The following is a 71,922-nucleotide window of genomic DNA, read 5'->3' on the forward strand; positions in this document are numbered from 1 at the left end:
GTTTGTGTGTATGTGTGTGTGAGTGTGTGTGTATATGTATGTGTATGTGTGTGTATGGTGTGTGTGTATATATGTATGTGTGTATGTGAGTATGTGTGTATGTGTGTGTGAGTTTGTGTGTATGTGTGTGTGAGTGTGTGTGTATATGTATGTGTATGTGTGTGTATGGTGTGTGTGTATATATGTATGTGTGTATGTGAGTATGTGTGTATGTCTGTGTGTGTATGGTGTGTATGTGTGAATGTGTATATGTATGTGTGTGTGAGTGTGTATGTCTGTGTATATATATGTGTATGTATGTGTGTGTATGTGACTGTGTGTGTGTGTATGTGTAAATGCATGTGTGTGCATGGTGTGTGTGTGTGTGTGTGTGTGTGTGTGTGCGTGTGTATGTGCACAACAGTACTGTGTGGAGTGGAGGTCAAAGAACAATTCACGGAGTCCTTCCTCTCTTTCCCTCATGTGGTCATGAGGATCAAACTCAGGGCATTAGGTTGGTGGCAGTCACCTTTACTGTCTTAGCCATCTTGTAGGCCCCTCTCCTTGCCTCTTACAAACAGCCAGGATGGCAACAGAGAGAGCTGACCAATCAGGTGCTCCCAGGTCAACAGTGAGGGTCCTTTTGTGCCGTCCAGGCTCTGATAACTGGTGTCCACAGGACACTATCTCTGTAAGTGCCCGTGTTGGAGCCGTGCCTAGCCTTCCCTCACAGGTGAAGGATATGCTGCTTGTCTGTAGAGAACACGAGTGAGTGCTCTCAGATTCTGATTAGCACACCCGGCTATGTGTCTGCTCAGAACGAGGGCTGGAGAGCGACCATGTCTACCCAGCACACTGGTGAGCACTGCTGAGAGGCCTCTAGTGAGCATCTTACACCAGGTGTGAGCTTGTGCCTGGAGATTCAGCCTAGCTGACCAGGGAAGCTCCAAGAAGGAAATGGTATCCTTGATGTGTTGCTTTTATAATTATACAGACCACTATTGGCTTCCCAGGAAGTTCAGGGGAGCATTTAGAAAGCATAGGGATAGTTAGATGAGCAGTTTCACACCCAGATTTACCCAGCATTAACATTGTGTTATACTTCCTCTGGAGTTTTTACTGCTGATTTTAAGGCATAATTGAAACCATGAAGTACACATAATTTTGGAAATTAAACAAATCAACACAGCAGAGAAATTCCTTCATGAATTAAACAAGTTTATAAACACAAAATGTAAACATGTTCTTCAATGGCTTCACAAAGTGAGATATCAGAACGGGGCACACTTTAAATTATCCCCCTCTTAAATTACGATTATAATAATATTAGTCCTGGTTGACACACACTGAGCTACGGCAGTTCTGGGCACCTGCTGAATAAACCATGAATATCTGGGTTTTCTTTTTTTTTTTTTTTTTTTTTTGGTTCTTTTTTTCGGAGCTGGGGACCGAACCCAGGGCCTTGCGCTTCCTAGGTAAGCGCTCTACCACTGAGCTAAATCCCCAGCCCCATATCTGGGCTTTCATTCTCAGGTGAGTCCATGGTCAAGATCAGGTGTGTGATTGACAACATCTATGAATGGAGCCCAAGACAAAAATCACGAATTTCTTTAAAACACGGCGAGACTTTGTATGCGTGGCAAGGGGCTTGTTTGGTTTGGTTTTGGACATAGATTCTGAGCTTTATTTTTTATTTTGAGACAGGGTCTTACTGTGTAGCCCGGACTGGCCTGAAATTCATTGTGTAGAGCAGGCTGGTCTTGAACCCATAGAGATCTGCCTGCCTCTGCCTCTGCCTCCTGAGTGCTGGAGTGAACAGTATGTTCCACCATGCCTGGCAATTTGTTTGGCTCTTGAGGGTAAACTTTGTAGATGATAACGTTGCTTCAAAACATCAAAAGTTGGGTAGTAGACAGTATAGTTTTTTAAATCATTATTAGAGAGAAAAGAACCAGAACCGAGTAGGAACTAATTTTGCTCGCCCCAGCTCCAGCACAAGGGACATATGTGCCATTTGCTAAGGCTTAGGAGACACAGTCATCTCTATTTCTTGTGTGCTGGGCTCTGCCTTGGGGGCAGGAAGCACAGAGTCCAGCAGGTAGGGGGCTTGGGTCTTTCCTCTGGAGTGCCCAACAGCAAGACACTCAGACGGACGGCGACCTTCTGTCTACTTTGGAGTGCCACTATGTTTTTCTTGGCACGGTGAGGTAGTGATGGTTATGGTGTGGTAACAACAAAGTAGTGTCAGTTCCACTTTTCCCCTCTGCTCGTGGTGGCCAGGGCTGTGCCCTTTGTGGCCCCCAGTTGGGAGTAGGGCCTGAGGTGAGGGAAAGGAAAGGCAGTGGTACCATTCTTTTTTTTTTTTTTCTTTTTTTCGGAGCTGGGGACCAAACCCAGGGCCTTAGCTCTATCACTGAGCTAAATTCCCAACCCTGGCAGTGGTACCATTCTTAAGGGAACTGCCTGGTCAGTACATAAGGCAGGGACAGGATCGAGAACCAAGAAGAGGCTATCTAAAGTCCCAAGAGAAGTTAAATTAAGCACTACAAAGTTTCTACTACATAAAATCTTTGGCCTCTTGCTGGTAATCAGACCATCATTCGCAACCTACAGCTAAAGACAACACACACAAGCGTGGTGATTTGATTATTCAGCTCACAGTAGATTAGATTAGAATCAGAGTTGCTGCCCAAAGACAGCAAGAACACACTAAAGGAGACAGCACCAAGTCCCCAGACTGGGAACAAATAGACAGCTCTAGACAGCGTTCCAGAGGTAAACCTGTTGTGGGGTCAAATGGAAGTAAAAATGTTCTGGAAACGTCTGGCCCACCACGGCATAAATCTTCCTCCGCTATAGAACCATTTTTTGACTGGACTGACGGTGCTGGTGTCTGCGCATGCTCCAACTGCTGGAGTCTTTGTGCATGCTCCAACACGTGGGGCTTTTCCGGGAAGATAAGCTGAGGGCCGACAAGTACTAAACAAGAATTGTGACAAGATAGAGACATCCCGCAGGGGAAGATGAGTGACGCAGAGCTTCTCACCTCATGGCAGGCAGGAAACAGTGAGCAGAGAGTGACCCTACACAGAGGAGATGTCTGTGTCTCCATCTTTTGTCTTATACCAGACCCCAGCTATTGGCTGGTACTTCCTACAGTCAAGGCTGGTCTTCCCTCCTGAGATGTTAGTCAAACCTGGAAGCGCCCAAGGATGTCATTTCGTCTCAGGCATCTTTCACTCCAGTCAAGTTGACAGTCAAAATTAAACACTACACATCTGGAAGTGCCCCTGGAGACGTTGTACCCCCTTGATTCTAAAGAGGGTGTGACGTTAACTTGAAGGAAGGATTTTGCCACCTGGGAGACAAAACTCTTTGAGTATGGCTGTAAGGAGGGCTCGAGATTGGGTTGAGGGAAGACAAAACTCTTTCCTAAATGTGAGTAGCGCCATTCTGCCGGCTGTGGTCCCAAAAGGGGAGAACAAGCTGAGCCTCAAGACTCATCATTGGCTGCTCCCGGCCGTGGACACAGTGTGGCCACTTCTCCCGACCGCGAGCTGCCTCACACCTGCTACCACAATGCCTTCCCCACCGTAACAGACTGTTTGCTTGAGAACTGTAAGGCAAAATAATCTTCTCCCTCCTTCTTCATTTTTTGCCTCATCAGTGAGACAAGAGACAAAAGGTGAATTCCCATGCCTTGGGAAAAGAGGAATTTCAAGGATCTTTTTTTTTTCTTTTTCTTTTTCCTTTTTCTTTTTTTCGGAGCTGGGGACCGAACCCAGGGCCTTGTGCTTACTAGGCAAGCGCTCTACCACTGAGCTAAATCCCCAACCCCGAACTTCAAGGATCTTGACCAAGCGGACCATCAACAATGCAGGGCTAACCCAGAGCCCAGGATTCTGTGACCCTACAACTTTCTCCCTCTCCACAGACTGTTGAAGTCAGTATTGGAAACAGATTCTGCTGCGACGATGGCAGCAGGCAAGTCCTGCACCATATAGGGAGGGGAGAAAACCCAAACCACAGCAGACTAATGGGGCTGCAAGGGGCTGGGAAGTGGAGCTCACATCAATGTCAGCATTGTGAGGTGGTAATGGCTGTACATCCCGTGTATGTGGTAAAACACAGGGAACTCTGTGAATTCAGCTAACGTGGGCTATGCTTCAGTAATCCTGACTCACCCTGAAGTCAGGGTTTTTCCTTAGATGCATCATCTGCATATCGTTCCGATGATAGCCAAAACGGGACTCAGTCACAATTCAGGGTCTGTTTACTTTCTCACCCCCCACAAAAAACGTAGGTGACACCAGCTGTTGTTAAAAAGAAAAAAACTCCAAATCATAAGCCCAGTCGCCCTGAGATATGAAAGTTAAAAAGGCAGCTTCCCTTATTTCTTTCTCTTGTCTCTCCCAATTTCTCAGCTCTTCTCACAGTTACAAAAATGTACAGCACATACCTTAGGGTTTCCATTGCTGTGAACAGACACCGTGACCATGACAACTCTTTTTTTTTTAAGATTTATTTGTTTGTTTGTTTGTTTGTTTGTTTATTATAAGTACACTGTAGCTGTTCGGACACACCAGAAGAGGGCACTGGATCCCATTACAGATGGTTGTGAGCCACCATGTGGTTGTTGAGCCATCTTTCCAGCCCCGACCATGACCACTCTTATAAAGACAAACATTTAACTGGGGCTGGCTTACAGGTTCAGAGGTTCAGCCCATCATCATCATAGCAGGAAGCATGGCAGCATCCAGGCAGGCATAGTGCTGGAGAAGGAGCTGAGAGAGTTCCGCATCTTGATTTGAAGGCAACCAGGAGAGACTGGCATCCTCAGGCAGCTAGGAGGAAGGAGGAGCCCAGGCATAGGGAGACCTCCAAGGCCCATCCCAACAGTGACACACTTCCTCTGACAAGGCCACACCTCCTAACACTTCTCCCTATGGACCAAGTATATTCAAACCACCAAAGCGCTGTACCGAAAACTCTTTTAAGTTTTCTCCTAAATTAGGAAACGTTACCTGTGACACTATGGGAGGAGAATGGTGACGTTGCAAGCAGGTGGTGGCAGTGCTGTGCTCCAGAATGGTGTAGGTTGAAGCAGCAGAGATACTTAGTGCTTTCAAACCGCATGGACCTCCAACAGGCAACGTGGACACTGATTATAAAACACATGGAAGGATGCCTTTTGTTCACAGTAACACAGCTCTAACAGGAGAGCCATGGCTTTGAACTATTTGTGGGAAACCCCCACATTTTGTTATATCTGAGCCAGAGGTGAACTTACAAAGAGAGAGAAGAGAAAAACTGCAACACCACAAAAAGTGGGAATAAAGGGAGCTTTGAGGGCAGCCCTCCTTAATCTCTCCAGCAACTCCCAGGTTCCCATCAACTCCCAGGGAGAAAAATCAACCTTCTCCCCCTCAGTGTAGTCATCCAGAGACTCAGGCTGGCGCTCAGGGGACTATAGATTAGCTGCACATTTTACTGTTAGTCCTCATTGGGTGTTCATTTTGGAACTCCTGGAAGAGTCCTCATGCTCAGTGCCCTAGGCTGTATCTGGCCTGAACCCCCTGTTTTGCTGTCAGGCAGCATCTGGCTGGAGAAGGCTTGTCCATTATGGTTCACCTGGGTTCCGTGTCGCCAGTGATCAGCATGTTCCTTAGGGAAAAAAAAAACCATTATTATTTTGAGAATTTCACCCGTGACTACTGTACTTACTTTCCATCCCACAGTATTCCCTTCAGCTCCTTTCCACAGCCCCTGCTCACTTCCTGTCAATCTTATGACCTCCTTTTTCATCATCATCATCATCATCATCATCATCATCATCATCATCATCATTATTATTATTATTATTATTATATAGGTATCATATATAAAGACAAACTGATGAGTCCACTTAGAATTTAAGCAACAGTTCTTCCAGCGCTATGAGGCAGGAGGAAGGGATAATTTCCCTCTGGAATCAGACACAGGACTCTGGATGGTCCGATGCCCAGAGAACAGAGGCTGTGAGGGTTTGACAGGCCAAGCCAGGGCGTAGAAAAGTACCAGATTCATCCTGGGAGGCCAACGGTAGCCCACAGAGGGAGCTGAGGGCCTGCATACTGCATACTGTAACATCAGGCGATGCAAGGGCTACAAGAGATCCTGGACCGACAAGATGAAGAGCATCTTGAAGCTCCGCCCTGTGGGGGGCGGCTTCCCTGCATTCAGCCCACCCCAGGCTGTGGGGTAATGTGGGGACTCTAGTGAAGAGGCCCGACTCTGCATAGTGAAGAGGCCAGTATGGACTCTTTGGAAACTTCGCAAGGAAAAAGCAGTTCTGTGAGTGAGGAAGGGAGATCCTCAAGGCAGCCTGAAAGGATTTTGTCCTAAAAGGAAGGTTTGGGCTAGCTTGGAAGGGCGAGAGGAGGTCGGCCTCTGGCAGAGCAGGGCAGGAGGACCATGCGTGGAGGGACCTACAACTCCAGTACCCAAGGAACAAATGGGTGATATGGAGAATCATGGAGGGAACTCCCGCCTGCAGGGGGAGCTTGACCCTGCTTCTGCAGTCAGTTCACTTGGAACCTCCCTATTCAGGAGGATGGTCTTGCTATACTGGGCTTTCCAGTGTGGGTACATTATAACAAGCAGTCCCAGGAAACTGCACTCCTCTACCTTAGCACATCAAGCATGAAAACACGGACACATCTACCTAGATGTGTTACCAGCGCTTTGTCGATAGCTTTAAAAAAAAGGGGGTGGGGGGTGGGGATTTAGCTCAGTGGTAGAGCGCTTGCCTAGGAAGCGCAAGGCCCTGGGTTCGGTCCCCAGCTCCAAAAAAAAAAAAAAAAAAAAAAAAGGAAAAAAAATCGTGTCTCCTCGTAGAAAATACTTAAGAAGGAAATCAGCTACTACCCATGACTTAGTGGATTGTCCAGTGTCGTCTCTCTTAGCTGAGAAAGCTGCCTGTGTCTCTCTAGGAGAAAGGCAGGGCTCAGTTTGTACTGCAGCAGAATGAGAGGATGAGAGGTAACAACTGGCTAAGGCACATGGAGAAAACCATCACAGGATGACAATGTGAACCAACTTCAGCAAACGAGGAAGACTTAGCCCTGCCCTTGTTCCTCATCTGTGACCTTGGCCATGTCACTTCCCCTGAACTCCTGTCCTTTATCTCTCAGATGGATCTTACAATGGCTTTCCAGCCTCCCAGGACTCTTTAATGTAGAAACAAATACAGAGGTTGTTTGTGGGCTGGAAAAGACAGCTCAAATCCTCATCACTTAGCCTCCTGGCACAGAGAAGAGCCACAGTGAAAACAAAGGAAGGACTGAGAGAGGTATCTTTCTTATCTGCCTTGCAGCATACATTTGGTGTGTTTCTAAAGGTGTCAGCAGTGTTTAAAACGTAGACTCTCCAGGCGTGGGCACATCCTATTTCCACCTGTGCTGGCATTGAATTGCAAATTTATATAGGAACAAGAACTCCAGATCAAGGTTGGGCTGGATCATCTGATGTCATAGAGGGTTAATTTTAGCCCCTGGTAGGAGGGCGATTTTCTTTCAACTGAGATTACTTGGACCTGTATCAAAAGGTTGGGTAATGTAGTTGTCATGATGGATAAAACAATTTTGCATTTTAGCTGGGAGTCCACAATGCACCTGGAAAACTACAGAGAGAAGTGATATTTCCCTCCCCTTCCCAGAAAGGACAGAGAGGGACTCTGGACTCAAACCAGGGCTGGCTCTACCAGTTCAACAAGAAAGGAAATGGAGAGTCTATGACAAGAGCAGACATCCCCAGAGTTTCTTTATCTGCCCGTGACGAACAGGACATCATCTCTGGTACTTTTCCCCTAGGGTCATCACTGTCCAAGACTAAGGTGCTGAGTCTGACTCAGCTTTGGCAGTGAGGATGTGGTACGGTTCCTACCCTGGGAACAGAGCTAGCAGGCTGTGGGCCTCCACGAGTGTCAATGCTTGCTGTGGACGTAAGGCTTGTTTGTATAAAAATATGTACTTTTTACTTCGTGTTCCTCCTCTGAGGAATGTCCTCTCTGCCAAGGTTAATGACACCATGATAATCAGAGACAGCATGAGTCTGGGAGGTGAAGCTGTAGCTAATGCCTCAGCAAAATGGTAAATGTCAAGACCTTCAGGACAGCCCTTAAGGCTGTGGGAAACAACTGTGAAAACTCGAGTTCAAAAATACATGATTTCTCGACTATGCAAAGTAAAAGGATGCAATATGAATTGTATAAGGAGCCTCACAGGTTGAAAGGAACAGAGGCAGCTGCACTTTGAATTAGTTTGTTGGAAAGATACTAAGGAAGGAAATAGATATAGGGAATGTTGACCACAGGGCAAGATCCCACCCAGCTAAGTTTATAAAGGCAGGGAGATCTCTGAGTTCTTTTGCAATGTTTAAAAAAAGGGGGGGTGTCTTTTGGCCTCTTCCTGAGATCATAGGATGCAAATTCATGGACTAATCTTTACCTGGGGTAATGACTGAATTGATATGTAAAAGACTGGGTTTTTTGGTGTGTAATAGATGAGCTATCGAGAGAGTTTTTAGAATTGAAAAAAAAAAAAAGCTGTACTGAACAGAGAGCTGTCTGGAGATCTCCAGAGAAGGCTGATGGGGCAAGGGTGGGGGCAGTCTGGAAAGCTCTCTCAAGCCCCCACAGTGGGCAGGGTGACACCTGCATATGTTCACATCATCCTCTAACTAGGATGTTCATTGCTGAGATACACACGTCTTCTGCTGCTTATATACAAACTTTAGGTCAGGATAGTGAAAGCAGAGGGTAGCAAGGAGCTAAGAGAGCCACAGACTCCTCCAAGGGAGGTCAGAGCCTTCTCGGCTGCCTAGGAAATGAGATGGACCCAGTGTTCTATTCTCCCATGCTTGCCTGCCTGAGGTCCCAGACAAGACAACCTGTGTCGTTTCATTTCCTGTAGGTTTATTGCCTGTCAGGCTCATCTAGCGCCAAGCCCACCTTCCTTGATAAACAGTATCTATTACTGTAGTAAGGGGCAAAGAGGCAGGGAGGGAGTGGATGCCAAACCTTGCCTGGTCCTGCTGAACACAAAGCTAAGTGCATCCACACACATGACACTGAGAAAGATTTCTGCCAGGTCTCTTTGTGAGTGCTAAGCGTATGCATAGGCAAACCATATTGCCTAGATCCCCTTCAACCTAAGAACTCAAAGAAAGCAAGCCCAGTGCCTAAATGTCTTAGTTTAGTTAGAAGGGTCTTTTGGGGAGCAATAACTGCTCACCTGATAGGAGGGGGAGTGGGAAACAACTCTGTGTGGTTGGATTCAAACAAACTAGCAAGAGGAAGCATAACCTAGATCATGTGCTTGCACTTTCGGCCTCATGAACTTCTTTTACAGTAATAGCTGACCTCAGAAACCTGGGGAATTCTGAGAGCCATACTGACAGTTTTGCCTGGTGTGAAGAAGCAATTCTATGTTTTTAAAAAAGTATGTATCAATGTGGCATTAAGGATTGCAACATTATTTTGATATACATTCTGGTTATTCTTTTTTTTTTTTTTTTGTTCTTTTTTTCCGGAGCTGGGGACTGAACCCAGGGCCTTGCGCTTCCTAAGTAAGCGCTCTACCACTGAGCTAAATCCCCAGCCCCATTCTGGTTATTCTTACAATATATGCACAGGTGTTCCAACTGCTTCCGTCGAAACAGTGGATAATTAACTTTAAGATACTTTGTGATTAAAATCATGATTTTATTGATGCCTTTTAAGGCAAGATACTGTATCTTGTTTGGTTTTGATGCATTCCTTGTTCAAAAATGTAGATAGGCATTTAATTTGATGTTGCAACATTAAAACCAGATGCAAAGCACTTGGGATTCTTGAATTTTGTCCCTTAGTAACCGACTGGTTTGTCTTACAGTATGTAATTCATATGGCCACTAACCATCACTTGGGTGTAGATAAAATGCCCCACAGAAAGGCCCCCAAAATGATTGTCTTCAATAGAATTTGACAACATTGTCTTATGTTGTGACTTTTTTTAAAGAAATAAAAATGTAATTACCAGTTAGCCACATGACCGTCCTCCAGCATTTTCTTGTTGCTGGGATGATGAATTACTCTTGTGACAGTAGTTTGGAGTGTTAATAGCAGCTCGCATTGGTGTCTGGGCTGCAGGAGAGGCCGCCAGAGGGTCTCAGCTGCCAACTGGCTTACCTCTCCCATGAAGAATTACTAAGTTTTAGAAAAGAGCAGAACTGAAGGGGATACTTGGTTATGACCTCACTGTGTGCCCCTACCAAGAGATATAATAGTGCACTCTTCCAGGGCAAGAAAAGAATGTTATGTTTATTCAAAGATTTGTCAGAAGTGGGAAATCCATACCTTTCTCAGCAGCGAATGTCAAAAGCTGCCATTTCAGCACAGTCTTCAAAAAGCGAAGTCAAGTCTATAGGAATCCTGCCCTCATAGAGAATACCTACTGGAGCAGGCGACCTCAGGCCCTCTCCTTGGACAACAGAAACAACATAAAATAAGAGCAAAGTAGAAGGACAGGGAAAGAAAAAAGTTGGAATAAATGCAGAAACCAGGCACAGGGTTTTACGTTTCGTTTTGCTTTGGTTCGTTTTTAAAAGCAAAACTGAAAACAGCCTCAAACAGCCTGGTAACCAGGTGCCTTAGTTAGGGTTTGATTGCCGTGAAGAGACACCATGACCAAAGCAACTCTTAGAGTGGAGAACATGTAATTGGGGCTGGTTTACAGATTCAGAGGTTTAAGCCATTAGAATCATGGTGGGAAGTATGACAGCATGTGGGCAGATTGGATGCTGGGAAGAGCCAAGAATTCTACATCTTAATTAGAGGGACAGCCAGGAGGAGATTGTCTTCCACCCTGGGTAAAACCTAACCGTACAAGAACTCTAAGCCTGTCCTGACAGTGACACACTTCCTCCAACAAGACAACACCTACTCCAACAAGGACACACCTCCTAATAGTGCTTCTCCCCGTAGGCCAAGCATTCACATACATTGGACTCTGGGGGTCGAACCTATTCAAACCACCATTCCAGCTTTAGGATGCTTCTTTCCAAAGGTCCCCCCAATCCCCCCCCCCAAAAAAAGACTGAGTTAGCCTGGGGAGCACAGCTCTGGCACCAAGGAGACTAACAGGCCTAAACTGCATGGAGGCTTTCTGGTCCAGCTACCATATCCCTCCTCTGGTCTCTCTGGGATTAGAATACAGGCGTGTTCTTTCCCAGCTTTGGTCATGTGACAATTCCTTCTTAGACTGTGAGGCTGTTTGTAGAGAATTTTAGTTTCTTAAAGGTAGGTAGGTAGGTAGATAGATAGATAGATAGATAGATAGATAGATAGATAGATAGATAGGCAGGCAGGCATTCGAGGTTGTGTTGCCATTTTCTTAGTTAAATAAATAGCATTCCTTCTAGTGCTCAAAGCACTATCATAGAAGTAGAGACAGAGCCCTAATCAACAAACCTGCCAAAACCAAAAACCAAACCAAACCAAAGCCCAGCCGTATTGTGTGAACATGCTTTTGTTTTAGTTCCAGGTGTGGGAGAGCAGGCTGCTTCACAGCAGGTGACTATGATTTGCCTCCTACACCAGCAGGAACGTGGCCCTTGCCAGTTGCAGATCGTTTAATTCAGGGAACTCTGGAGAGAGTATAAATGAGAAATCCCTGAGTGGGCCCGCGGCGGCGGCTGCTCCTGGGTGCTGCTGTTGTGGTTCGATGAAAAGAAGAAGTTGGAGATATCCTAATGACAACGATTGGACTGTCCCCAAGAAACACAACGTCCCTAATTAGCAGGAAGGAGTCTAAAGAGGTCTACATACCCTTTCCCCTCTAACCTTTCTCTCCTACCTAGCACTGGGGGCTTGGAAGGTATCAGGGTGAAATAAGGGTTGGAAGGATGGTAGATATAAGAACCTGATAAGATAGATTAAAAAAAAAAAACCAAAAACAGGGACAACACCTTCGGACTCACATATAAGTAGTGAAACCATGGGGCTGAAGAGATGGGTCAGTGGTTAGAGCACCTGCTGTTCTTGCAGAAGACATAGGCTGAGTTCCCAGCACCCACACGGTGGCCTACAATTATCTGTAACTCCAATATTCTTTTGTTCTTTTCTGATCTCCATGAGTACCAGGTACATATGTGGTTCCTCTCTCTCTCTCTCTCTCTCTCTCTCTCTGTGTGTGTGTGTGTGTGTGTATGTGCAGGCAAAACAGTAATATTACATTAAATAAATGAATCTAAAATGAAAAAATGTAAACAGCATAGCAATTCAGTGTCAGGCAGTGCTTTATAAGTTACCTCTTGGGCTCAGTTATGAAACGCTCTGATTGCAGGGACCTAAGTTTTATTAGAATCCATAGGGTGGAGGTGTTGGTAGAAAAGAGAGCTAAGTGTTATTTCATATGCCTCATATTTCATAATACAATTCCCAGAGTGGAAGAGGTCAGGACAGCAGATTCCTGACCAGCCTAGCCTACCCAGAGGTAGCCAGACCAGCAGGAGACCCTGTATAAAAAAATAAGACGGGTGTTGCCTGAGGAGCAACACCTGCCATTGGCCTCTCGTTTCCACCCAACACGCAAACATGCACACGTATACACGTGTGAACATCCCGCATGTGAGCACCCCTACTAAAACTCACACTCTCCTTTTTAACTGCTGTTACCTGTATGGGAATTAGTCGGTGCTCCTTTTTGTGATCCATCCTGAATTGCAGAACACCACCAAACCTTCTTTGTCACCTCAGAGGAATCCATTTACGCCCTGTCTGAACATTCCCTGTGCTGTCTGTGCTCATCTCACTGTTCCCATGATCAGTTAATGTCTCTTTACCCAGGAACTCAGGAGGGGCTTACTGTCCTTGAAGTATTTAGCTGGTTTGTTTTTTTAAAACCAACTGGCACATGTGTGCGTTCGTGCGTGTGTTTTAGAAAGGAAGTTGCAAACACAGAAGAAGTCCTGAGTGTCCTGAGTGTCATCTCTCCCACTGCTGAAACCTTAACTGTGACCCGAGACCTGGAAGCTGGTGCTAGTGTCACGTCTGGGTTGTTCTGCTGGTCTCACCTGGAGTGGCTGTATACAACCCTCCAGGACTGACAATCACCACCGAGCCCACCTGCCCTGCCGACCCCACCCTGCCCTCACCTGAACACCCCAGTGCCACACGATCACTTGGCAAGGGGATCTCTCCTTGATTTCTTTTTAAAGAATGTAGTATAAATGGAATTGTGTCTTTTTTTTTTTTTTTTTTGAGATTTGCTTTCTTTTGTCACTGTCATGCCCTTGCATATAGCCGGGTCATGTTTTTAATCTACTCTCACAGTCTCTGCCTCTTAGTTGGCGTATTTAGAACACTTACATTTAATGTACTCATGGTTTTCCTAAGCCCTGAGTACAGCATTTAATTTTATTGTTTTATCTATTTTCTTTTTCATTTTTCTTTTCACTTTTTTGTAGGTTCCTTGTGTTTTTTTTTTAATGAGTCCTTTAAAATTTTTTTTTCTTTTTTTCGGAGCTGGGGACTGAACCCAGGGCCTTGTGCTTGCTAGGCAAGCGCTCTACCACTGAGCTAAATCCCCAGCCCCTATTTTTATTTTTATATGTATAAGTGTTTTGTCTGCATGCATATCTGTGTGCCACTTGCAGGCCCCAGTGCCTGTAGAGACCAGAGAAATGCATCAGATTCTGTCTTAGTTAGGGTTTTACTGCTGTGAACAGACACCATGACCAAGGCAACTCTTATAAGGACAACATTTATTGGAACTGGCTTACAGATTCAGAGGTTCAGTCCATCCCAAGGTGGGAGCATGACAGCATTCAGGCAGTCAGATGTGGGGCTGGAGGAAGTGAGAGTTCTACATCTTCATCTGAAGGCTAACAGAATACTCACTTCCAGGCAGCTAGGGTGAGGGTCTTAAGCCCACACCTACACCTACTCCAACAAAGCTACACCCACTCTAACAAGGCCACATCCACTCTAATAGTGCTACTCCCTGGGCCAAGCATAGACAAACCATCACAGATCCCCTAGGAGCAGAGGTACAGACGGCCATGAGCCTGTCTTGTGGGCACTGGGAATGGAACCTGGATCTTCTGGAAGAGCATCCAGTGCTCTTAACTGTTGAGCCATCTCATCGACCCCAAGTGCCTTGTCTTTTGTGTAGCTCTTGATTAGCCTTCTCTGTTTTTGAGTACATCTCCTTATTTAAACTGCTTGACCTCTGCCCTGGTATTTTGAGTGGAGAACAGAAATTGCAGCTCCCTTAGCTCTCTCCTGCCCTCTGAACAGTCTTAAGTGTTGGCTACGGTTGGCATCTTGAGTGTCTCCTATTGGTCATTTTCCAACAGGACACAACAACACAGCAGCAAATGGAGGGCAGATTTATTTGTCTCGTGGTTGCAGTTCATGCACAGTTGGCTCCAGTTGCTTTGGGGCAGAAGTGAGGCAGGACATCAGGCAAGCAGTTGGGCTTGCCTTACAAGAGCCAGGAAGGGAGAGGGAGAGGGAGGGGGGTGGGGAAGGAACCAGGACTAGGCATCGATCAAAGACACACCATTGCCACCCTATTTCCTCTGATCAGGCCTCTCTTCTCAATCACACTGTCAGACTGAGGACCCATCAACCCACTAATGAGGTCAGAGCCCTCAGGGTAAAAGTCATTTCCCAGTGACTGCTTCCTCTAACTAGCTTGGGACCAAGCTTTCAGTATGAGCCTTTTGAGGGACATCCCCTCTTTGAAACTAGGGGACTGCATTAGTAACTCTCGACTCATTCAATATCCTCTATTGTCATGACATGTTCTAAAATCAATACACATACATACATACATACATGTTTGTGATTCATATCCAAACCATAATATTCTAACATCCAGAGCTTCCAGTGTTGAAGGCTTGCTGTCCAGAAGCGTGTCTTTTCCCTGGCCACTGTTTCTTTCATTGCTTCCTGGATGCCATGAGGCTCTCTAACTTAACCTTACTAGTACCTGAGGAACTCACTATATAGCTAACCTTGTAGATGACCTTGAACTTCTGCTCTTCCTCTCTCAGTTTCTCGAGTGCTAGCATCACAGGGCTGCATCCTGACTCCTTACGCTTCTATTATCACTTCTTCTTTGAAATCAGAGGACCACACTAATAGCTCTGGACCCATTCAGCCTCTCCCACTGTCTTCATTTGTTTCATGGGAGGTTCTAAAATCAGTGTGTGTGCGTGTGTGTGAGTGAATTCTAAATATCTATAAAAGATCAGTGCCCCCCCCAAGTGCCCACCCTCAGCTTGACACTCTGGAGTTAAATCAGCTGTCTCACCCACAGTGGGAAGCCTGATACCCCATTGGAGTTCTCTGTGCATGACCTGTATGTCATCCCTGTTTGAAGCCTTGAAGGTCATCTGTTTCTCAATGGTGTCCTGAAGGATGTCACGATACTCCTCTCCTGGTTTTCCCCTTTCAAATACAAACATATATTAATTATACATTATAATGGGTTTAATGATAGCATTTTCATATGTGTGTGTAATGTATTTGGATCATTCTCTCTCTGTCTCTCTCTCTCTCTGTCTCTCTCTCTCTCTCTCTCATCCCCTCCCCACTCTAACTGATCACACTCATCTTCCCATACAATCTTTTCTACTGTGTGTGTGTGTGAGAGAGAGAGAGAGAGAGAGAGAGAGAGAGAGAGAGAGAGAGAGAGAATGGGGGACTCAATGACTTTAACCTTGTTTGCTTTCAGGAGATTGAATGGGGGTGAGACATTATTTTCAGGAGCACAGGCAACTTACCAGTAGCTACACTACTAAAGAAAATGGCTTCCCTTCCCCTGGAGGCCACAGCTTGTCAATAGCTCATGGAAGCGGTGCGCTGGGGCCCCTGGCACATTTTCTTCTCTTTCTCCTGCTGTTTGGCCTTTGAATCTTTTAGATCTAAGAATTTTCTTTGGGGGTTGAGGATTTAGCTCAGCAGTAGAGCACTTGCCTAGCAAGCGCAAGGCCCTGGGTTCGATCCCCAGCTCCTGAAAAAAGAAAAAAAGAAAAAAAAAGAATTTTCTTTGATTTCACTCTTACACGCAGATTTTTATCTTAACTTGAGTTACGGTGTATGAAGTGAAGAGCTTTTTACTTATTCTGAATGAATCCGTTCTGTCGCTGCTTGACCAGTGCATCGTTTGCTCATCTCTGTATGGACTTTAAGCACCGGAGAGGCGTGCTCTTGGCTTCGTGCTAGGGGTCATTTCGGCTTTGCCTTTGTTTCTGTTTGCAGTCATGTGTCTAGTAGTGCTTGTCTGGCCCCGCTTGACAACAGCTGAGACTCTAAAACCCAGACCTGCTATGTCCTAGTGGGGGCTGTTCACTGTGCAAGCCCGTGTGGTTCTCTCTCTGTCTCTCTGTCTCTGTCTCTGTCTCTGTCTGTCTCTTTCTCTCTCTCTTCCTCTCTCTCTCCCCTGATTTTCTCACTGTCCTTTTTATGAGGGACAAGAAGACTTTCCAGTACCCCTTCTCCCTACCGGCCTTTACTGGTGGCTTGTGGTCCCCTCAGCCAGAGAACCCACTGTCAGATCTTGGAGACATCAGATCTGATGTCCCCAGTTGGTGGGGATGGTGGAAGTGGTCCCTACACTGGAGTCCTCTTCAGCATCCCCGGTAGATGTGCTTTTCTGTTGCCGTGTCCCTGTCTTCCATGCATTTACTGAGATAGCCCATCACACTTAACTTCCGTTCTCCTTACTACTGTGAATAGTACCTTTAAAACGATCTTCTAAGGTGTTGGAGGAAAGAACACAGGCATGTTGGGTAGAACATGTGCTTGCTCTCCCAAAGAGCCTTTCATTTTTCCGGGTTTTTTTTTTCCTGTTTAGTTGTATGTGTGTGTGTGTATGCATGCACATGTATGCATGTGTGCGCAGGTACTGATGAAGGCCTGAGATGTCTTCCTCCACCACTTCTCACCTTCTTTGATCTCTCACTGACCCTGGACCTCACTGCTCCAGCTGTGTGAGAGGACAGTGAGCCCCAGGATCCTCCTGTCTCTGTCTCCTGGTGCTGAGATTGCAGATGCGTGGCAGCAGACCCAGCTGTTGACACGGGTAACAAAGATCAGACCTCATGTCCTTATGCTTGCGTGACACTTTCCTGACTGGCCTGTCCACCCCTAAGGTAATTTATGACCTGTAGACCTCCGAGAGATATATTTCTAAGTGCCCCGTATTTATTTCCTTAAGGATCAGATTATTTAAACCCAATTCTGTTCAATCGTTCTAATATCCCGAATAAGACAAGTCTGTGACCTAAGAGCTCCCTGGTGGCCTGGGGTCAGCAAACTGTCAGACTGTAAAGGAGTGCACACACATTCAGGGAGCTGTGGCACATTGACCAAAAAAGGTCTGCTTCACCTCTTCCTCAGCCATGTCTATAAATAGGCTTCACCGAGATGGTGCCCCCAACCTTAATCTCCTGCCTTGATCCTCTGGCTAATGGCTCTGCTTCCCCAGCATTGTCTGATTCAGTGGCTAGAGGTTACTCACCAGGTCTTGGTGTGTCCCGTCATGATGGTGCCAGGCAAGATGTTGTGGGTTCCTCTGCAGGAAGAAGGGAATTTCTCATGACAATGAAACATTGGATTTTTTGTTTTGCTTTGTTTCATTTTTTATTTTTTGTGGTCATTAAATTTTTCAGCCCTAGTCTGTTAAGACAGCTTTGAGCAGGAGGGAAGTGGAAAGAGTGGAGTCTATAATAAATGGTGTTTTGTTGAGCTTAAACATTTCTTTCCAAGGAACACTGCTTCTCACATTCTTTAGACAGCTCTGGCCGCCCAGCCTCAGGGAAAGGACGCTGTGCAGACTGCCCAGGTTCAGTTTCCCGTGCTACTGCAGGCAGTGGTCACTTCCTGCACCTGCTGGGCTCCACCTCTGTAGGAGCTGGGTGTCAACTGCCTGTCTCCCATGCTCAGACACTCCAAATGCCAGTGCTGGCCGCAGTGGAGGGAAAGATCCACACACAGGTGCTCCGTGCCCTGAGCGCAGTGTTCCAACCCCAGCACCTAGGCAGACGACAACCAGCAGCCAATTTCAGACAGAGACCTGGAGGGCTAGATGAGAGCTGAAGAGGGAGAAGGAAGCGTCTAATCTGACTCAAAGGGTGAGGCTGAGCTTGTCTACTTGAAGTTGGAACTCTGTGAAGGTTGTTTGAAAGAACGGATTCACACATATACAAATGACCATGCAATCTTGTCAACACACACACACATGTGCATGCACACATACACACACACACTCACACATACACATACACACACTTACACACACACTCATATACATACACACACTCATACTCACACACTCACACACACACTCACACACACTCCCACCTACCTATACACACGTGCATGCACACACACTCACACTCACTCACACACATGTACACACACATTCCCACCCACCTACACACATGTGCATGCTCACACACACTCACACATACACATACACACACTTACACACTCATATACATATACACACTCATACTCACACACACACTCACACACACACTCCCACCTACCTATACACACGTGCATGCACACACACTCACACACACACTCACACACACTCATACACACGTACACACACACTCCCACCCACCTACACACACACGTGCATGCACACACACAGGCACATCGACAAGCATGCGCATGCATATGCACACTTGCACAGGCACATACACACATACACGTACAAACTCGCACATACACAGGCATGCACATGCACACACACATGCACACACATGTACACAGTCACACTCATGAATGCAAACCTGTTGCCTTGTGTCACTCTTTGTTAAGTCTGCTCACTGTGCGCTCTGTCCCAGCACGGTTAGCATGCCATCTGTGTGACTGAAGCGACGAGAACAGGTTTCTCAGCGAGCCGGGGAGAATCTGGAAGGAGATGTGTGAAGGGAGGCTGGCGGGTTCCATCCCCATCTATAGCCAGTGTATACAGAAAAGTTCTTCCAGAAGCGGGAACAGACTTGAGCCGGTTTCTATCTCCTGACACTTTCTGAGTGCTCGACACGATAGGAAACACAATATAAGTTCAACATACAAGAGACATTTCAAAACAGCAGCCTTAAAAATAATTCAATCTCCCTGATAGTAAATGTGTCAGCAGCAGTATGCAGTTGCATTTGAAAATAAATATCTCACTTTTATGTCCAACATATAATCAGTTACTTGAGAACTAGATCATAAAATGAGCAGACAAGGAAAGAAAACAACTTATTGTTCCCGGCGGAGTTTAAAGGGATCCGGCACGCGTAGGAGAGAGCACACAGCAGGCAGAGCTGTAGGATCCTATTTCCCTGCTTATCTGGGCAGATAGCATTGTTTGAATAAAGTCAGGACCTGTCTTCTTTCCAAAAGTGTTTTCGTTTTCTTTCTGAAACATAGATGTTTATGTCCCGTTGATAAGGGGCTGTTGAATGTTTATCTTATTCCAAACTGTCCTTAGCTGGTGTACTTATTTTATGTCCAGACTTTTCCAGCGAGGGCTGGATCAAAGCCAGGTCCTTCCTAGGGCACCAGCATGCTGGTGAGCAAAGTCAATACCTGGGATATGTCCAGCCCACCGACACTGGCACCTCATGTTCTGGGACATCCCGCACCTTCTTGAAGCATCCAGTGAGCACAGGCCACGTCTCCCTGAGTAGCCATAAGGTTTAGCTGAGTATGTGGGAGGGGTCAGACGTCGCCTATAACAGCAAGTGCTCTTGTGGTTACTCGAGGGAACACACTGGTTTATACAGGTAAAGCTAACAATAGCACTGACGCTCTCTCTTTCTCTCTCTCTCTCAGTACCACACACCAGCTCAAACTCCCGTTTGCTGCCAAAGTAGACTCTAAAGGACTGGGCCATGAAGAGGCTCAGAGGTGTTGGGAATTCTGTGCTGATATCTGATGTGGATAACAGCATTTCTTTGGAGGAATCTCACCCTGGTATGACAAGCAAGGCCTTGGGGAAGGCATTTATGGAAAGAAGGGAACGGGTCTTCTCAGGGGACGGCCTCAGCGCCATCAGCGGCTGAGTACCATCTCCGCCAGAAGCGAAATTCTTTTCCTTTTACAGAAGTTAGAGACACCGAATGAGCGTCATTAGGAGGTTATAAAGTAGATTTAGGGGTGAGTACATTCCGACATCATCCATTCATCAGGTAGGCGCAAACAGGCAAGAGCAGCATCTCCTTGCAGACAACTTGTAGAAGGATGGAGGGGGTGCTGATGGGTCCAGGGAGAAGGATTCAGAGACACAGCCATCACGGAGAAGCACTGAGAGTCTGGCACACACAGTCCCCTTCATTAGTCAGTGTCGTCCCATCGACTAGATGATGTGCGGATACTGTTGTAAGATGCTCTGTCCAAGTCTGTGATGACCAAGAGGAAAGCTGAGCTTCTGGGGACCACACGGGGGTTCTATGGGAACCGTACTTACTGAGCGCTGTCTTCTCGAAGCCAGACCCTTAGTGAGATTGCTTCTGTTTTACTTCACTCTCTGTGGCCTCTCTGCACCACAGACATGACAGCACAGAGGCAAGTGACATACCCAGTGTGTGGTGTGTCAGTGACTTTTCATCCCTGTTATTGGATGTTTGACTAAAGCAAACAAAGGGGAAGAGGCTTGTTTTTGGCTCACAGTTTGAGGGTACAGTCTTCGTGGTGAGGAAGGAACACAGTGGGAGCAGGAGACAGCTGGTCACGTTGTAGCCACAATCAGGAGGACAAGAGAATGAATGCTACTGCTCAGCATTGTTTTATACACACACATACATACACACACACACACACATACACACACAGACACACACAGATACACACAGACACAGACACACACAGACACACACATGCACACACAGACACACACACACATACACACACAAATACATACATACACAGACACACTCAGACACACACACATACACACATACATACACACACATACACACACACATACACACATACACACACACAAATACATACATACACAGACACACTCAGACACACACACAGACACACACATACACACATACATACACACACATACACACACATACACACACACATACACACATACACACACAGATACACACACACAAATACATACATACACAGACACATTCAGACACACACACAGACACACACACAGACACACACATACACACATACATACACACACATACACACACAATACACACATACACACATACACACACAGATACACACACACATACACACAGATACACACAAACACACACATGCACATGCACACACACTCACACAACACACTCACACACACATATGTGTATATGTATATACTTAATATATGTATATATTTTATATATGTATGTGTTTATATATGTATATATACATGTGTATATGTAAATAATATTTATTTACCTATATATTTTCTCTCTTCTCTGTCTCTGTCTGTCTCTGTCTGTCTCTGTCTGTCTGTCTGTCTGTCTGTCTCTCTCTCTCTCTCTCATGCATTGAAAAGCCACACAGTGCAAATGTGGAAGTCAGAGAACAACCCCTGAGAGTTGGTTCTCTCTGTCTATCATGGGTCCCGGGGATGGAACTCTGGTTATTAGATTCGGTGACAAGTACTTTAACCCACTAAGCCATCTCACCCGCCTTTCTAAAAAGCTTTTAATGGTCATCAGTGTTATGTTTATGTGCATGTGGCAGGAGGGGCACATGTGTTGTCCTGCACATATGTGGTCAAAGTCTGTTTTCTCTTCCCATCCTTCACAGGGCTTCCCCAGAGACCTCTCTCTGGTCCCACCACCTCTTCTTTTTTTCAGTCAAGATCTGCAGTGCATTGGATGGTGTTGGCCACGGTGCTTCATCTTCTTGCTTTGTAGGATGATGTCATTATGCAGGTGAGGCAGGTACAGGATAGAACGAGGCCTGTCATTGGACAAGAAGGGAGGATGGGTGGGAGAAAAGTTTTAGAGAAGAGGAGAAGACTAGAGCAAAGAGGAGAGGAGCAGCCAAGAGAATACGGAGGCAGATGTTAAGATTCCTCTCTGCAAACAGGTTGTTATGAATATTCTTTTTTTTTTTTTTTTGGAGCTGGGGACTGAACCCAGGGCCTTGTGCTTGCTAGGCAAGTGCTCTACCACTGAGCTAAATCCCCAACCCCTATGAATATTCTTAAGGGATGGATGTGTACAGGGCCTTGTATGTCTAGATGAACAACATATATCTTATCTAGGTGGGCGATTCTATCTTATCAATTGGATCAGAAGTTACTGTGTTTTGTGTTCTTTCATGTGGCAATTTAGTTGAATTCGAGAGAATATGTGGTAGCTGGATACACTGTGCCGCCACAGAATTTGAATATGTATGTCTGGCATGGTGGTAACATGCCTTGACAGCTAGATGGATAGAGAGATTGTCACCAGGTTTAAAGAGTAGCCATTGGCAGTGTGATAGGGGACAGAGCAAAGTGGGTGAGACACTTTGTTGACTGAGATAAAGATATCTAACAGATGTCTTGGGGCACTACGGTGCTGGATTTAGTGCAGGGGTAAAAGAAAGCCCATTGTTTGAATTATACGACAACATTGCTTCTGTTAAGTCAGCCTACAGACTCTCACATGTGCCTAAAGATTTGTCTTAGTCAGAATTTCTATTCCTGCACAAACGTCATGACCAAGAAGAAAGTTGGGAAGGAAAGAGTTTATTCAGCTTACACTTCCACATTGCTTCTCATCACCAAAGGTAGTCAGGAGAGGAACTCACACAGGGCAGGAACCTGGAGGCAGGAGCTGATGCAGAGGCCATGGAGGGATATTGCTTACTGGCTTGCTTCCCCTGGCTTGCTCAACCTGCTTTCTTATAGAACCCAGGACCACCAGCCCAGGGTTGGCACCACCCACAATGGGCCTTCCCACCCTTGATCACTAATTGAGAAAACGCCTTACAGCTGGATCTCATGGAGGCATTTCCCCAAGGGAGGCCCCTTTCTCTGTGATAACTGCAGCTTGTGTTGAGTTGACATACAGAACCAGCCAGTACAAGGTTCATCTCCTAGGTTACCCCAGAACCTGTCAAGGTGACAGTCAGTATTACCAACACATGTGGTCTGATGTTAGCGTCATCCAATGTATGTATGTTATGAGCCATATGTAATGAGACACACGAAGTTCATATGCAATGAGACATGCTCATCGTGATGGCATTAGGGCAGGGACATTGAGGTCACGAGTCTAGAGCCCCCAGAAGTGACATCAGCACACTTGTGAAAAAAGGCTGGGAGAGACCCACTGCTCCTTTGACCCTGGGAGGATCCAATGAGGAGGTGCCATCTATGAACCATCTCAAATATGCCATGACATTACCCTCCTGAGCTGTGATTGACATTTCCCCCTGAAGTGTGAGAAGTCGAGTTCTGCCGTTGATGAGTTTCTTCTGCACCCCAGGCCTGGCGTGCTAGGCATTTGGAGAGTCGTCCCCAATGGCTGCTGCTCCTCCCTGCTCTCACTGTTCTCTGTTCACCAATGTGGCTCCTCTTCCAATGTCCTCCTCCTCCTCGATGTATCCTGAAGCCACAAGAGCCTTGTTGGATCTGTAAAGAGGGCCATAGCACGTGTAGTCACACAGTCACAAACTTTAGGGGAATTAAGTCCCAGACAACATTGACATATGCAGGAGGCATAAAGATCTCATAAACAGGAATCCACTCTTTCTTTGTGGGCATAGCACTTCCCTCTACAGACAACAGAGGTTCAGAGGATGCCCCCATTTAATGTTCCTTATCACCAACAGCTGTGTCCTGTGCACTCTTGAATTAGGCTCAAGTCACCTCAAGAGCACATGACAAGTCACACATATCTGTAAGAAGCAGAGTTAACATGTGACGGAGTAGCAGTCATGGAAGTCACTGGACAACTGCTCCAGTAGGGTCTGACAGGTGTCAGCTCCTGTCCCAGGCCATAGCAAAGGAGAAAAATGAAGAGCCTGCCCTTTAGCCAACCACTCTCCCCGCTTCTGTGCAAGGCACACCAGGACCTGAGCTTCAAGAAATCCATGGTGGTAAAGTGATGGGGGGGGCAGGCAATCCTCCTCATAGCTTACACCACATCCACCTACCCACCTCCTGTGAGTGTTTAATAACCTCATTCTCGTCGTCTCGCATGGCCCAGGGGTTCTAATTCTCCTCTTTCCTTCATGCCAAGAACGGACATGGTCCAGCTGGACCTCCCCTCAGCCCCAGTGAACATGAGATGCAGACCTGGGCCTCTCAGAGAGTCTTAGAATTGTTTGCATTTCGAAGGAGTATGTTTTTTCAGTTGGTTTATGAGCTCTAAGGCCTCCAAGAACATGGATTCCCTCCTGTGCCTCCAGGCCCTGCCACGCCCAGCTAACACAGCCAATATGTTTCCTCCCTGTACCTAAGCAGCTGGAGCTTGGGTTTCTGTCACTTCAGCCCTAGACTTCTGTCAGTCACAGATGAAGAAGTGGAGGATACGGGTTTCTTCTGGGCAGCCCTGCCAGAGGTGAATCTCCCAGTGGCTTCTCTGTTTTGTCAGAAAGCCCACTTGTGAAAACAGAACCTTTCTTTTTTTTAAATATTTATTTATTTATTATATGTAAGTACACTGTAGCTGTCTTCAGACACACCAGAAGAGAGCATCAGATCCCATGACAGATGGTTGTGAGCCACCATGTGGTTGCTGGGATTTGAACTCAGGACCTCTGGAAGAACAATCAGTGCTCTTAACCACTGAGCCAGCTCTCCAGCCCAAAACAGAGCCATTCTTACTCCAGGTTCAACATGGAGAGTTTCCAGTTACACATCTCAGCAGTTGTTCGTGTCAAGGTTGAGAGGGAGGACTCTCTGCACTGGCCAATGCTATTCGCTCAGTACCCGTTCCCTCCTTGCTGGTGGAATCTTGCTCCTGCTCACTGTTGGGTGCCCACTGAGGGAGCGCCGGTGGTAAGCTGGCATAGTAAGTCCACTCCCCTTGCCACTGGGGACTTTCAGCAAGGCTCATCCGTGTCTTGTTGGCCCTAATGTCTGAAATGAAGCTGTCTCTCTTCAGGAACCGACTAGCTGATTTCACGTAGTTCGAAAGTGACCGAGAACGCCATGAAGACTGCGTCAGTGACGTTTTTGCTGCTGTGGTAGAAGGAATGGTTGATTTTGGCTCACAGTTGAAGGTATGACCCAACATGAAGAAGAAGTCATGGGCTGGAGAGATGGTTCAGTGGTTGAGAGCCCCGACTGCTCTTCCTGAGGTCCTGAGTTCAAATCCCAGCAACCACATGGTGGCTCACAACCATCTGAAATGAGATCTGATGCCCACTTCTGGTGTGTCTGAAGATAGCGACAATGTAATCATAATATATAATAAATAAATAAAATATTTTTAAAAAAGTCATGGCAGCAAGATCATGAAATAATTGGTTGCGTGGTGCCCACCATCAGGAAGCAGAGGTGGGGAAGGGAGGAGGGGAAGGAGATGGAGAGAGAGAGAGAGAGAGAGAGAGAGAGAGAGAGGTGTCAGTGCTCAGTATTTCAGTTCAGTCTAGAACCATGGCCCATTGAGCAACATGTCCATATTCAGAGTGGGTCTTCCCTCCTCACTTTCTGGAAACGGCCCCACTGACATACCCAAATAAGTGTCTCCATGGTGACTCTAAATCCTGTCGAGCTGACAGTGTAGATTCAGCTATACCAGGACCAGCATGAGCAGTTTAGCCCCAGGACAGAACTAGCTCACAATGCAGTGCAGACTTATGGGTATGAAAAAGAACATGGTTGTTTCTGTAGGAGGAACAGCACACAGCCTCTACGTAAATGCCAGGGGAGGGGAGCAGCTGCAAGGCCATCTCCTGAAGGAGGACCTAATTGAAGACTGCCTGAGAGACCAAGGATTGCTGCTGCAGACAACGTCAGCCAGTTGGGAACTGGTGTTCAGAAGAGACACTTTCTTGGGACCTATAGGGCACAAGTGGCGGGTATTAAAGGAGCTCACAGCAGCAGGAGTTTGCTGTACCATTTCTCACCTGCTCCCAGAGTCTGTGTGGTTGACTCCACTCCACCTTACCTCCAGCCCCCAAGGGCAGGTAGGGTTGAGCAGAGAGTCGTCCAGGGCCTAGACAGCAGTTTTCTATGAGTATCGTAAGGTATCACCTCCCTCAGCCTGGTGACATCTGTTCCCTAGACAGCAGACATCTACCTAAATGTCTCTTGCTGTCCAAGGAGGCTTATGTCATCACTGTACCTTCCTGATAAGAACTTAGACTCATGGGGGGAAACCTGGAGTAGGCTGCCTAAGATTCCGTCTTCACTGTGTGGCAATGCCCACTAAGGCTCTGGGACTCTTGACTGGTAACCTCGGGTGGAGGAGTGTGTCATTGAGGGCAGCAAACACATTGGTTCACGTTCAAGGCTCTCCGCTTTTTATACTTCAAGCACTACACCGCCACCATAAATCCTCCGAGAGCCATAAATTCCACTGCACACCTCTGGTATACCGACATAATTCACACTGATTTGTACCACAGCTTCTCACAGCTCTTGAGATAGTGGCACAGGGCTGGGATCTATCTGTCACTCTCTGCGTGGCGTGTGCTATCCTAAATCCCTTATCTGTGGCGGTCAATCCTCTCAGCGAGGCAGGGGTTACTCTTTTGTGGATAAGGGAACTACAGGTAAAAGAGCATAGACACACAGTTGTGGGGAGAAAGCTTTGTCTGGCACCATCAGGGCTAATGTATCATTATGGTGTATGAACCCCGGCTGGCTCCCACCAGCCAGTGAGCTGGGTCTGGACAAGAGAAATGTCCCAGGGCAGTACGGCCAGTGCTGACATTTCTGCTACCTTTCCTGTTGTCACTAAATGCTTGACAAGAAGAGTTTATTTTGGCTCACCATCTAAGAAGGAAGGGATATAGTCCACCGTGGAAGAGTAGGCATGCCAGGAGCAGTGTGAGGTAGCTGGTTACAGTGCGCCTACAGTAGGGAAGAAGAGAGCAGACAGGAAGTGAGGCTGAGCTATCAAGCCTCAAGGCCCCGCTCTGAGACTTTGCCTCCTAAAGGCTCCATATCCTTCCAAAATGGTGCCACCATTTTGTATTCAAACACATGAGCCTGTGGGGCTACATCTAAACCATGGTGCTGATACTGTTTCACACCCTGGATTCCTCTCCCCAGGGTTTCATTCCCCAGGGTCTGTGCTTGCTGTTATGGTACAGGTGTCCTTTGCTACTGTCTTTCCTAGAAGATACTTACATCAAAATTAGGACTGCTAACTAGTATCCACAGTCATCGGGATGTTAAGGGAATCTGTACACGTGGCGGTGACAGTAGAGTTACCAGGCAGCTGGCGTACCCCTCTTGACAGTTTGTGAATTGGGAGAAAGCACGGATGTCTTGTAACTATGGAAACAAACTGAATTGGCTGAATTCGCCCCCACCCCACCCCTGCAAAGCCACCTTCTAACAGATTACCCTCCTCGATGGTGACCAGGGCAAAGAGCACATTAGTTCAGAAATCCCTGTTTGTGAGAATGAGTTCCCTAAAGTCTCTCCAAGTGTCTGATGGGACAGAGGGAGGCCTGCCTAGCTTGGGAGATGTGCCATGACATCAGAAGCCAGTCCTGGGAAGAGAGAACTGAGGGACGTTCCCTTCCACACTTGCCTCTTCCCGAGAGGAGTATCCCACTTGGATGCTTAAGATGGTACCTGCAACTTTCCACGGTATGGGGACATTGTGGACCAGGACACAGTCATTGCTCCTCCCCAGGAAAGAGATGCCCCCCATCTCCCTCTTACCCTGAGAATTGTCAGGTGTCCCTGAGAGCATTAGCGGGAGCTGCGTCTCCAGCTACTATTGCAACAGGTCCCGGGACCTCTTCTTGCCCAGTGTGACAAACAGCAGTGGGATGGGACCACGTTTGACTGTGACCATTTCCATAAACAGCTGGGAAAGAGAATGGTTTTCAGTTCCCACACATTCCTGACCAGGGGCCCGAGTCTTGTTTCCGAAATGGAGTAAGGACGTGGACTTTCTCCTTATTATTCTCCTCAGCCTGGCTTCCTGCAGTGCTCCAAGCTGTCTATCCACAGAGGTAAGGATGCGCTGGTAATAAGCACAGCTTCTTGGAGGGAAAACACCTCTTGTGGAGCAACCTGGGTAATCGGGCACACAGTTTGGATGACCAGGACCACAGTATCTCTGGTGAGGAGTTCTGAGGCCCTGTTGAGAAGGTCTCTGCAAAAGTGTCCAGCAAGCAGAGAGGAGAGGGAACACACTCTCACCTCCTCTTGGTCCTGCCTGGCTCTACCTCCCTGCTCTTGGAAGCAGCGGTTCCTGACCTGGGTTAACTAGGAGCAGAGATGCTCGGTTTGTGGCTGCCCGAGAGCGCAGCTCGGAAATAGCCGGCCTGCAGTAATTACGTCTCATTTGTTGCTATGGAGTTTCCATGGCCTGTTGGATCCCTGAATGTCTTGATTATTTTTCAGTGCCCATTTATAGAATGTTCTGTTCCTCACAAAGGGCTTTGGATTCTTCTTCATGGGCTACTCCTCACGACAGATGTGAGCCAGTCAAGACATTGCTGTTTTACAAGGGAGCACACTAAAGAGGGGAACAGCTTTCACAACTGAAATCAGGGGAGGCACGAGAGAAAAAGCGCTTGAATACCGTCCTGAAAGGGGCCTCATGTTAAGCATCTGACATGAATTGATGTTTTGTGTCAAAGGTTTACAGAGGCTGTGACATCTAGGTGGTGCTGCAGGAGGGAAAAATGTCATCTAAAGGATGGTTCGCTGTCAAAAGAAGGTTTGGAAGGAAGCTGAGAGAGGGCAGGAGCTCTGCCTCTCAAGTCTCTGGTTTACAGTGAAACTGTTGAAAAGAATTAATTCGTAGCTCTTTTGCGAAGTGGACTCTGTGTTCATAGAATGTGTACAGCTTATGATATACAGCAGTTGATGCGTGTGTACATAATTACACGGGTAAATAACATTGAGATAACATTATAGTGCATGCAAAAAGAGAACAAGAAACTCCTAAACTGGTATCTTAGTTAGGATTACTCTTTCTGTGGTGAAATGCCATGACCAAAGCAACTTGAGAGGGAATAATAGCACTGTTCACTATCTAAGGAAGTCAGGACGGGAACTTGCACAGGACAGGAGCCTGGAGGCAGGGGCTGAAGCACAGGCCATGGAGGGTGCTGCCTACTGGGATGCTCCTTATTAGTTAGGGTTTGATTGCTGTGAAGAGACACTATGACCACAGCAACTCTTATAAAGGAAAACATTTAATTTGGGGCTGGCTCACAGTTCAGAAATTTAGTCCACTGTCATCACGGCAGCGAGCATAGCAGTAGGCAGGCAGACATGGTGTTGGAGAAGAAGTTGAGAGTTCGACATCTTCATCTGCAAGAATCGGGAGGCTGAACCACATTAGGCCTAGCTTAAGCGTACAGGAGACTTCATAGCCTGCCTCTACGGTGATACACTTTGTCCAAAAGGCCACACCCACTCCAACGAGGCCACACCCACTCCGACGAGGCCACACCCACTCCGACGAGGCCACACCCACTCCGACGAGGCCACACCCACTCCAACGAGGCCACACCTCTTAGTGCCATTCTCTATGGACCAAGCATTCAAACACAGGAGTCTATGGGGGTCATTCTTATTCACCACATCCACTTCCTGCCCCCCCACACTCCCCCATAGGCTTGTAGCCATACCACAATGCAGAAATGCATTTAGTCCAACCTCAAAAGTTCCCACAGTTTATAGGTCTCAGGCTTGCTTAAAAGTCTTAAATTCAAGGTCTCTTCTGAGAATCATGCAATCTCTTAAGTGTAATTCCCTGTAAAATCAAAATTAAAAAACAAAAAAACAAAAAACAAAAGGACAAAACTAGATCACGCACTCTCAATGGTACAGGATAAACATTATCATTCCGAAAGGGAACATAGTAAGGAAATACTGGATCAAAGCAAATTTGCAAACCAGCTGGGCAAACTCCAAATTCTGCATCTCCCCATCTGATGTCAACATGCTCTTCAGATATCCGACTCCTTTTAGCTTTGTTGACTGCAACACGCTTCTTTCTCTTGGGCTGGTTCCACTCCCACGAAGAAGCTCTCCTTGGCAGGTATCCCACAACTCTGGCATCTTCAAAATTTCTGGGTGTCTTCATGGCAATCCAGGCTTCACCTTCACAATTTCAACAGTGGCTTCTCCAGATGTCCATGCAGGGAGACCCCTGCCACACCTGGCCTCGGCAGGCAGCTTCCCTCAGTCTTGGAGGGAGATTCCAAAACCCCTTCCTTCTATCCTTGACTCTAAGGCCAGGGCCACATGGGCAAAGCTGCCAAGCTCTTCTGCCTGCTGGAGCTGGAAGATGGCCTCCCTCATTCAGTTAAATCTTCACCAGCTTTCTGGTTTTCATGGTTTCCTTCACTGCCTAAGTTTGGCTGTCCTGGAACTCACTCTGTAGACCAGGATAGCCTCAATTTCAGAGATCTGCCAAGCTCTGCCTTCTGACTGTTGGAATTAATGCGGCCATCACACCTAGCCCTAACCTTTTCTTTAATTCCTACTTACTCTTCCTTAATTCCCCTTTGAAAGCTGGAAGCTTAGCTGGGTGGGGTCTTGCCTTGAAGTCACCACTCCCTTAATTCCACTCAACACCCTGCTTTTCTTCAATCTTTTTATCTCTTGGACGTAGGACTTAGCTCCATTCCATTCCTGGTGCCCCCTTTGTCCTCGAATCGCACATTTTGTATTTTTCTTTGCTCAGTGCATTCCTTTCATGATAGGATCATACGAGTGAACACTAATAAATCACATGACAGAGTCAATACCAGCATGCTTTGAGGTTTTCCTTATGATGTCAAATCCAAAACTCTTCTACTTAGCCTCAGTCAAACTTTTCAGACAAGGGGGAAAGACAGCCACATTCTTTGCCAAACTGTCACGAGAACAATGTCTAAGCTACTTACTAACATCCTTTTTCCTCTGAAACCCCTTGAGCCAGACCCCCACAGACCAAATGACTCTCCTTCCACATACTTCTTCCTACTGTGGGCCATTAAGCCCATTTAAAGGATTCAACAGATTTGCTTGCTTGCTTTCTTTTCTTTCCTTTCCTTTTCTTTCGAAAGAAGGGTTTATTGTGGTTCACAGTTTACACGGTATTTCATGGCAGGGAAATCATGGCAGCAAGAGCTTGAGACAGCTAGATACATTGTATCCTCAACCAAGAAGCAGAGGGAGAAATGGTGGAGCTGCATGCGTTTTCATTCCTTTTAATAGTCAATCTGGATTCAGCCCGGGGGATGGTGCAGCTCACAGCTAGGATAGGTCTTCCCTCTTCAGTTAACCTGATCTAGAAACCCCTCATACACAAACCTAGAGTTTGCTCCCTTGGTAATTCTAGATCTTGCTGAGTTGAGAGTCAATATAAGCCATCACACTGGGGACCAGAGTGTGTGTGTGTGTGTGTGTGTGTGTGTGTGTGTGTGTGTGTGTGTGTATGTATGTATGCATGCATGTATGTATGTATATGTGTGTATGTATGTGTATATATATGTGTGTGTGTGTATATGTATATACATATATTTTTTCTTTTTTTTCTAATCCAAAATTCCACATTCCTCTAAACAAAAGTATTGTCAGATCTATCATAGCAATACCAGAGTCCCTGGTACCAACATTCCTCATGACTTGCTCAGCCTACTTTCTTTTTTTCTTTTTTCTTTTTTCTTTTTTCCGGAGCTGGGGACCGAACCCAGGGCCTTGCGCTTGCTAGGCAAGCGCTCTACCACTGAGCTAAATCCCCAACCCCTTCAGCCTACTTTCTTGCAGAACCCAGGACCACTGGCCCAGGGATGGGATCACCCACAATGGGCTGGGCCCTCCACCATCAATCACTATTAAGAAAATGCTCTACATCCAGAATTTATGGAGACGTTTTCTCAACTGGGGTTCCCTCCTTTCAGATGACTCCAGCTGGCGTCAAATGGATATAAAACTAACCCTTGCAACGGGTAAAAAATAATGAGATTTATATGAAGGGCCTGTCCATCACCATGAAAATGAATGACACAGAGTTACATCCCCGACAGACCACATGCCAAACACGTCTTTGAACAAAAGAGTGAGTCCTAAGATCTGAGGGCTCTTATAGAAACTTCTAAAAGGTTCAAGACCTAGGTGTGGTCTGAGGCGTTATGATTATATAGGGAGGTTGTATAGGAAATTAAGTAAAATTAATACAGAATTCAGATGAGAGGGCCCAGATCCAGAAACGGCTGAGTTAGGTCACCAGCCATGTTGGTATGGTTGAGATCAAGCCCTGTGTCAAGACATTATTCCTTATAGTCTGCAATACCTTCCAGAATGTTCTCGCACTCTCATCTGCTCTTGATTTCCTCTTGGGTTTTGGCTGTTCCAAGCAAGCACTTGCCACTGCAAAACAATGGTTTGCCTAGGATTCTCCACAGTGTCCACTTTCATGGAAACTAACCACATGATAAGAGGACATGCTCTCTACAGTTTGTGTTATGGGATGAGACTCACCTCAAATGCCAAGGATTAGAACCCAGTCAGGATGAGCCAAGGAGATGCTGAGCCCTCAAACACTCCTCTGCCTAAACAAAACAGAACAAATAAAAAAAAATGCAATTGTGAGCCAGACACTCCCTCTTTTTTTCCCAACAGAATGTGTTGATAAAAGCATACGAAATAAAATGGAGTGTCAATTTTCATTCCTTCCTTTATATGACTTCTCTAGGATAAAACAAAATCGAATTAGGAGCGAGTGTGTGCTACAATCTTCCCTAGCCAGATGAAAAAGAACTAGGGCATTCACAAACCACGCCTCCCAAGCATCGTCCACGCCTAAGCCCCACCCCCACCCGCCATCTCAGGGAAGGCTTCCGGTCCAGTCTCTGCTTTAGTAAGCCTGAGGAAGAGGAGGAGCCAGCCAGGCAGTTGGTTCTGACAAAAGAGCACAGATTCGAGGGCAGGAAACCAACATTCCAGCTCAAAATCTATAATCTACAGCTCCGTCCTTTATTGTCTAGGAATCTTCATTTGTGGAACAATGTGTCAAGCTCCTTAGCGAGCAGGTGGAATTCTTCTTTTTTTTTTTGGTTCTTTTTTTCGGAGCTGGGGACCGAACCCAGGGCCTTGCGCTTCCTAGGTAAGCGCTCTACCACTGAGCTAAATCCCCAGCCCCGAGCAGGTGGAATTCTTAAGCCAAACAGAAGGTGTTGGAAGTTGTCCTTGGTGGAGTTCCTGGGAGGGCTGTGTCTTTCTGAGGACACACTCCTCACCAGCCATGGCTCCTTTACCTAGGCTTTCACTACTGGCCATCTGAGCCTTCATCCTGATCCTTCATCCGCCCTGAGGGCTTTACCTTCCAGACGTGCAGGCAGGCAAATCACAAGCGACAACCTGAGCCTAGAGGACAGCAGAATAGCAAGCCGAGGGCAGCACCTCAGGCCTATAAGGGGGGGGGGTGTTGTGAGTTCTGAAAGGTTCACAGGAACCCCCAGAAGACAGCTTTCTTGTTGTCCCAGGTCCACGGAGACTATTCCAGCATGGCAGGGAGCTCCAAAAGGCCCTGTGTGGAGGAGGGAGGTTAGTCTGGCTGGGGCCAAACGGCCTGATCTGCATGGTGGAGACATGGCACTGAGGTTAGAAATTCATTGGAAGGCTATGGAATGAAAAGAGGGCACGGAATGAGGGAGGACTCAGGAGACCGCCAGGAACTCCAGTTCCGGGAGGTCACGTGAGGAACTCGGAGCAGGGAAGAGGAAGCAGTTCTCTGAGTACCAGGAGGAGCAATCGGGCTCTTACTGTGTGGAGAGCCTTCTTTGGATTCCAGTTCCGGCCCACAGAATAGCTAATGGATGGGTTTGAACATCACCTTGCTTCCAACGTGAGGACATTTTGTCATTCTTCTGAACCTTCGGGTTTCGGATCAGATGTTGGGGTTCAAGTCAATGGCTTGCTACAGAACTCATCCTTCCTTCCCTCCCTCCCTCCCTTCCTCCCTCCCTTCCTCCCCATCCCCTACCCCAGTCGTGTGAGTGTGTGGGTGTGTCTATATGTGCGTGTCTGTGTGTCTGCGTGTGTGTTTTACAGAACCTATGTAGAGACCGTTTTATATTGTATGTGGACATGGCTATAGATAACTGTAGACCAGGTTGTGGATTGGTACAGATAATTTCACAGGCTAAATTTCTCCCAGGCCAAATAGACAGGGTTGTGTCAAAGTTTACAATGTAGGAAGAACAGATATGCCAGAGATGTCAGCGACTCCTTCCCACATCACCCTGTGCAGTCTCAGGGTTAATCCTGTAGATAGTGTCCTCCTTCGACATGATGGAAGGTCCCAGGCCAGGTCCAGATGCCTGGGTTGATCAGTTTGCTCCAAGCTGCTAGCCCATCTTCCCCAAAGCCAGGAGTAGCCAGGAACTTAGAAATGTTCCCATGGACGAAAGTCAAGCAAAAGGCACAACGTGCCACAGACACATGAGTATCTCCATTCCTGTCAGACAGAAGCCTGCAACTACTTCTGTTCCTGTTGCCTGCTGGGAAAAAGGCTTGATTCAATCCAGAAGCCACACACTAGAGATTAGATCAGGAAGAGCTAAGGTTAAGGTTTCCTGATGGAACATGTGCTGTTTGCAGACGCCCCTGGGAACCGTCTGTCCTTACACTAACCAAAGAGGCACATGCATAAGAAGATGCTATCCACTGTCCTCACATTTCTGATGATGCTGGCGTCTTGCAAATCTCCAGGAACAAGCGTAGTGCTCTATCGATGTCATTATTATCCGCATGCGCACCTGATGCGCAGGCGCACGCATGCCTCAGCCCATGTAGAGGTCAGAGGACCACTTCCGGGAGTTGGTTCTCTGCTCCGTGACGCCTAGCAGTCAGAACTTAGGTCATCAGGCTTGGATGGCACGTGCGCTACCTGCTGACCTGGCTTGCCAGCCGGCCCTATACTACCGCTTTAGACTCACTGGCTGCAGACGGAAGGGACGCCTCAGACCTCCATCTCCTCAGCTCCGAGAGCCATCTCAGCCTTTAATTTGTGGGTGAGGGGATGCATGTGTTTCCTGTAAGTCCATTCAGTCATTCTGATTTATGAATGGACAGTGTAAGACCCTCTCTTTGTTTTGGCTTTTTTTCGGTGGGGGGAATCCCTTGCCATTTCCAAATGAAATTTAAGAACATATTTTCAGAAAATAAACAGCTAAGTTTTGGTACGCCACAGGTACAAAACCCTGGATCCAGTCGCCAGCACTAGCAAGGAATGGGGGTGTATATATAAGGATTGCATTGAATCCATAGTCTCTTTGCTATTTGCCCTTTTTTTAAAATTTACTTTATTGAGCATACTGTGGAAGAGGGAAAATGGGTCAAGCAGGAAGGAGGGAGGGAGGGAGGGAGGGAGGGAGGGAGGGAGGGAGGGAGGGAGGGAAGAAGGGCTGAGATGATCGTGCCTTGGGAAGGAGGGCAGTCAGTCAATCCAAAGGGGCTGGTATGTATGTAGCCTTGGTGCTTTATTGAAAAGACTCTAGTTCTGGCTTCCTTTCTGATTCCCCCAAGACAGTTTAGGAACCTTGATTTTTTTTTAACCAGTTTTCATCTAAATCCACTGAGGAATAGGACAATTTTGCTTTTGTTTCTTGGCCAGGAATCTCTTGATTCTGAAAGTCTTGCAAGACGGCGAGACACGGAATCAGGCGCGGTGCGCACAATGGCGGAGGAAAGGGGAAAGGCATTATTCTGCCTTCTTAATAGTATTAAGTCTTGGAATCTGCGAGGCCAGGTGCCTTTTCATTTAATTAGATTTTACTTCATTTCTCTGAACAACGTCTTATAGGTTCCAGTGTACGTATGAGCATTTGTTAAATTTATCACTACGTTTATTTTAATGTGACTGTAAACTAAATAGTGGCTGGAAAGATGGCTCGGAAGTTAAGAGCCCTTGCTGCTCTTGCAGAGGATCTGGGTTTGGTTCTCTGCAAGCGTATCAGGTTGCTACACATGCACCGGTAATACCAGTTCCGGGCCCTCCGATGCCCTCTGCTGGCCTCCATGGGTTCCTGCACTCATGTTGTACATAGAGACTCATGGAGGGTCACACACATACCAATCCTTTTTTAAAAAAGAATCTTAAGATATAAATAGATGAAATGCTCTCCCTAATTTTATTTTCCGATGGCTCATTGCTAGGCATGGCAATGCAGCTAATTCTTGTGCACTGATCATCCACCTCCTGACCACATGGGTCTCCGTGAACCCCAGCGGCTTTCGCTGTTGCTGTTGGGTTTTTGCTTTGGTTTCAGTCGTTTTTAAATGGTCGTCTGGGGTCTTGTATGTATATTGTCATTTCACCTGCACACAGATATATTTTTATTTTCTCCTACCTAATCTGCATAAATAATTACTCCTTCATCTGGCTTAATTACTGGCTAATCCCTCCAGGACAATATCAAAAGGTGGCAGGCGCTGTTGACTCTGGCCATAAAAATTGTTCGTCTTTCCGCAGTAACAAATGGCAGCTGTGGGATTCCCCAGAGAAACTCATGAAATTGAGAAGCTGCTCTTCATCCAGGGTTGACGGACGTTTTAATGGTGGAAAGGCATTGGTTTTATTAAGTAGTATTTTTTTTACATCTATTGAGATGATCGAGGTGTGTTTTATTCTCTAGTCTGTTAGCATGGTCCATTTTATTGTTTGCTCTTCAAAAATATTGATCCGGGCTAGAGAGATGGCTCAGTGGTTAAGAGCACTGACTGCTCCTCCAGAGGTCCTGAGTTCAAATCCCAGCAACCACATAGTGGTCCCCAACCATCTGTAATGAGAACTGATGCTCTCTTCTGCTGTGTCTGAAAACATCTACAGTGTACTTATATATAAAAAGTAAATAAATAAAAAATGTTGATCCAAGATAGAGCTTCTGGATAAATCTACTTAGACACTGTGAATAATTCTCTTGATCCAATCCCGGATTCACTTTGCTGATATTTGGATGAGAAATTTATGTCTACATCCACAAGGGTGGATCCACAGTGTAGACATTGGTTGGCTACCTTGTTTCCCGGAACCTCATCTGGGTTTGCCACTGCTGACCTCGTGGGAGATGTTAAGAAACCTTCATCCTCAGCCTCCAACCTGTCAGTCTACAATGGTGACCTTTCCGAATGATATGCTGGTATAAAGGTGGGGTAGAAGCTGTGGGAATTACCAATCACTCTCTGACTGGACTCAAGGTCCACTCTATGTGATGGAATCCATGCTTGGCATTGCCTCCTTAGCATGCCCGCTCCTCCATTACTGCTCTCTGATCCTGGTGTGCTCTTGGATAATGCTGGGCCAGTAGTGGTCTGACAACCTGAATTCAGTCACCAGGACCCACGTGGTGGAAGGAGAGAACTGATTTCTGAAGGATGATCTCTGACCTCCACGCATGTTCTATGGCATGCTCACGGGGACACACAAACACACGATAAATAAATCTAATTAGAGATCAAAACATTATCACAAGGGCCAGTGGTATGGCTCCATGTGTACAGGGGCTTGCAGCCAGTCTTGATGACCAGAGTTCAATTCCCCAGGACCCTCACGGTGGAAGGAGATAACTGATTCCAGAAAGTTGTCCATGCAGACACTGTGACATGCATATTTGGAAAGAAGACACGGCTACTCCTATTTCCGGTTCCATTTTGTTCTACTCTCCTGGTGAGCGGGTCCAGCTAGCCCATGCCTAGCTCCTGCTATGGTTCTCCAGCCCTCCTAGATGTAGGGGGCGCTATAAACCAGATTTCAGTGTCTTTAGAAATAAAATGTTCAAATGGGGGAGCCATTTGAAGTCTGTTCCTTGCCCTAGATTGTAAATGTCTTAAAAACATGATACAGCCGAATCCCACATCTTTCTCAGCATTTCTTCCAAATTTCAGCCGTTTTCTTCCAAAGAAAGAACCATGTCGTTCATTTCTGTATTTCTGCTCCTCGGAGAAAGTCGCGGGAAAGGAGATAACAGCATAACCCACATAGGTGCACAGGAGCAGGCCAGTCCCCGGGTTCTCAGGAGGACAGGGCAAGGGTGGGACTTAGTTCAGGACTCGGATGCAAGCCCTGTGCTCCTGAAAGGTCATTGACTAGAAGGCTCTGGGGAGTGCGGGTGCCCTTAGAACTTCTGTGAGGTTCTGAAAGCCACCTAATAAATAGTCATAATGCAAAACAAACAAACAAACAAAAAAACAAAAATTAAAAACACAACAACAAAACAAACAAACAAACCCACCGGTAGCACCAGGCTGCTTGCTCGCTGCTTCCTGCAGCTACGGTCATCCCTGGCAGCCATTGGCTGATAGAAACATCACTCTAATCTCTGCCCAGTCCTCACACAGAGGTTTCCTTGTGAGTCTGAGTCTCTTTACTCTTCTTACAAGGATTACCTGTCAGTGGATGTCAGGCCCACGCTAGGTGCATGACTTCATCTTAACCAAATATATCTTGAAATGCTTCGTTCCCAAATGTGCTGACATTATGGGGTTCTGGCTGAGCACGTCTCTCGGGGTACGCAGCAAAGTCCAGTATCGCCTCTGGCAGACCGGAAGTGAGGTCCTGGTCTCCTAGAAGACCCCGTAGCCCTTTTTCCTGACAGCAGCGATGTTTAATTAGGGTGGCAGTACGCCCTAACTTGCCCCGGACTGTGTCAGACATCACTTCAATGTTGTGTTCACTGAGAAGCGTTCCAGTTTGGACAACAGGTAATGGAACATGAGCGTGTGTTATTGCCTAACCTCCAGGACGTCTACCCGGGTGGCAATACCACAAAGCAAAGCGGCAGCAGCCAGCTCTAGGTCATGTGTTTGGAGCAAGGGCTGGTAACTTGAAAGGAAAGCTGGAAAAAGAAGCCAGAAGCCACTCAAGGGGTGGAGTGTGGGAAGGACAGCAAGAAAGAGGCTGATTGATGATGGGAGCATGGCCGTCGCCGGGTGGATCCTACATCCTCGGTGCCTGCAAATGTTTATTAGCCCAGTGTTGGCGGCTTCCGGTTTCCACGGACTCGCTCGCCTGCTCAGCACAGCCAGGAAGAGAGGCACAGCCTCTGAAGTGAACTGAATTCGTGGAAGAATTATTCTCAAGACAGGCTTTATTTTATTCAAGCGTGGTGATTGCAGCTTTTCTCTGTAGAGAAACACCTCTAGCTCACCTTTCTCTCCTAATGTAAAATGACACATTTTCCAACGAGCTTAAAGCCTTCCTTTGGGGCTTTGGCATTGGAACTCACAGAGTGTTTGCCAGACTTGAAGTTCCAGGGCCTGGGTTCAGACCTGTTGCCTGTGGACACTGGAATCTGGCTTTTAAATAATTTGTCTTGTAAGTCCTATGGAGAGCCCTGGCTGGGTTGAACGTTCTCAAAGGGACATGGGCTTTCTGTGATGAGGGGGTGGGGGAGGAGTGGAATTCTGCTCAGACAGGAAAAAAATCAGTTAGAACTTCCAGGGCCACCACACTGTTCCTGTCTGTCAACAAAATGTCACTAAAACGTTTTCTTTTAAGATTGCTGACAAGTCTTCTCCCTACGCGTAGCGGTGCGAAGCCATGGTGTTTAAACATCAGTTCTCAGGTGATGCTCTGTTTCTACACAGTTCTTCAACCATGCTGTGGGACAAACAGCCACTCTGTAGGAAGCCGTACTCACATTTAAATCGATTAATGAATCCATTGCCACACGTCATGGACTCAGTGGCCACCTGGGTGGCCCCGAATTTGCAGGGTAAGTGCAAGACCCTCTCAACACATCGACGGTTCCATAAATCTGGAAACTGTCATATATACGGAAAGGACCTGTGAAGTTTTAAAAAGTACCCTGGTTTTAACGTTATGAGACACAGAATCTCCAGATACTGCTGAGTTTCCTTTTGTGTTGGCTACCTACAGCCGGACTGGAGCCTACAGGATGGTTGGTTTCCCATGTGAGACTTCCTTGGAGAACACTAATTTTTTGTTTGCGAGTGGCAGTCATTTGGAGACGTCTTCTTCCTGCTTTCTCATACCACCCAGTATCACAGGCCCAAGGGTATCACTGCTCCAGTGGCCTGGGGAACTCTCACACCAACATTTATAAGAAAAATGCCCTATGACAGTGGTTTTCAACTTGCAGGTCATGACTCTTTGACAAAACCCTATCTCCAAAAAAATATTTACAGTATGATCTGAAACAGTAACAAAATTACTGTCGGGGAGCAGCGACGGAAATAATTGGGAGGGGTCCCCTAGGAAGGTCGGGAAGCACTGCTCTAGAGCCTTGCGACAGGCAATTCGATGGAGACATTTTCTCAGCTGAGGTCCCCTCTTCTCAGACGACTCTGACTTGCACCGAGTAGACAAACAAACAAGCAAAGCAATCAGACAAGGACCTGAGTTGATTCTCAGCACCCATGTCTGACACTTTACAACTGACTATGACTCCAGCTCCAGGAGATGGAATATCTCTGCAGGCACCTGAACTCACATTCATACACACACACACACTATCATACACACACCACAGACACACACACACTATCATACACACACACACACCACAGACACACACATACACACACACCACAGACACACACATACACACACACCACAGACACACACACACTATCATACACACACACCACAGACACACACACACACCACAGACACACACATATACACACACACCACAGACACACACATATACACACACACCACAGACACACACACATACACACACACACAAACCACACACACCACAGACACACACACATACACACACACCACAGACACACACTATTATACACACACACCACAAACACACACACACATACACACACACACCACAGACACACACACTATCATACACACACACCACAAACACACACACACACATACACACACACAAACCACACACACCACAGACACACACACACACACACACCACAGACACACACACTATCATACACACACACCACAGACACACACACCACAGACACACACACCCCACCTCTGTGGCCTCCATAGTCACCAGACATGGGTATAGTCCACAGACACACATGCAGGTAAAACACACACACACACACACACACACACACTCACACGCAACTTTAAATTTTTTTTTAAAGGACAAATATATCACATTCTGCCTTACATCAGGAAAAAAGTTTTATCAAATTGTTGGGACTATCATACCCAGATGAAGTGACCAGCGACTGAAACACTGGCCAGCAACAGCAAGTTCCCTCCTCCCCCAGTGATTTCTGTGACAGTTATTAAAACCCAGGCAGGTAAAAGTGCACCAGTGTCACCCTTCAGGTTTTCCTCTCTCAGACATGCTGCCCTGAGACTTCTTCCTGAGAGTCTGTTCTGCTGAAGGTGGGGCCCAGGAGTACCCCGGGAGTCTCCACACCAGGGAGGCAGAGACCGGTGAATTGCTGGGACTCACTGGCCAACCCACATACCGTAATTGGAGAGTTCTAGGCCAGTGAGACCTTGCCTTAAAATAAGATGGGCAGAGTCCCTAAGGAATGACACCTGAGGTTGTGCTGAGGAGTTCTATGTCAGCTTGACACAAGCTGAAGTCATTTGGGAAAAGGAAGCCTCAACTGAGAAAAGGCCCCCAAACAGATTGGTATGTGGGCAAGCCTGTGGTACATTTTCTTGACCGAATACTGATGGGGGGCAGCTACTGTGGGCTGGTGGTACTGAGGTGTACAAGAAAGCAGGCTGAGCAAGCCATTATGAGCAAACCAGTAAGAAATATTCCTCCATGGCTTCTGCTTCAGTTCCTACTTTCAGGTTGCTGCCTTGACTTCCACTGGTGGTGGAGTGTAATATGAACATCAGAGGAAAGAAACCCTTTCCGTCCCGGGTTGTTTTGGCCATGGTGTCACATCACAATAGATATCTTAACTAAGACAGTTGTCTGCTAGCCTCTGAATGCACCCTTGTGAACTGTATACACACACATACACACACAAACACCCACCAACGCACTGACACACACACACACACACCACAGACACACACACACACTATCACACACACACTATCATACACACACACCACACACAGACACAGACACAGACACACACACACACACACACACACACACACACACACGGGAGAGGCACTGGGATAGAAAGTGTTCACAAAGTCTCTCCCACATCTCTCTGGGGCTGTTTCAGATCAGATGTGTTTGGACGTGCAGAGAGTCCTTCTGCACACGTGAGGAGCTTATTTTGATTCACTCTTCATTCCGAAGCATTTCTGAGCCATAAATGTAACCCCCTAGTTCTCCAAATCCTGAGGGGTAGAGGTCAGGGTAAGCCTACTGCTTAGATCCTGACAGCGAGTGCCCAGACTAACTTCCCACTCTCCGAGTTCGGCGACCCCTTCCCCCAAGCCTCAGTTTTTCAATTAGGAAATGAGAGAGGAAAAAGAAATACAGTGGCGGAGGATTCGGTCTCCGCCCTGGTAAGTAAAACAGATCTTTGCCCTCAGAACTTCACTCTTGGGTGACTGTTGTACTCCATTCCACAGGAGAAAACTACAAGTTAGCAGCACCCGGAAGGGCAAACTTCCACCTGACCCTGATTTCTTGTTGGTGGGGGAGGCTATTGTTTACTGGAACAAAGAGTAGTCCAGTCACAGACACCAGAAACCATTGCATTGCAGGGGCTGGCACAGATGGGGAGAGGAGGGAATCTAGTGCAGACAGCAGCTCCCTGCTTCCTCTACCCCAGCGTGGCCTCCGTACAGGAGATACTGCATGTCGCTTCCAGAATATCGGGAACATGCTGCAGGTGGCTCCAGGCCTCTGAGAAGCTTTTCATGTTTGCTTTTTGAAGACAGGGTCTCTGTTACATAGCTCTGGTTGTCCCAGAACTCATTATATAGACCAGGCTGGCCTCAAACTCACAGAGGTCCACCTGCCTCTACCCCCTGAATGCTGGGATTAAAGGTTTGTGCCACGTTCCAGTCTGATTTTTAAGAACCAGAATACTAGAATTCTGGGGGTTAGGCACCCACGGTGGCCTCAACATTTTATATCAACTGAAAGAGCCTCTGCTAATATCCAAGGCCCTTGGACATATTTGCCACGTAGGCCTCTCATGCCAGCTCGCCCTTGGATTGTGGCCTCCGAGAAGGCCACAGTTTCCTATACAACCCAAAGTCCAGGAAATACTGAGAGCTAGATCGGATAAAAGCACTGGGCTGGAGCCACAAAGGATTGGTGTGTGCTGAGCCCATTTTCGTCTCGGTGATTCTGAGCCGCTGCCAGAGTCCTTCTGAAATCTCAGAGCAGGTGTTTCCTAGGCTTCCCGACCCCAGGAGGCACCTTCGCCTTGAGTCAGTCTCCCAACTAAGCTGTGCACTCTGATGGGTTTGTTTACTAAAGGAAAACAGCTGTCTGTGGGAATAGAGAACGCTGCTATTATAGGACAGGCAGGCTCTCCCTGCAGCAGCCTTCCGCTGTGACGTCTGATTGGACAGGGGCGAGTTGCAAAAAAGACACTCATGGGTCAGGGGGTTGTTAAGCCATTACATCTTTGTGTGAACAACCTACTCAGAAGAGAGCAGTTGGCTGTGAGGCAGGCAGGACCCAGGGTTCTAATCACAGAACAGAGGCAGAAACCAGAGGTCTAGTTGCTGCTCCCAGCCGGGCGGAGGCTGGTCTGACTTGATTCCTGAGGGGGATCAGTGTTTACGATCTAATTCCTAATGGAAAGTGCCTGCCTTTGAGTTTAGATACATCTTGGCCATCAGCTCTATCTGCCGTATTTCCCTCCCGGAGAGAAAAGGCTACATTTTAAAGGGTCGTTTTCTTCCCCGTGAGGTTATTTATTTGCTCTCTCCGAGAGCTGCTGGGGTACACTGAAGCATCTCATGCTTTGAGTTTCAGAAGCAAATTGCTTCTGCACACATTGTCTTGGGCCCGTAGGTTGTTTTGTTCCTGCCTGAACGGCACGATTTCATTAATCTTCTGGTTTTTAATAGAGGAGCCTTTCATTTATTGCCTCTCGAAAGCTTGGTGCATTGCCGAGGAGCAGAATCGTAGGCAGAATCGTTTCTCTTGAATATTTATTGTTCAATTTCTGAATACCCAAAACTTGCCACAGCATGGGTCATCCCCAGGCCCAGGACCTCAGAGTCCACTCACTCTCCTGAAGAAGGCCTGGGCCTCAGGATCCCATCTTGGTGCCACCTTGAGCTAAAAGGAGTCTGGTTTTCTGTGACACACACACACACCGAATCGTCAGCGATTTAAAACTCTGAGAGGCCAAATCACCAGCAAGGAAGAGAAAGCTCTCAGCTCCCAAGATCTTCCCTTACACAAAGGCCACAGAGGGTTGGGGTGGGGGGAGGGCTCTCAAGGCGCCTGTTTTGCATCCGTTTCTTTTTTTTTTTCAAATGTGCTGATGTTGCATTTTTTCAGAATCTGTGTTTTTAAATGAAATTTTGGCATTCTTCATTTAGTTCCAACAAAAGCCCTTTGGTATATTGACCTAAAACGTCCTTCAGCTGCCAAGACTTGGATAAGATCTTTGGAAAGGTTAAATGAGCCGGTTTTCAGAAGCTCTTGTCGGACACAGACGCAAAACTCTCTCGGTTGAAAAAGAATGGTTGTATGCGGCCCTTTTCTGTGTCTTCCTTCTGCGAGCCGGCCTCAGTTCAGAAGAAAACCTGCTACAGCAGGGCTCAACGCACTCCCACTTCCGTTTATGCTTTTGGTTTCATCAGAGGAAATCTGGACGACCTCTGTTGGTGTGGCCACAGCCCTGCAAGAAAATTCGGCAAACTCTTGAAGCACAAGCTCGATGCCGGGGCAAGGGCTGCCAGCAGGGGGCGCACTCAAGCTCACAGCAAAGACAAAGGCCAGAAGCAAATTGTTGTGGGATGGTCAGCGGATGGAGGCAGCTTGAAAAAGCAGGGAGCAGAATCTGGGGGGGGGGGGGGGCAAACGGCAGCCTGGAAGAAAGTCTCGAACCATTCACCCCCCAAAACGAACACTGAAAGCACAGAAAAACAGGACTGCCCGTTTCAAGTCCTAGAAGGTGAGAATCGTTTTTAAGACGGTTTCTGTGCTCAGGACTTGGCTGGCCCAGATCTTAAGAGTACACACGCACACCCTGCACCAGCATGGATCCAGGGTGGTGGCAGCCTGAACCTCAAGCCCCACGCACACTGCAAGCCTTGGGAGAAAGCCTGCTCATTCCTTCTGCTTCGGGGGCTGGCCTGGCCTCGGCCCTGGATCCAGTCCTTTTCTTTTCAGCCCACTTCCTGTTCCTCCCCACCCCTGCCAAGCACAATCAGTGACCTCGTTCCCACTGCTGACAGTGCTTTGGGTGAAACCTTAGCCAGAGGCCACAGACAGCCCTGGCTTCCACCCTGGGAACACACACAGCGACTGGCCAGCACTGGCCGTTCAGTTTTGCTTTTTAGAAATGCCATTTTATATCTTCAAGCACAGAAACGTCCATCATTCGGCGTTTAAAAGCCTCAGGCTACGACTCCTTCCACAGTGGGGCGTTCCCTGTGCTCTAATGCAGCCTGTTGCTGGGCATGTGAAGGCTGGCAGAAAGGATGAGATTTTTTAAGGGGCACTTGGCTCTCCCTGCAGCATCGAACTAAGACAATGGATTCCAAGGAATTGGAATTTGAAGCTGTTGTCTCTAACTGGGAGAATGAGACGTCTAGAGTTCTCTTGCCAGCCAGAAAGAAAGTGTGTCTCTCAGGAAGAGATGTCACACCGTTCTGACATCAGTCAGAACACCTAGGAAGACGACAGCGGGGGTCAGTGACAGGCAGGACAACACCTTAACCAAGCCTGCTTGCTTTTGCCCACCTCTTGTCCCTGTTTGAATCTAAAGGTCATGTCAGACCCCGAAGATGGAGTTAGTGGAAAGTGTCACAGAGCCTGTTTACTTGTTCCTCTTATCAATGTGACCACCTTGAGCAAACCTTTCAGGTGACCTGCGGAGGGTAGATGGCTGAGCCTGGTTCATTTAGGCTCCCAGGGCTCACCCAGGCATTGGCCCCCAACAACTCCAACAACAAGAGCACAGGGCTGGTACAATGAGACTCGTCACTAGCCCGCTAGTGTCACTTAGAAGCCCGATGTGTCCTGAGGAGTGGAGTTAAGAGTCAGAAGCCACCTGTGGGTGACTGGCTTTACTTCCAGGTCACTTGGAGACTAGCTTCTCACTACAGACTGGAGACCTGTAGCCAGGATTTCCACACAAGCCTGATTGCCCCAGACAGAGGACACCAGGCCTTGGGATCTCTCTGTCTTCTCCCCTGCGGCCCGGAATGTCAGGGTCTCTATTCTAAGTTCATCTGTCCCTGGCTACACACCCTGGCTTTTCTAAATATCCACAGAGTTGTGTGACCCTTTGTTGTGGCCTCCACTTCCTGTGTGTCTTCACCACAGAGAGAAGCTGAGGAGAGGGGATGGTGAGGAGCCCGTTTGCTCTCCTTTCATGCTCCAGTGAACCCACAACTCCCCCACCCCTCGAACTGGGAGAGATCCAGCATGCCGCTGCGGTCGGAACACGCTGTGTTAGATGCCTTTTCTTTTTTAAGATAAAAGTTTTATTTTAGAGAGAAGCACAAAGCCCTGGGTGTTGTAGCCCTGAGTGTTGTAAACTCTAGCCAGGATTGGCCAGGCCCCCTGGACTTTCAAGCTGTGCAAAACAAATTGTATCGCCCTCCCCACCCCCACTCCCATAGCTCAGAGGACAGAGTGGTTGCCTCCCAACCCAGGGTCCCCACCCTGGACCCCAGTCCTGCTCCTCACAGACTGCAGGGAGCCTTGCAGCTTTCTTCTGCCACTTAACTCTCAGGAGTAACTGCTTTCCCCATCCCTGTGTGAGAGTTAATACTGAGTGTCAGCCACCCTGGTCCTTTGGTCACCCAGTAGACAAAGCTCTGGGCACCTGTGTAATGAGGCTCCAGACTGGGTAAGCTGAGGTGGGAAAACCCATCCTAATTATGATGGCACCCTCTACCAGACTGAATGGGAAGGACAAAGGGGACCCGGGTTCATCTCTCTCTGCTTCCTGACTCTTAATGTGGTAAAATAGCCTGCCCTCTTCACCCTGCCTTCCCTGCAGTGACTTCTAACTGTGGGCTAAAAATAATCCCGCCCTTCCTTCCTTCCTCCTTCCTTCCTCCTTCCTTCCTTCCTTCCTCCCTCCCTCCTCCCTCTCTTCCTTCCTCCTTCTCCCTTCCTCTCCTCTGTCCTTCTATCAATCCTGTCCTGTGTTTGTCAAATCAGGGAAGAAAGTAGCTATACCCAGCCATGTTGTGATCCTCAAGCAGGACTCAGTTTACCTTCTGTGTTCAGCCGTGTACCCCACCAGACTCTCACCCTGACACCATGTTGCCCTCCAAATGCATCCCTCCCTCTGTTCTCATTATTTCTCTGTCATAGCACACTTTCCTCTCTGTGTCCCTCCTTGGAGAAGCCTGTCCTTTCACTATCCCTGCAGGTGTGCCTCCCTCAACCCTGCAGGTGTGCCTCCCCCAGACCTGCAGGTGTACCACCACCAGATCTGCAGGTGTACCACTACCAGATCTGCAGGTATTCCTCCCTAGACCTGCAGGTGTGCCTCCCCCAACCCTGCAGGTGTGCCTCCCCCAGACCTGCAGGTGTGCCTCCCTAGACCTGCAGGTGTGCACCTGGTCTATCTGTTCCCCTGACACAGACCTAACTCGGTGTTCCTCTTTGACTCATCATTCTTGTCGGTATTGGTGGTCCCAGCCAAGGACAGTACCTAATTTCTGGATGCTGGAAGGTACCAGATGTTTCTGACCTCCTGATGACCCACGAACACACACACACACACACACACGCACACACACATACATCATTGTTTCGGATGCTAGTACAATGAGGCAGAAATAATTCTGTGAAGCACAATGGGTTATGGAGGCTGAGGTCATAGCATATAAGAAACACCTTCCTCCCCCCTCCGCCATCCCTAGCACCCAGAGGGCAGAAGAAGGGCATCCCCCCACCCCTGACCTAGTCCTTTCCTTACAGCCTTTGCCCTTCTGGGTCCTGGACCCAGAAGGGCGTGTAAAAAAAAAGAAGGAGCCATTGTACCTAGCAGGGACTGGGTTTTCACTTGCTTTCTGCCTTCCCTGGTGACAATCTCATCGCTGAGCTGAGCTCCACCCATTTGGTCTTTCAGTTCCGCAGTCACCAGATTCCTGGGTCACCCTTGAGGACACAGGAAGGGTCCCCTCACCTTGGTCAGCCCCAAAAGACCTGCACCAAAGGCTTTGCCCTGTGATGTGAAGGCTGCTTGGTGGAATGTGTCTTTCCCACTCCATGTTCCTACCTCAAGCACAGAACATCACATCCCTAATGCCAGGCTCCCAGAGGCTGACCTGATACGTCACCAAACAAAAGTAGACTGAAACAAGGCCTGTCTGATGCGCCTCTGACGCTGAGATGGGGGCCATTTATACTCCGAGAAATGCGTCATTGAGTCACAAACCCTGGGAAGCTCAGGCGCATGCGCACAGGGTCTGACTCATCCCGATGCCCCTTTGTACAACTTAGTAGAAAATGTTCTAGTGGGAATGGGGGCTGGAGGGGAGTCTGAGTGACGGCAGGGGACAGACTGCCAGATGTGCCTCCTACTCACCCAACCAGGAGGGTCTGGTTCCGTGCGGTACTGACTTGGTTTTTCTTAAGGCTTTGTGAGCATGTTCAAGGACAAAGACAGCTGTGGACAACTCATTCCGGAAGGCAGAGCATCTCCCTTTGGCTTCTCTGTAGTCACATGAGAAACCCGTGACCGTGATTGTGTTTCAATAATATCAAACTAATTGGGCGGCAGAGTTGGCTCAGCTGTTAAGAGCACTTGAGTGGACCCAGGTTCTATTCCCAGCATCCAAGGAGTGGTTTAAAACGGTCTGTAACTGCAGGTCCAGAGCGTCCACGCTGTCTTCTGCAAGCACGGAAGGGCACAGGTGTAGACAAAACACTCACACGTATAAAATAAAAATAAACACATCCTTAAAAAACTCAAATCAATTTTGCATTGTTTGGTTCGTTTCCCTGTTTTTATCTTTAGACAGGGGGCAGGAAGAGCTCCGGTCATGGGACCCATGAGCCACCGTTTGTTTCTGTGTTTATTCTAGTGATGAGGTCAACCCCAGTCCTGGCAACAGTTTAGGCAAGAGCTCTTCTACTGCCTGGACCCTCAGCCCTTGTGGCCTCTTAGTTTTGAGACGAGGCCTCACTCAGTTGCCCAGGCTTCTCTTTCAATTCTATTGCCCCAGCCTCTGTGCGGGTGGGCCACAGGGGGGCCCCACCTGGCTCAGCTTAACCATTGATCCTTTAAAGTGTGCCCATTGCTGTGAATTCAGATATCACTTTTTTTTAAAAAAAAGTATATTCTAATTTTATTTTATGTGCATATACATGCACACATACATATACATGTGCATTACGTGTGTGCATTACATATATGTGTATGTATACATATACACATACATGTACACCTACAATGTACACCACAAATGTGCAAGCAGGCTTAGGTCAGAAGAAGGCATCTGATCCCTTACAACGTGCTGGGAACTGAACCCCAGTCCTCTGCAAGAGCGGCGGGCACTCATAGCCAGCCACTTTTCCAGCCCCTAGTCGCCACTCTTATAACTCAGCACACCTAGGTTCCTGTTTCTACCATGTAGTTTTGGGAGGTCGGACTCAGGTCATCGGGAATGGCAGAAAATATTCCCACTGAGACCTTTTGACAGCCCAAATACACAGATTTTAAAATGTAGACTTGGTGTGTGATAAAAAAATAAGACGTTTGGCAAAGAGACACCTTGTTGGTGGTGGTGCCTTTCGGTCAGTCATGGGCAGAGCGGATGGGAGTCCTTTGTGCATCCTAATTCGAGGCCGGACTTGGTGATGCCTATGTGTAAGACTCATAGAAATCCAATCCCGTCCAGCACAATGATTTGATAATCCAGGCAGCACGGAGAGTCAGGAGGAAGACAGAGACCTGCGTTCTGCTATGCCATGTGGTTTAGGTGGGGAAAGACACTCCAGGATCTGCCCTCAGGTGCTCCGCACACATGCTTGCCACCACACCATGAAGAGTGAAGAGAGGCTCTGACCCAGGCCTGCCAGCTGCATGGACAGCCTGCAGCAGCAGTCACTGAGATGTGCTCTGTGGTGGACAAACGGGAGAGCAGAGGAAAGGAAGCAGCTTGGACATTATGAAGAGAGATGGAACTGGAGTCTCAGGGTGGAGAAGAGGAGCCAATCCTGCTGCCTGGGGCCACGGTGAGGTCCAGCCCAAGCTGCCACTGAAAGCTATGTGTGAGTCTGTGGCTACCCAGTGGCAAGGGTCAGTGACCAAGGCTCATATTATCACTAGAGAACACGGGGACGTCCATGGCAGGGGCAGCCGCCAGAAACCACCCTCATGGAAGTCCAGGGGCTGTGCAGAACTGTCCCTACCCCTCACTGGCTGGGGGTTCTGGAGAACTGGCCCCATCTCTCAATGTTGGCAGCACTAAGGAGAACAGATCCTATGCCTTGCCCAGGCAGCACAGTGGAGTTGGTCCTGTTGGCTGGGTGAGCTGGCTCTGAGGGTGTGAGTGTGGGACAGTTGACCCCACCACTCATCTACTGCAGGGTGGCGCTGGTGAAAAGGTGATGCCCCCTCCACCATCCCCACCCCCACCTCCAGCAGTTGGGAAAACTACCCACGGGAGAGACCCTCACCAAGACAGTGAGCCCTGTACCTCACCTGGGCAGCACAGCAGAGCAGAGCCTGGTTATAGGGGCATAGCTAAGTCGGCCCCAAGGGTGTGAGAGCAGGAGAGCTGAGGCTGCCTCCTGCTGAAGGAACATTGGGTGGGCAAGCCAGACCAGTGCTGGAGAGCTCGCCCCAGTGGTGCAGGTAAGGGAGACCCCGTGTGTTCACTGCCTCACCCAAACTACCACCCAAACCCAGATCGGAGTTCTAAGTTGGCCCACCCCAAAATCTATATCATCTGTGAACATTTGGGAGGCATGAAAGGGCAGTTCCTGCAATTCAAAGCTTTGGGATCTCCATGACACAGGGCAACGACAAGATAACCAGGAGGAGGCCCAGCGATGAGCTAATATTGATGGTGTCACAGAAGCCAGAGACCACCTCAAGGCAGACCAGTGACTCACTGGCGTGAACATTTGCAAGTGCAGATGTGTATGACACTCTATAGCTTCCATGATGAAATGTTTCCTATGCTTTGGTTTTCTCTCTCTCTCTCTCTCTCTCTCTCTCTCTCTCTCTCTCTCTCTCTCTCTCTGTGTGTGTGTGTGTGTGTTATTTGGGGCAGGGGGATTGTAAGAAGGAAGGGCAGATATGAGGGGACTGGGAGATAACAGGACTGGGCTACACAAGGCAAAACAAAGAATCAATTAAAAAGTTAGAAAGGAAATAAGATGTCTGTCTTCCTGATTCTATCTTATTTTGCATATGATCTCCAGTGTCATTCATTTTCCTGCAAACGACATAACCTCACTTTCCTTATGGCTGAAGAAAACATCACTGAACTTCTGTCTTACACTGTCCCTACCAGGTCATCATCTACGGGAGCTTTCAGACCTGCCATCCCTCTTACAACATTACCACAGGACGCAGACTGTGAGTCCTGCTCACTACCCCTCACTACTGCTATAGAAGCCATGGGAGCAGGGCACCCAAGACCAGAGGAGGGAGCCTTGCTCTGAAACAGCTCTAAATCACACATCAAGCCATCGTGTTTCGCTAAAGTTGAGTGAGTTCCTCTTGGTGCCTGTTCTCCTGTGTGACGGACACCTGTAACTGGCATGTGACAGGGACGAGGAGGCTGTTTGTTTGTTTGTTTTTGTTTGTTTGTGGCCCGTGGCTTTGTGTGGCCTTTGTGGTTGGTGGCCGAGCATGAGAAGCATGAGAGACAGGAGAGAAGGCTCAGTGTGCAGAGAAGCGGAAAGGGAGAAGTTGCAGGTTGTGCTTGAATATCTGAGTATCATCCCCTCTGTGATCCCACATCAATCAGCAGTCAAGAAAATGCCCTGCAGATAATGTTCACAGGCCGGTCTGATGAAGTCAGTTTTTGAATTGGGGTTCCCTCTTCCAAAAGGGTCTCCCCACAAATTAAACTTTCTCTCATTCTGATTTAGGCAGTCCCATGGAAGGGCCAGAGTTCAGACTGTATCCAGCAGTTGACTGTGTGGGACAGTGACCCTCACTTGAAGATCCAGCTTCTCGCCGTGCCCAACACAAGCTTGGGTCTCTCAGAGGTATTTGTGTGTCTGCTGTTTGGTCCCAATATCTTTGTTTACCTGGGTATCCTGTCTCAGTGGCTTTTCTCAGAGAGACCGGGAAGTAAATTTAGTAAATTTGGCCTGAGCAGGGTGGAGACAGGGTTATTGTACTGTGCAGTTAGAACAAAGATAACCCCGCCTTCTTCCATTCAGCTGTACATAAACGCTGCACCCCAGATAACACACTTCTGAGCCCCGTCACAGGCTGGCCAACCCTTCCTTCTCTACCCTTGAAATGTCCTCATGTATCCTGGGGGTCTTGGGAGCACAGTGCGTTCCACAGAACTCAACAACCAGAGACCATTTTCTTGGATGTGCCGGAAAGCAGGACAGACTACGGGTTGAGACCCACCTTGATCCTAGCGTGCTCATTGCGGGGTCTCCAGACAGGCGAGAGCCGGATGTGGCACCTGAGTCATTGGGGCCAATTGCACCCTCCCTTCCATGTAGCCCCTTGGCCTTCCTGTGGCTTAGCATCACCAAACCTGGGGCCCGTGACCATACACTTGACTCAGATACTCACTGCTCACATAAGTCTTCTCACCCTGGATTGAGGAAAGCATTCTAGTGGAAATCCCTGCTCTTTAGGAGAAGGGAAGAAGCAACTGGAAGGTAAGTGTGGGAGCCCCACACAGCAGGTCCAACCACACAGCAGGTCCAAATCCCCTCACTTTGTGAGTTTCATTGGCAGTGAATTCCCATATACTTTAGGCTAACGACATTCCCAGCCTGCAATACTCTGAGCACTAGTGACAATCACTGCCTTAGCATCCCAACACACACACACATGCATACACACATGCACACACACATACACATACATGCAGACACACATGCACACAATGCACACTTACACACACATGCACACATGCATACGCATGCACACACATGTATACACATACATACATGTACACACATGCACATTCACATACACACACACTACACTCACACATACATGCATGCTGCATGCACACACAGTACACTCACACACTCACGCACATACACACATGCATATATATACACCACATAACACACCCACACAGACACACACACACACACACACACACACACACACACACACACACACTCCTTGAATAATTGCCTCCTTCCTCTGATTCACAACGTCTTCCCCTGGTGTATAAATGAAACCACACGCTCCTCCCATCGTGCACCCTGGGAACATAGCTCCTGAAGAGAGTGCTGGATGTTTACACGGGAAAATATGTATTCATTAAAGATACAGAGTCAGAAATAACTTATGCATTGACAGTTTAGAAGGGAAGAGTGGGAAGCCTTTTCCCCCTAGTTATTCACAAAAAAGTCTCACTGTTGCCATAGATACGCATCTACCCAAGGGCAGAGCCCTCGAGGAGGATGTACTCCTCGGCCCTGATCAGGTGGGTGCACAATAGAGGCAGAGGAGACGCAGAGAGATTTGGGAGTGCAGCTTGAAGACACCTGTTGGGGCTTCAGTGGGTGTCCCAGAACTTGCAAACACAGACTCGAAGGAGCTGACACCATCCGACCTCAGAGGGAGTAGCCTCAGCTCCAAACCTGTCCTGACTGCCACCTGTGACAGGACAGCCCTCATCCACCCCCCACCCAAGGTAGTAATAAAAGTCGAATTCAATAACTAAAGATGTTCCTCAACCCAAAAATAAGAACAAGTGAGGTTTCCACATTGAGATGTATTTCACAGCAACAACGCTGTCTAAAGCCTTTGTTTGTGTTCAGGGTAAGGAACTCTCTATGAAGAAATTGTAACAAATAGAGTGAGGTGGCCACTTAGAGCCAGCTGGCTAAACACTGGGGTCAGGGGGGCCTCAGAGGATGCACAGAGAGAAGGCTTTAGGAGGATAGGGATAGGTGGGCCCAGACTGTTCACTTGGATTCGAACCTGAGCCCTAAATCTTCATTCTCCCGGGCTCTGGGCTTAATCCCTTAGCTCAAAACTTGAAGCCCTTGGGGATGGAGAAGTCTCAGCAGTTAAACACACTCACTACTCTTCCAGAGGACTTGGGTTTGATTCCCAGAACACACACAGCAGTTCACACCTGTCTGAAGTCCCAGGGGATTCAACCCCTCTTCTGGCCTCCTCCAGTACCAAGCATCATGTGTACTAAGTATGCGTGGACATAAATGCAGACAAAGCACCCATACGCATAAAATAATATTTTTTAAAAGAAAGAAAAACAAGCCCTTCATGTTCATAATGAATTCTTTGCCGTGGTCACCCACTATAGCTCACCTTTTTCCCTCTCTTGTCTTCTTGCTTAAGTCTAGGGCAGTGGTTCTCAACCTGACCCCAACCATAACATTTTACATTGCTGCTTCATAACTGTAATTTTGATAATGTTATGAATCATAATGTAAATATCTGATATGTGACCCTGAAAGTGTCTGGACCTACAGGTCAAGAGCTGCTGATCTGGAGCTATTAATGTGGCTCAAATTTGCCCTGGGAACTGATGAAAAGGTTTTGGAAGTAGCTGGAAGTGGTGGTTACCTAACGCTGAGCAGAAGCCGTGCCAGTGGATCGCATTCTAAAGCATGAAGAAACAAAGACGGGTTGCAGAACACTTACCTGGCCTGTTTCAAGCCCTGGTTGAAACACTACCCCTAAGAAGAAATGAAACAACACATTTAATGTTATGCATAATTCACCGAAAGTTTTTACATTACTTTTTGACATAATAACCTGCACGGCTAAAGAAACTAGAAATGAATTTAGTTGCGTTAACTAACAACCCGCTCAGGAAAGGAACGCAAACAGCGTGGTTAGCGCACATCTTGCTAAATGCTGCTGGCAGGGTGTCATGCTTTTTTTCTGTGGAGCTATTCGTGAAGAAAATGTTGCTTCGCGTTTGTCTACTTAATATTTTTGTAACGGGGGGTCTCCTAAGATGACCTTGAACTTCAGATCCTCCTGCCTCCACCCCCTCAGTACTGGCTTTGCAGATCTATAGCACCACACCTCGCTTATTATGCTTATTGTACGCTAGGGATGAATTGCAAGGCTTGGTGCTTGCTCGGCAAGCACTATCCTGAGCCATGGTTCTAGCCCTATTACTTTACTTTAAAAAACAAGACCCAAGTTGCCTGCGGTGGGCACCAGTCCAGGGAAATACAATGGTCTGAGGTCTGAGCTTATCAACACGGGGTACCGGGTAGGGATGTAAGATCTCAGGTGATTGGCTGAAGTCCCAAGCGACAGCATTAGCTCCTATCCCTTGGCAACAGCTGAAGATCTCTCTCTCTCTCTCTCTCTCTCTCTCTCTCTCTCTCTCTCTCTCTCTCTCTCTCTCTCTCACACACACACACACACACACACACACACACACACACACACACACACACACACACACACACACACAAGGAGGCAGTCCAAGTCACCTTTGCCTTGGCAAAGGTAGTGTTGTCTGAGTTGTCTGAGACCGGCTTTTTTTTATAAGGGCGGAGCCAGGGCTAGGGAGGCGGAGCCTAAGACTCAAGCAGGGAAGAGGAAAGCCTGTGCCTACCGCGCATGTCCCTTTGAGCCCTGGGTTGAGTGTCACTGATCTGCTATCATTCTTTCCACCACTGGCCTGCCAAAAAGCGGGGAGAGGGGCGGGATGTGACTGGAAGTTTAAACTTACATGATTTAAATATTTAAGTAGCCCACATAGGGACCACAGTGTTCTAGATAGCTACTGGCTAAGTCTGGACGTCTAGCAAAGAAGAAAGCGGAGATAAGATCAGAGTGGGCAGAGATGGCAGGCAGCCCTCCCAGCACCCCTGGGCTGTTTACAGACTCACCTGTTGCTTCTGTATGCTTGCATTCACGCCCCACTGAGCCCCAGTGTTTGAATAGCTTAGAAACAACCAGAGCTTGAGCAACATTACTTCCTAGCACTGTGCACCCGGGACTTGCAGGATAAGCAGGGTTTGGAGAAGAATCTACTTGGTACCCGCCTCGCAGTCACCGTCACTCAGGATGGTGGCCAGCGAAGTCACCTCTGCCTTTCAAAGGGCGGTTCCAGAGCTGGAGACATGGTTCAGTTGGTAAAACTCTTGCGTTGCCAGCATGGGGACCCCAGAAACTGTATAAAAAAGCTAGGCGTGGTGGCTCTCATGTCTGTGCTGGGGGCCCAGAAACTGGAAGACTGCAAGGACTGGCTGGCATACAGCCTCGCCTACTAGGTGAGCTCTATCTCAAGAGATCCTGTCTTGGGGTTGGGGATTTAGCTCAGTGGTGGAGCGCTTGCCTTGCAAGCGCAAGTTCCTGGGTTCGGTCCTCAGCGCCGAAAAAAAAGAAAAAAAAAAGAGATCCTGTCTTAAGATTATTATTATTAATAATTTTATTATTATTATTAATAGACACCCAAATTGACTTCTGACCTTCACAAATGCACACATATATGTATGCACTACCCCCATGAACACACACACCCAAACATGCAGGCACAACCCTCCACACATACAAATATAAGAGGAACTTGACACCAACAAAGACCAGGACTAGAAGGGACCGCCATACTTAGTGGGTGTCGGTTTCTCTGTCGTCATATTTAAAGTCCCATACTTTAAAGGGACTTTATTAATTGCAGTTTCCAAAACAGACTTTTTCATCTTGGCTCACCACTCAGTCACACTGGATACCTGGGTGACAGTGGAAAACAGTAGCCCCATGGGAACAGACGGGGCTCCTGAGATTAAGTCCTTACAGCCTGTGACCCCGGGGGACCTGAGGGAAGACAGTTTTAAGAAGGTGGAAATCTTCTCCGAAATTACAATTAGCATTTGATCTCATGACTTTGAAGGGAAGAAATGTAGATTTTAGCCGTCTTCAGAAATGGCATGTCCAGTTTACTTGTATCAACTCTGCAGGCGGGCTGATAGCAATGTAATATAAGAGGAATTGCTACCAGCGTAGCTACACAAGTGATACAAGTAACAACTTGTGGTGGGGGGCGGGGAAAGTCCTTGCCCAGGTAGTACATACAGCCTTTCCGAAGGTTAATATTTGTGCAAGATGCCTTTCCTTAAGACTTGGTCAGCGGGTTGGGGATTTAGCTCGGCGGTAGAGCGCTTGCCTAGAGAGCACAAGGCCCTGGGTTCGGTCTCCAGCTCTGAAAAAAAAAAAGAAAAGAAAAAAAAAAAAGGACTTCGTCAGCTGGAGAGATGGCTCAGCCGTTAAGAGCACTGACTGCTCTTCCAGAGGTCCTGAGTTCAATTCCCAGCAACCACATGGTGACTCACAACCATCTCTAATGGGACTCTGATGCCCTCTTCTGGTGTGTCTGAAGACAGCAGCAGTGTACTCACATACATTAAATAAATAAATAAATAAATAAATAAGACAATTTTGCAAAAAGACTTTGTTTCTTCCCTAATGAAAAAGGTATGCTCTCCTTTTGTTGGTTTATGAGACGGCGTACACTCCGTATTGGCATTGGACTTGAGGCCTCCTCTAATTCATTTGCAAAATGTCTTGTCAAACGAGTCAGCTTGTGAATGAGAGAGTGTGACAGAATGCAAGTACTGAGCTACCCAGGGAGGACACTCAGTGATATTTGATCTCCCCAATCTTAAAAGAGGGGCTTGGCTCTCTGGTCCCCCCCCCCCCCCGCCAAATACTGGGTTCTTGATTCTCAGTGGAGAGAGTTTAGAAGCTTGTGATTTTTCATGGGCTCGGTGTACCCAAAGCTGTACAAGTGGGTTAGGGCCAGGAGGTCTTGGAATGCTGTTTATTGAGGAACTATAATAAAATATTTTGGGAGTCACTTTCAAACACAGGTTAATTGCTTAGAGTCTGAGGGCTGAGATATTCAAAGCACTGTGCCATCCTCTCTGGTGTCTGTTGTCCTCATTGTCATAGGTGTAGGCTCTGTGTCCCCATGTCAAGTCCCCCAGGGCTTCTTTATAAGCACCATACTCCGATCCTGAGGGCAGAGTCCCCCCACCTAATCACACCGCAGAGCACTGTCGCCGAAAGCTACCGCAGTTTCCAACACAAATGTGCAGTAGCACAAGGTCTTAGAATCTCCTCCACTTCGGTCATTATTAACAACGCCATCAGCAGAAGTTACAGGGAATAATTCAAGTGAGGCTGAGGAGTACTTTAGGACACGCCAGTGCCTTTTTTTCCGGAGCTGGGGACCGAACCCAGGGCCTTGCGATTGCTAGGCAAGTGCTCTACCACTGAGCCAAATCCCCAACCCCATCCGTTTGTTGCTGTTTATTTAAACCAGAGAGAGCCTCCTTGAGAGTTTCAATCAGTCAAGGAGGGAAGACGAGTTGAGGACATTGTGAATTCTTTCTACATTTTCGGTCCAGTCTAGACACAGGCTGAGACTGTTAGCTCAAATCCCACAATCCTCTGAATCGCGTCCTCAAACGTGACCAGGATATGGGGTGCGGTCTGATGGTGACCTGACTTCCATCCCCGAAGCCCCTCTACAGAGTTGGGTAATGTGCCCCTGTAATCCCAGAGACTTCTATGGCAAGACAGGAGGCAGAGAAGGGAGAACCACCCGGAAGCTCATCGCCCAGTTATCCTAGAGTTCTCAGAAGCAGAAACAGGAGGAACCCTGCCTCGACTAGGTCCAAGGTGAGAATCAACTCCCGAAATTTGTCTTCTGATCTCCACAAACTCACTGTGCATGTGAATGCCTGCATTTAGCCCGGGCGAGCGCGCGCACGCGCGCACGCACGCACGCACTACACAAATAAATTAATTTTAAAAATAGTGGTTATAATATGATCCAGGAATTGTATTGTGCTACATGCCTACAACCCTGGCCCTAGGGGACCAAGACAAGAAAGAGGATTGAGAAACTTGAGGGCAACCTGAATTGTACAGTGAGACCAGCTAAAAAAGAAAGAAAGAAAGAAAGAAAGAAAGAAAGAAAGAAAGAAAGAAAGAAAGAAAGAAAGGAGGGAAGAAAGAAAGGAAGGAAGGAAGGAAGGAAGAAAGAAAGAAAGAAAGAAAGAAAGAAAGAAGATAGAAAGATCATGCACAGCCAACGAAGATGGAGGGAGGAAGGGAGGGGTAGATGGGGGGAGAGTTGGACAGATAAGAGGAGTGTGGATAACTAAAGAGAGGAGTAGATAAGTAAATAGGAAGATGGATGGAGGAAAGGAAATATAGGAAGAGGGAAGGGAGAAGAAAGGACAAGAAGGAGAAGGCCTGAGGTGTGACCAGCTAAAAGAATCAATTCCTCAATGTGACCTTCCCAAACAAATGGGGGGTGGGGTATTGACATGAACTGCAGAGCCCCGAAAGCGGATCAAACAAGGAAATTGGGGGCGCCTACCACAAGTATACACCATGGGGCCGCGTCCTGAGTTTTGCCTCTCTGTGCGCGCTGACAGAGAAAAGCTCCCACAAGCTGTGAGAGAAACCAGAGAAACGGTCCCGTTTCATTGTTTGTTGTGCCTTTTGGTTTCTGTGAGTATGAAATGACTCAGAGGAGGGAGGAAAAGAAAGCAGAGCCTCCAGCTGGGAGCGCAGCTCTGTGGTAAAGGGCACCTGCACAGCATACACAAGGGGTGGCTCCTCCAGTCCACCAGCCCCTGAGCGGTGACGTCACACAGAAGCCTGCTTACCGCAGGACGGACTGAGTGGACTGCTCCGTGTGGCAGCCCGAAGACGCTTCCTGCAATTACCTGTGAATTATATTAGCAATGCCTGACGCCTCTCTGTGTGCAAATAGGGAACACTTTCTTTGTACAAAAAAAATGTGCTAAGTTAATACAACGTGAATGCGGCATCCATCGGAGGTGGCCGAGTGGGGGCTTCTGGTTCTCACGTGGCAGGGTATGCATGTCCTATGGCCTTAACGCATTTTGTAGACTTTAAAAGGGAGAGGCAGGTGTTGAATATGAGTCACTGAATCTCCTTGCAGCCGAGGGCTTCTGAGCCTTTCAGAAGTACATTCCCCGAAGGTAATGACTTTAATGCTACCATGGCCAATCTGAGCTATAGTTTAAATATTTATCCTGGAAGCCCCGACAGATGCACACCACGACAGATGCACACCATGGCTGAAGTACCCGGCTCTGACAGGAATCCGCTGATTGAACTCATCTGCATAGTCGTCATTTCCTCTCCTGCTGAAACGCTGAGTCGGTGGTGACAGTGACAGAGTCACAGGTTTCAGTGTGTGGTGTCGGGGATCTCGGGCGTGCATCCATTCTGAAAAGGATGTTTCCCTCAGAGGCTTGTGAGACACCTACCCACGAGGCTTCTTAAAAGATCCGGAGAGGCGACACTGGGCTAGGGGTGTGGTTCATGGGCAGAGTGCTTGCCTAGCCTACGAGATTACCTGGGGTTGACCCCCTGGGTGTGTGTAACACACGCACACGCACACGAACACACACACACATACACATGCACACACATACACACACAAACACACACATACACGTGCACACACACACACATATACACAGGCACACACACACTAGAGAAGTGCCCTGGGAGTGGAAATTGTTCCACATAAAACTTCAAATCAGGGGTCGGGGATTTAGCTCAGTGGTAGAGCGCTTGCCTAGCAAGCGCAAGGCCCTGGGTTCGATCCCCAGCTCTGAAAAAAAGAAAACAAAAACAAAAACAAAAAACCCCTCCAAATCAAACTCCAATTCAGTAATTAGAAAGCAAAACCCACCACATCTTTCTTAGACACGCAAGCCTTCCTCACATCTTAAGTACACCGAGATTTGGGGGTGTAATGGTTTATATCCATTAGTTACTTGACAGAGCCTAGAACCATCTAGAAGACACATGTCTGGCGCGTCCATGAAGGGCTTTGTAGATTAGGCTTGTTGGAGTAACCAGACCATTCTAAAGCCTGGGGCCTGAGGTTTTAGACTGAATCAAAGAGAGACAAATGGAGCTGAATATCAGCATTTATCTCTCTTGCTTCCCGACTCTGGGCATGACGTGACGATGTGACTAGCTACCTCAAGCTCTGACCTTCTCACCTTCCCACAGGATGGACTGTCCCCTGGAGCCACCGGCCCAGATAAACCTGTCTTTAGGTTTCTTTTGGCAAGCATTTGATCAGAGCCATGAGAGAGGGAGCAAAGACGGGATGATCCCCACTCGTCTCTGGATCTGTCTCCTTCCCACTTAGCGCTGACTACTGATCACCTCGTGCCTGCTTCTAAGGTCACAGCTTCCTCCAAACAGCCAGTATGTGCTGATACCCAGCTGGCTTGTGAGTAGGTTAAATATCACCAGGCATTGTTCAGTGGCTGGAGAACTGAGACTTCAAGTCCTCAAATAGATGAACACCAGACATGAACTCAGTTTTGGGGATGAGGAACCTATGCCCTGACACTCTCCCCATAGCAACATGGATTCCCGAGATGCTGCCACTGACACCCACCGACCTGCTAGGGAATACCAAATGCTTGGCCTTTGAGCTTCAAATTCTCCATGTAGCCAGCTTTCGTGGTGCTGGGGAAGTGCTCTACTATGGGAATGAAAAACCTTTACTCATAAAAAAAATATTTTCTGTTTTAAAATAAAAATGTAAAAGGGATGTGGATGGTAGAAAACTTCACTAGCATTTCTAAGTCCCTGAGTTCAAATCCAAGCTCTGCAAAAATAGAAGGTAAAGACATGCTAAAATGAAAGACAAGGTAAAGACATGCTAAAATGAAAGACAAGTACCAGACAGACAAAAACTCGAAGCAAAACAAACAAAGGTTCCCAACAAATTTAGCCTGAAAGGACCGTCTTAGGCTGTCAGCTTTGAAGAACATGATCTCACTGGCCAGCAGGACTCTTACAGTGAGAATCGAGCCATTGACCCACCGGGAGGTCTGAAGTGTGGATGCAGATGTGGGATCCGAAGGACTGGTTGTGAAGAAGCTTCACCGGGATGACCTAGGATGGTCCCACATCAGCGTGGGAGGCAAGTGGAGGCTCTGGCAGGCGGAAACGGGATCAGTGAGACAGTTGAGTCACAGCGCTTCGAATTTTCAACAGGAAAGACTTTAAAACTGAAACACATCTTTTATGGCCTAGGGAGTTAATCGGCTCCAGCCCAGGCCAGGACTCCAAAAGGAGCTTTGGCGCTTTGATCTGTGTTTGGGTTACGTGGCTCCTGGCTCCAGATCCAAAACAAGGTACCAGGAGCCAGCGAAGACCCTGGCTTTTATGGCTCGGTGTCTTATCCTCCAGGCAGACCCTGGGGAGAGACCTGGACCCACACCCTGGGTTAGGGAGGATGTCTGGGGGACGGTGGCACTGACCCTTTTACCACAGGAAGCAAAGCTGTTCAGCTCAGCAGATGCCAAGAGAGCAAGCAATACAGGCCACTGGGCCCTATCAGAGAGCAAGGATCTTTGAGGCCAGAGCCTGGTGTGATAGCGACTCTGCCAAGCCAGACTCACCCACCCATCCTTAAAGGCCAATTACACAGATAACTCAGGCAGGCAAGGGTTTGCTCAGCGTGGCCACATTGCGGGGAACGAATAAAGAGATCCAATGGCCGTCAAACCCACTTTCAGGGTCCTGACACGAAGTTTAGGTTTAGACGGAAGGCATAACTAATCGATCTTGGCTCAGGTGTGGTCTTGTCCATCACGGACCCATCTCTGTCTCAGCTCCAGTGTCTCCTGAGAGGGGTTTAGACAAGCTGCCAAATGGGTGTCAAGCCCCTTTCTGGGAGACAAACTCTCCACCTAGCTGGCACCAGGAAGTGCCGGGGAAATTCCCAGTCTCTCAGGACTGTTATTTCCACAGTTGACAGTCAAGTATGATGAGTATGTCTCCTTAGAGCATCTTCCTTCCCACTCAAACCCTTCCACTGGAGGGGGGTGGGGTTGTTGGGGGAGGGGTTAGGCAACGGTAGAGCGGGTAATTACATGGCTAGCTAGAAGAGCGATGAAGGAAAAGATAAAAAAAAACAAAAAACAAAACTAAACAGAGCTCCGGATGAGGAGATAGGGCCGGCAGGAACAGAGTGGAGGAAAAGGACAGGATGCACAAAGCTGTCGTGCAGGAAGTGTCCCGGTAGCTGTCACACCTCCCGTGCTCCACAGAACCCTTCATTTCAGGATTCTTTGTCTCTCTAACCACAATGGGTACCTGCAGAATGCACGACTGGCAGGCGGAAATTACTTTGGCTGCTGATTGGTTATATTCTCTTCCCTAGGAACAGGTCAGAGGTCAGCCCCAGCACGGAAGACCCAAATTAGGAGGACGTTGTGAAAAGAGGGGAAAGGACTGGGAATGAATCACACTGGAAAGCTATATGCTGCCTGCAGAGTCGCTGCAGGACTGCACCACGGGCTACCAGATTAGCAATGGCAACCGGAACCGGAAGAAGCAGAAGGAAAGTGGCCAAGGCATCCTCTGCCCTCTGACAGCTTTGACAGCTCTGTTTGAACGTGTTACCCGCATGTGGAATATTTATATCATTATAAGAGGAATATCCACTCATAAATAATTTAAACATTCAAAAACAATGGAAATTAAACCATTTGTTCGGGGCTGGAGTGATGCTTCGGTGGTTAAGAGCGTTACCTGTGTTTCCAGAGGGCCTGGGTTTGATTCTTAGCATCCACAAGGCTGATCATAATGATCTATAACTCCAGTTTCGGGGATCCAACATCCATTTCTGACCTCCTCCGGCACTGCACACACATATGCAGACATGCAGGCATGCAAAACACGCAAGCACACACACATGATAAATAAGTATTTCGAGACTGCAGAGATTGCTCAGTGGTTAGTAACATGTATACCCTCACAGAGAACTCTGAGCTTGACTCGGAGAACCTGGCTGGGGCAGTTCACAACTGCCTGTAACTCCACCTGGGGGAGGGGAGCTCACACCTTGTTCTGGCCTATGTAGGCACCTGTACCTGTGCGCTCACCCCGTCCACACGCATAGACACAACTAGGAATAAATCTTTATTTATAAAAAAGTAAGACAGTGGTATCTCTCCCCCTCTCCCTGTTCCCCTTCCCTCCCCCTCCCCTCCCCGTTAAATTCCCCAGCTCCCATAAACTGCTAGCACCAAGTATCGTGCGCAGAGCCCTGGATTTTCACCATCCTTTGGTACGTGTCTGTTTAGCAGTACCTGAGGCACATTGCTCAATGGTGCACAAAAGTGTGAGCGACAGTCATGTGTGTGGCTGCTCTGAACACACGTGTTCAGACATCTTTATGGCTGTGACTTGAAACTCTGCTGCAGCCATCTGCATGTTGGCACAGTGGAGATCAACTTCACGTTCGTTAACCACAGCCCAGAATTCTGGTAGGCAGGAATAGCAGAATTCATTCATCTGACCTCTCTTAAGGGAGCAATGAATTCTTCACAAAGTCCTCATGGTTTAAAAAAAATCCTGCAATATATAACAGCACTTGTGTACATCGGCAGTGTGACTCTGTGTGCTTTGAGTGTTTCAAAAGATAAATTCTTTTCGGTGGACTCCTTTCGGAAGGACGGGTGTGTTGAAAGCTTCTGTGGAGGCTTCTCATGTTTCTGTGTGGGATATGTCACAGGGTTTGCTTAGACACATCTTACACTTACAAAAAACACTATCAGTATTTCCTTGTCTATCCGGCAGGCGAAAAGGGACATCTGCTTCTCTCCGCTTCTGTTACTGCCAAACCTCAATCAGAACTTTCCACTTCCTTTGGCCACTTAAGGGTTTATTGGTGGGGACTAACTGTTCCTCCACTTCCTCTCACCTTTGCCTGTCTGTGGTTCACACTCCACCTGTTGAAGAGTAACAAGGCGTTCTGCCTGCCACTTCTGATGTGTCTGGTCAGGGCACTGACTTTTTGCTTGTATGTTTGGTTTTTCTCCCTTCATCTTGACCTTATGCAAAAACAGCAGCAACAGCTCCCTCCCTGTGCTACTAAAGAAAATGTCTCTACACCTTCCCAGCCCCACACTGACTTATCCACACTGACAGCAGTGCCCTTCTGCTCCCTGAGATGATCAATGTCTTCTCCCGTTTGCGTATAACCGAGTATTGCTCCTTGGCTACGTTTGTAATGGAGTCTTTGTCATGCAGCCTTCATGAGTCCTGTCCTTAGCGGTCTGTGCTGCTCTTTGTCCTTCCACAAATCCTACCTCCGCCCTCCAGAATTCTGGGCGTGGAACCAGGGCAGGACGTCTAAGGCCCTTGCTCTTCCTCTGCAAACTTCCTCAGACACCAGGACATTTCCACCCTCACCCTAAGGAATGTCTTTCTGTGTAAAAATGAGGTTTGGGTTAAACCTTCGGTGTGAGGAAGAGAGACTCCTGTGGAAGATTGAACTTCGTCCTCCTGTGAGGCAGGGCGCCCCTCTCACTGCCCTTGGGTTTTTGTTAATGTTTCGATACGATTATTTAGTTTAAATCATATACACGTCTTGTTATAAAGTAAATGTTATGAGGAACACAGCTGTCACTGCTGTTGTAAATCATTACCTATGGAAGTCAACTTAGAACTGTGAGTGTAATGGAGACAATACTTTTAATACTTTTGTAACTTGCCTGAAAATTTGATCGTTTTTGCTCTTGCAATGCTTTGGGAGTTTTTATTTGTTTGTTTTTGTTTTTCGAGACATAGTTTCTCTGTGCAACAGCCCTGGCTGACCTAGAATTTACTCTGTAGCCCAGACTGGCCTTGAATTCATAAAGATCAACCTGCCTCTGCCCCTCCCAAGTGCTGGGATTAAAGGCATGCACCACCACCACCCTGCCATTTGGGGAATATTTAAACTTCGAAATAATACTCTCTAATTACAAAGATAATCTTAGCTTTTATATTTCCAGAATTTTGCATTAATATTATTATTGGAAGTACCGATCAACTTTCTAGATACATGAAAATAACACCACCAGGCCTATTTATCACCTCTCTGTTAAGTCTTAATTATTTCTGCAAACTTCCCAAGCAAGACTTTTCCTCAGGATCAGCTCCTGGATTTTAAATTGTAGTTTTTTGTTTTGTTTTGTTTTTTTTGTTTTTTTGTTTTTTTTTTTTTTTTTTGGTTCTTTTTTTCGGAGCTGGGGACCGAACCCAGGGCCTTGCGCTTCCTAGGTAAGCGCTCTACCACTTAGCTAAATCCCCAGCCCCTAAATTGTAGTTTTTAATATCATCGAAACCACTGCCATATTTGCCTTTGACCTATATGTTGTGAAGTCTTCAATTTCCTAGGGCAAAACCGACGTGCACATTACATGCAAGTCACATGTGTGTTTCATGCATGCTACATGTGTGTTTCATGCATGTTACATGCAATCCACAATTCACTTGACTAGTAGTCTTTCAATTAATTTTTTTGCATTCGGTTTCTGAATGACATTGGCCCCAAGTGGTCTCTCTCTCTCTCTCTCTCTCTCTCTCTCTCTCTCTGGTAATCGCTCATAGTTTCCACATGTAAAACGAACCACCATGTACTGAAAGTATGTAAGTAATGCAGGCAGCATCCGTGCTTGGTTTTGTAGAATTTCGCAGCTATTGGCAGTTTGCTCCATCCATCCTTGAAAATATAGGGAAATGCACACAGCAAAGATGCTCGTTGGAGCATGATTTATTTTTATTTTGAAGAATTGGGACAAGGTCAATATGGAACAACAGGGAGTAACTAAGCAGATTCGAGCTGTGGATTAGAGGGGAGTGAAGCCATTGCACAAGAGGGGCATTTCAGACACGGACTGAATGTGTCTTAGCATTGTATTCCATAAGACCTTTAGGTACACAAACGAAGTGAGTCTGTGAAGTCGCTTAATGGGGATGCACTTGCTCTCTTTAAAAAAAAAGTCAGGGGTTGGGGATTTAGCTCAGTGGTAAAGCGCTTGCCTAGGAAGCGCAAGGCCCTGGGTTCGGTCCCCAGCTCCGGAAAAAAAGAACAACAACAACAACAACAACAAAAAGCCAATCTCTTTATGACATCAGAGAGAGGGGCCTGTGGCTTCTTCCTATCGGACCTCTATCCTATCCTAAGTTTCCCACTGCAGGTAGATCCTGAAATCCCTCCTCTGCCTCAGCCTGTTTGTCTGCTGTGAAGATTAAACTCTCTTACACACTGATAGAAGCGCACAAAAGTGTTTCTAGGGCACAGAAAATGCCACATAAGCATGTGCCTGTTTTACCGAAAACCTTGAGTGCATGGGAGGCTTAACTTAAGCAAGAAGCCCCGAGTTTGGTTCTCTAGAACCACACAAAGTCATAGGTTGTCGCTCAAGTTTAATTCCAGCTGTCTTGCTTTCAGGTGAAAAGCAAAGACAAGAGAATACCTGGGAGCTTGTGGGCATTCTAGTCTGGAGTACCCAGCGTCCAACAAAATACCCCGCCTCAAACAAGGTCCTCTGACCTCCAGAAGTATGTCACATGAGCTACAGCGCACATGCGCGCTCACGGACGATTTTGTGAGAAGCATTTATTATTTCTTTGAGCAGGGGCTTCAATAGCAGCACCTTGCTATTTCTTGGCTAAAAGGAAACGATTGCTGGCAGAGGGATTAGGTTGGAATGCACGTCCTGAGAAGGACTCTACCAGGAAGCTGGGAAACCCCTTGTCTGACCCAGAAGCCTCTGTGACCTTCAGATGGTGAATGAAGAAAGAAGGCGGAGCCTGGCTGGAGGCTCCAGAAGAGGTCATGTGTGAAACAGGCTGCTTCCCAGAAGACTGACTCAGGGAAATTGCTTTCCTGGGCTTCTCCACCTTAGTCCTCATCTTTCGGGTGTTTAGTTCCCAATTCAGACCAACTATCTAGTCTTTGTGTTCATTTTATCAGCAGAATGGCAGGTAGAACTGAGAGCCACTTCTGAGGCCGGTGTAAATAGCTGTATTACATTTCTGACCATTACGTCAGGGGGTGGAGCTCACAGACATTTTAATTTGAGGACAGCCAGAATGTTCTTCAGACTCCGGTCGGTCAGACCTGGAAGTAGTTGCAAAATGTCTAAGTCTGTGTTTCCTATTCATTTATTTATTTTTTCCTATTTGGATCTCCACATCTCAAAACCCAATGTGTGTGTGTGTGTGTGTGTGTGTGTGTGTGTGTGTGTTGTCCCAGATTTTACAACATGCAAGAGGTTCTGATGAACTCATTTCTGCCTCTGTCCTGTCTGCCCTGTGATGTAAGATATCCTGCTATGGGTCCTGAAGACAGCACCTTGCTCCTCAGAGTTTGTTTGTGCTCGTGGGATTTTACCCTAAGTCCAGGCCAGCCTGGTTAAGCCTCAGGACTTCCCTAGTGAGAATCAGAGCTTGCTTGGTCTTGTGACAAATTTCCTTTTTAAGCTAAGTGGTTTTGCAGGAAGGAAGGAAGGTACAACCCTGAGAGAAAATCCAGACAGTACCTGACCCACCCTCCTCCCCATCCCATCGAGGTTCCAGTAGTTCATCCTCAGATCGCGGACGAGAAGACCTGCCATTACCACGGGATAGACTCAATGTGGATAGGCGTGGAAAGCAGAGCCAAGCACAGCACTGAGTCCCTTCAGCTCCCAGATGTTGCCATGGTGAAGTCCCCACAGTGGTGACAGGCATAATGTGTAAGGGTTAGGGTTAGAGGATCAGGGTTGGCTTAGAGGGTTAGGGTTGGGGTCACGGTTCCGATTAAAGGGTTAGGGTTAGAAGGTTAGAGTTAGGGTTAGAGAGGTTCTAGAAACTAGAACAGTGGAGAAAGAGGAAGGTGGGTAAGAGGCAGGGCTCGCCCCCCACTCCAGAGCCAACAGTACAGACAGAGCAGTTAGTGGTCCCTCAGGCACCTGCCACCTTGCGATCTTTTTTCTCTGTGACAGTGTCTACATATGTGCAACAATGACTTCCAACCCAGTTCTCTGTAACTTTTTCACACACCCCGAAATCTGGAAAACGTTGAAAGGTTACACTGCTTGGTACAAAGGTGGGGGCAGGGAGCTGTGTACCGCAGCTTTCACGGCTCCTGTAGAGCACTGAGGATCCCTTGTTGGGTACTGAGTGCGGGGATGAAGTAGACCCGAAGGTCAGTCCCAGAGCAGAGCAGAGCAAGATGGCAGAGTATCAGTTACTTTTCTCGTGGCTGTGACCCAACACCTGACCAGTAGCAACTGAAGGGAGGTGGGGTCTCTTGGGTTTGAGGTTTGATGATATCCATTGCAGTGGTGGAGACAAAGAGGCAGGGCTCATGCGCAGTGGAGGAGGCGCGGAGGCAGAGAAGGCGCGGAGGCGGGATGCATGCGCAGTGGAGAAGGCATGTATGCAAGCGCATGCGCAGTGGAGAAGGCGTGGAGTCAGCTACATACACAGAGGCAGGGACGCATGCACAGTGGATGCTACATTTTTCACTTCTCCTAAGATAAGAAAACAGGTCCTGGGGCTGGGGATTTAGCTCAGTGGTAGAGCGCTTACCTAGGAAGCGCAAGGCCCTGGGTTCGGTCCCCAGCTCCGAAAAAAAAAAAAGAACCAAAAAAAAAAAAAAAAAAAAAGAAAACAGGTCCTAGCCATAAAGGTCAAGGACTGCCTGCCAGAGGTCTATATCTTCCAAAAGCTAAGCTCTGCTTCCCAGAGTGATGACAACCGCGGAACACATATTTAAATGCAGGGGCCTGTAGGGAACAGTTCACACTCACACTGTAACTTCAGGAGAAATTGAGGCAGAACAGCCTCCCCCCACTGCAGTTAGTAGGGAGACACAAACATGCCAGAGCATGGCGTTGATCATCCTGAAGGAAAGACACAGATGCGGGACACATGCACGGCAGCCTCAGTGGCTATGTCGCAGCGACCCCAGGTTTGGGCATCTATGTAGTGCAGTGTCCCCCACCATGCACCGTACCTTGCTTTCTGCACTTTCCCAGGCAGTCCATCTCCCTTGTGAGGACAGTCTTCAGACAGACCTACTGCTACAGGGTGGATCAGCATTGCAGTGAATGCTTTCACGGGAACCTGCAAGCTCAGCCAAACCGCCCCTCCCCACCCAAGCCCCACCCCAACCCCTGTCCACCCGCCGCCATTTATAGAGTTTGTTAGGTCCAACGCTATGAAAGAATCATATTCATGGCCTCCTAACAAAGATATTGGACTCTGCAATGATGATCCCAGGAGGAATACTCTTCACCCCCGTGTGAGTTCTTACCCCAAGAAAGGACATGGCACCTGTAAATGACCTCCTAGGGACCCTCACTCACATGTAGAAATTCCCATACAGACCCTGGTGTTGTGGGGTGGGCACCCAGGATTCCCCCAAGAAGCTTCCTGTACTGACTACTGGGGAGTTGTGAGCTCACCCTGCTTCTTCTCTTTCTGGTTAGGGATGTGAGTGCTGGTCTCAGATGGTCTTTCTTCCCATTAGAGGTTCTGGTTTCACTCTGATTCAAACCAACTTATAAAGAATGGGGGTTGGAGAAAAAGACCATTGGTATATTAAGTAGCATGTATGTATGTATGTTTGTATGTATGTATTTGTGTATGTTTGTATTTATGTATGCTTGTATGTATGTATATATGTTTGTATGCTTGTATGTATGAATGCATGTATTAGAATGGCTTACAGGTTGTAGTCCAGCTAGTCCAACAATGGCTGTCTACAAATGGAAGGTCCAAGAATTCAATAGTTGTTCAGTCCACGAAGCTGGATGTCTCAGCTGGTCTTCAGTATTAACAGAATCCTGAAGCAGGCTCTAATGACAGTGATGGAGTGGCTTTGCCAGCAAAAGCAAGCACAGAAGGCAAGGGAAGAGCAAGTTTCCTTCTTCTATGTCCTTTACATAGCCTTCCAGGAGAAGGTATGGCCCAGATTAAGGGTAGATCTTCCCACCTTAAAAGATCCAGGTTAAAATTTGGTTGTCGGGGTTGGGGATTTAGCTCAGCGGTAGAGCGCTTGCCTAGCAAGCGCAAGGCCCTGGGTTCAGTCCCCAGCTCCGAAAAAAAAGAAAAGAAAAGAAAAAGTTGGTTGTCGGGCTGGAGAGATGGCTCAGTGGTTAAGAGCACTGACTGCTCTTCCAGAGGGCCTGAGGTCAATTCCTAGCAACCACATGGTGGCTCACAACCATCTGTAATGGGATCTGATGCCCTTGTCTGGTGTGTCTGAAGACAGCTACAATGTACTCTTATAAATAAAATAAATTTGATAAAATTTCTAGAAAAAAAAAGGTTGGTTATCCTACTTCAGATTATGAAAAAGAAAATCCTGCACTGCTTGCATTTTAGTTAAGTGCAGGTGTTCACATACAGACACAGTCCAGAATCACTTAGCAAGGGTCTCAGCGAGGAATTGTTTAGATGAGGTTGGCCTGTGCAGGCCTATGTCTACAGGGCATTGTCTTGATTACACTAATTGGGGTTTGAAGACTCAACCACTTTGGGTGTCACCATTCTCTAAGCAGGGGATCTTAGGTTGTATAAGAGTGGAGGCATGCATAAATTCATGGCTCTGTCCCCTGGACAGCAAAGCAAATGCAAGGAGACAAGTTGCCTCAAGCTTCTGCCCTGGACTGACTTTCTGCCACTCTGCTCTTTGACCTGGGATTTCGAGCCAAAGAAACCTTTCTCCCTAAGTTGATCTTTTATTAGAGTTATTTGA

General features: G+C 47.5%; 2 long non-coding RNA genes and 1 other non-coding gene across 22 annotated transcripts; all 3 read right to left on the minus strand.

Moving 5' to 3' along the window:
• Nucleotides 1-3,739: 3,739 nt before the first annotated feature.
• On the minus strand, nt 3,740-3,820 carry Trnat-agu23 (transfer RNA threonine (anticodon AGU) 23). The gene has a single exon. It is a non-coding gene; the product is annotated as a tRNA-Thr (tRNA).
• A 9,922-nt stretch (nt 3,821-13,742) lies between these two features.
• Nucleotides 13,743-19,991, minus strand: LOC103694251 (uncharacterized). Of its 16 annotated transcripts, none has more exons than XR_015642711.1 (7): nt 19,601-19,814; nt 18,811-18,931; nt 17,793-18,043; nt 17,529-17,582; nt 16,954-17,078; nt 15,790-16,019; nt 13,743-15,454 (listed from the first exon to the last, which is right to left on the minus strand). It is a non-coding gene; the product is annotated as an uncharacterized LOC103694251 (long non-coding RNA). The 16 variants fall into 16 exon arrangements; XR_015642710.1 differs by lacking the exon at nt 19,601-19,814 and adding an exon at nt 19,199-19,355; XR_015642709.1 differs by lacking the exon at nt 19,601-19,814 and adding an exon at nt 19,199-19,355 and having other exon boundaries at nt 18,811-19,052.
• A 1,679-nt stretch (nt 19,992-21,670) lies between these two features.
• LOC102552357 (uncharacterized) lies at nt 21,671-49,002 on the minus strand. 5 transcript variants are annotated; one of them, XR_015642715.1, is made up of 8 exons: nt 48,750-48,999; nt 32,604-32,674; nt 32,416-32,492; nt 27,834-27,981; nt 27,291-27,437; nt 26,931-27,011; nt 23,392-23,618; nt 21,677-21,955 (listed from the first exon to the last, which is right to left on the minus strand). It is a non-coding gene; the product is annotated as an uncharacterized LOC102552357 (long non-coding RNA). The 5 variants fall into 5 exon arrangements; XR_015642717.1 differs by lacking the exon at nt 32,416-32,492 and having other exon boundaries at nt 21,671-21,955; nt 48,750-49,002; XR_015642719.1 differs by lacking the exon at nt 32,416-32,492 and having other exon boundaries at nt 21,671-21,955; nt 27,291-27,450; nt 48,750-48,987.
• Between the last annotated feature and the right edge of the window lie 22,920 nt (nt 49,003-71,922).

Source organism: Rattus norvegicus, chromosome 18 (genome assembly GCF_021556685.1).
Source record: "Rattus norvegicus strain SHRSP/BbbUtx chromosome 18, alternate assembly SHRSP_T2T, whole genome shotgun sequence".
NCBI lineage: Eukaryota > Metazoa > Chordata > Mammalia > Rodentia > Muridae > Rattus > Rattus norvegicus.